The 72,089-nt window shown below is 39.0% G+C and overlaps 2 protein-coding genes and 1 long non-coding RNA gene across 3 annotated transcripts; 2 read left to right on the plus strand and 1 right to left on the minus strand.

Moving 5' to 3' along the window:
* Positions 1 to 2,893: 2,893 nt before the first annotated feature.
* On the minus strand, positions 2,894 to 32,460 carry LOC140243511 (lysosomal proton-coupled steroid conjugate and bile acid symporter SLC46A3-like). Its single transcript, XM_072323185.1, has 5 exons — positions 32,421 to 32,460; positions 8,831 to 9,809; positions 5,989 to 6,123; positions 4,238 to 4,321; positions 2,894 to 3,057 (listed from the first exon to the last, which is right to left on the minus strand). Exons 2-5 carry the CDS (start codon positions 9,771 to 9,773, stop codon positions 2,894 to 2,896), a joined length of 1,326 nt encoding a protein of 441 aa, XP_072179286.1. The 5' UTR covers positions 9,774 to 9,809; positions 32,421 to 32,460.
* A 4,042-nt stretch (positions 32,461 to 36,502) lies between these two features.
* Positions 36,503 to 39,319, plus strand: LOC140241247 (uncharacterized). Its single transcript, XR_011902066.1, has 3 exons — positions 36,503 to 36,551; positions 38,031 to 38,094; positions 39,183 to 39,319. It is a non-coding gene; the product is annotated as an uncharacterized lncRNA (long non-coding RNA).
* Positions 39,320 to 48,413: 9,094 nt separating this feature from the next.
* Positions 48,414 to 48,767, plus strand: LOC140243530 (uncharacterized). Its single transcript, XM_072323202.1, has one exon. The coding sequence runs from the start codon at positions 48,414 to 48,416 to the stop codon at positions 48,765 to 48,767; it is 354 nt and encodes a 117-aa protein (XP_072179303.1).
* The last annotated feature ends 23,322 nt before the right edge of the window (positions 48,768 to 72,089 follow it).

Below are 72,089 nucleotides of genomic sequence, written 5' to 3' on the forward strand. Positions count from 1 at the left end.
GTTACTGTCCATGTTTACTCTGAAACAACTGGGAAAAACAAATTACATATTACATCAAACCTGCCGAGTACTTGCTTTCTCTTGTAAAGTGCGTCCATTTTCGCTGGTGAAGTTGTTTAAATGACGACTTCCTAAAATACACTACAATTGCATGCACACGACATTTTTCTTGATTTAAGAGAGTTTTATCTTCTGCGCATGTAGTTTTTAAAATATTTCAAAGCTCGGTATTGTTATTATCCAGGCTGGCTGTCGGTGGTTATGATAAGATCAAAGCAGGAAAGCATGCTTAAAATCTTACTGTTATATGAGATAAGACAAACACTATCAATAAAGTTTCTATCAATAAGGCTCAATGATTACAAATGTGCTCTGATCCAAGAAAGTAATTGTTCGATTTCAGACTAATTTATGAATCGATCGAAATGTCAGGGATCAGAGTGTGAAAGGAAAACGTCTGAGTCGTTTTCAAACAGTCCAAAAGAGACACATTCAGTTTGTAGTTTTGATTGATGCACAGAATTTGGTTGATGCTCGGAATGATCAGTAATGGGTAACGTAAGCTGCCTCTATGGTGACACCGCAAACTACACAGTTGGGAGAAAAAAAAAAACAATTCCGCATATGATATACGCTTTGTTACACACTATTCAGGAACCCCAGCCCCCCAAGTAAATCTGCCTTATTATTCTTTCAGGACAATAATCGATGTGCGACGATCTGCACAAAAAATTGTCGAGCTGTGCATTGAGTTGTTTCTTTCAGAGAAGAATGACTAGATTCTTCTGATACACACTGTCGGTCATTCAGTGAGTATCTTACCAATGTAGCGTGCGTGATACAGTAGTTGCCTATTACATATGACTAAATTTTCCCACTGATTTTAGAGTTAGAACACGAAGTAGAGAGATAGGACGACAATTTTGTGAGAGACTTTTGTGACCAATTCTTAATAATGGAATAATCCATGGCTGTTTCCTTCGTTAAGGAATAATAGTACCCTCTCACAATGACCTATTCATCAGGTATCTAAAATCTAAAATCTGCATCAAGTCCAGATGATGTCTCATTTTATTTCTATATCACAAATAACTTTTAACACCCCTTCGTGAGTATCAGGCTACAAATGACAGGTCAATAGATTCATCAGCATTAGAATCGAAGGTAATGTCATTAAGGTTTGGTCAAATTGAAGTTAATTCTCCATCTCCCCAAAAGTAAACATAGCATATACGTAGAATGTGAAGAAAAGGAGATTTGAGGCAAATTCTCTGCCAACATTGGCAAAGAACATGATAGTGAATTAATCGGACTTTCCTCTATCTGTATTGTTTGTAACTGACTCACAGTCAGTTAGTTCGGGTGTAATCAAGGAATACGTCCGGCATACTCACGGAGACACGCAAATGCACACAGGCATTTTGCAAATATATAGAGTGCGAGAAGGGGTCCTGAGTCATTTTATTTATCAATTCACAGCCCTCGAAAAGACTGAAAGCTTGGAAATAAACTACATGTACGTTGAACTAGCTACGTCCGTGAATGCCCTTATATATATATATATATATATATATATATACATATACATATATATATATATATATATATATATATTAGGATTTTCTGTGAATATGAGTTAGTCCATACTGTGTTGCCACACAGTATGAGCTCTTCCATTGCAATCATTTTGCTCTTGCTTACTCGGATCCAAATTAATCATAACCCTTCACGCGAAGAAAATTCAGTTGGGGTCTTTGAGGTACATTGTTTATAGAACTCGTCTGCTCCGCCTGGTCTACTCAGATATCGGTTTGGGCATCTTTCTGTTATACTGGTTGAATTTCGTCATGGTTCTTCCTCCTCATAGACATGATCGCGTGCAAAATATGTAGTCATTCTGGTTTTTGCTCGTTGATTCTGTTCAACGGAATTCGTTCCTCGTCGTTTTCCGGAGTCACCGAGAGTGCTTGAAGAATCCTTCAACACCCCCCCCCCCCAAAAAAAAAAAGTAACGGAAGATAAAGAGTGAGCATATGATTTAGTGAGCTTATTTATTTAATCATTCATTAATTACAAAAAAGAACATAAATCACGAAAATATAAAAAAATGCACAACACATATGTACTAATATACTATAAAATATGGTTATATGGATCTAAAACGTAGATAAAGCAAAGGCCAATGACACGTAAAGAATGTTTACACAAGCAAATATGCAAACAAAAATGTTGTACAAATTCATGAAATTCTTCCGTCGAGATGTTTTCATTGCAACTGTTTGACAAATTGCCCTACATCGACGTAAATAAGCACTGAGTTGATCAGTGTTTGTACGCCCATGATTTTCTATCATGGCTACTACCAAAACACTGATCAATTCAGTGCTTATTTACGTCGATGTAGGGCAATTTGTCAATCAGTTGCAAAAAAATGTTGTATTCTTACCATTTATCATATTTTTTGGACGCCTTGAATGATAACCACCAACGTGACCTCTGTAACATCACTTATACCAACTGGTTTACAACTGTAAAGACACAACAACTATCCTTTCACTTATATTATTATATAATTGCCATTATCTGTTACTGAGTATATGTCTTTGAGAAACCGATGTTCATTAGCAGGCTAAATTTCCTCGGTATGATAAGTCTTTGTTTCACTTTGTCTGACATGGAAGTGTTGCGGTTATTCAAGCGTTTATGTGGACCTTCGTCGAGATTTCACTGTACTGAGAAGTGATAAACATGGGACAATTACCGTCCAATGAACAGGTCCTTAACATGGTCGACTGTTCACTGTTCATGAAGGGAACTGAAAACTAAGGGACGAGGCGCAAGCAACTTTACACAAGAAATAGATTTGCATAATCCTATGGAAGACTGCTTCAAATTACCCGTTTAATAAGATTGGAATCACAAGAATTGCACCAGCGAGGTAAAGGGTGACCAGAGTCATGCCAATGTTTACGGTATAGGTGTATTGCCCGTCAAAAAACAAAAAGGACAAGCCCATAGATGTTGATAATGCCACGGCTAGCATGGCGAATGCCGCATCTGCAATAAATCAAATCAAATGGATGTAATTCATCAGGAATTAAATCTTTCAAAAGACTGTTAACCCGTTGGTAGAAGAAACAAACAAACGTGTTATCTATCATTGACTCAGTGATGAGTTGTAGTTGTGCTGTAGGTGAACATCAAGTGTGTTTATGTTTAATATCGTTAACTATCATGATTTTTACAAGACATGAAACAAGCTATTCCACCAGTTATCTATGTTTTCTACCCTGGCAATACTAATTGAATGGGGAAGTGTAGATCCGTTTGTAATGATTCGTTTATAAAATGTAACGTATTAAAGTAAGTGAGGGGTCTGCACTATACAAGATCGCTTTTTAGCAGCCCCTCAATTTTCATTTCCATCAAGTCCTACTGATCGCGTGATACTATGAGCCAAGCATATACCATCATTTTGACGTTTGTATTACCCATGTATATAGATTGGAAATTAAAATAAAACAGGAATGAATGAATGAATGAATGAATGAATGAATGATCGTCGTGTAGGGTAAGAATGTCAGCGTTGTAGGTCAACGAAAACTAGACAATAAGAAAGTACTGCGTTTTACGTGCTTTCGGGAAAACATGAATTCGATATGGTAATGATGTCATCACTTCAACTCAAAACTCAATTTGTTGGCTACATTACAAAAGATAACATTCATGGTATTGGTCCATAATCAATAAGCTGCTTCTGTTCATTGCGACTCGTTAGAAGATAATTATTATATAGAACTTTAAGATGTAACACATTAGTTGAAACATTCTTTTTCATTTTTTGTCAAGCAAAGAGTTTAGAGAAGAGCAATGTGCCGGTTAATGCATACTTCTGAGACCATGAAATCATTAGCTATCATATCAATGCTCGAGGAAAAATGTGGTAATGTGAAAATATATAAGTTTTATTACAGCAATATCCAATTTTCAACGGCCTTTCATTCAATTTCTTAGAGATTTTGGTTAAATTGATAAAAAGTAAATAGTGCCAAAGTTTTGAATTCTTGTTTGAATCGATAAGAAAAATAAAAAAAATTATGTCACTCCGCGTTCCATATTTTCTCGTAATATAATGCTAATGAAAATTTCCTAAAGTTTCGAAAGGTTACTCATGTATGAGAATATCAAAATGAGCATCAGACTGAAAATTCAATAGAATTAAACCACTGGAACTTACCCCGTTCTTCAGCAGAGTCTAGCCGTGAGATAGGGTTTTTACAGAGAGGTTCTGGCAAAATGCGCAGGAGACCTAGAGCAGAAGCTGGAAAATGGAGGTAATTAGTGCAGCCTATATGATATATTTTGAACCTCCTTGCCACTTTCAAGTCTTAATAAACCGTAGGACGTTTAAAATTTAGTGGAACAGTTAATATAAAAGCAATTGTCCGACACCTTTACAAGGACCTGTAAGATATTTCTCAAATGGAATTTCTAGATGTATGAGAAGAACTGAGATTGCATTGTCAGTAATTTTCATCGACGAAGCTTTGAAATTTATTATCTTCCATATAAAAAACTGGTAGGATACACTAGAATACAAAACGTTAATAAATTATCATCGCCTCTCGGCAAGCCAACAGTGATGAAATCATGAGTCATCTTTTTTAAGATTCGTTTGTTTCATATCTTACCACGATAGCATTTTTGTTTATCTGATGTTATTCTCAACTTCAAACTGTTTTCGACACTACTCCAGTGCCCCTCCAGTGCATGTAGGTTTTCGTCGTGTGCCCGGGAGAACCACGCGAACGCTGGAGAGGCTCTTAAGTTTAACCCTGTAAAGCCCAAGGGGGGGGGGGGGGCACATTGTGCCCCCTACCATATTTTCGTTTGCCGCTCCTATACCCTTTATCCGATTTCAATCAAATTTGGTGGCTTTTCCTAAAATCTTATTGCGCACATTTTGATGTATAATTTAGCTATGTCCGATATTGCTGGTTGCCATGGCAACCATAAACTGACAACCATGTTCGTCAGATTTTGCATGATTTTCTGTTCCAATTTCAGTTAACAGTATAATAATGGATGAAATGGGGGTTTTCTTGGCTGTAATTTGCTGAAGAACCAAAGGGTGAAGGAATTATGGTTGTGAATTACACTGAAATGGTTTTGTTATTATTTCCTTTATTTTCTATACGACATAGGCATCAAACAATAGATATAATAAAAATAATTGAAAATACAGCATTTTCCAAAGATTACCCTTTTATTTTGTGTTATTTTCACACAAGCTGTGCCTGTAATATCATTTGTTTATCATATTATCAATCTGCAAACTTAAAATTACAATATTTTGGAAATATGAAATGCAATACCAATATATGTATTCATTCCAAGCAATACATCATAGGTTTTATATATTTCTTTATATTGTAATGAATAGCGCCCCCATGTGTTGACCTTGAGAAATTTCAACCATAACAAACAGTGAAGGCTGACATGCTTTTCCTTTGTGGTAAATATGAAAATGATTGATACAAAAAAAGATATATACTGGGGATAAAGAAATAAACAGAAAAAACATGATTTTAGCGTATTTCCTATGTATTTCTTTAAATTTTGGTAAATAGCGCCCTCAGTGGACGACCTTGAGAAATTTCAAATGTTGGGTCATGTAGAGTACGAGTTGTTCTACCCATGTGCCAAATATGACGGTCATACATCATATAATAAAGAAGTTATATAGGGGGGGGGGGGCACAATGTGCCCCCCCCCCTTGGGCCTGGCAGGGGTCAAAATAGCTTAGGCATTATAGGGTTAACACGCGCGTCGTTCTTTGCATCGTGTGCATCTGCATCGTTCTCCCGGGCACAAGGCGTTTTGGTCGGATCTCATAGTTGGTATGCTTTCCTTCAGGCCAAACGTGAAGATTTGATTGTAAAAATAATCGAAAAAACTAATTGTCTCATTACATATAATAGTACCTACCAATGAAGGCAAGCTGGATAGTATTGACTGCCAAGGCACAGGTGATCAGCTGGGCGATAAACGAGATGAATCCAAAATGTATCAACCAGTTCTCGGAGAAACACTTCAGTAGCGGTTTGGTAACTATAATTGCAACTGGAATATGAATATCTGTTCTTTGAAATGCTATGTTTTATTTTTCGTATTTTGATATCGATATATAGTTTATTTAAGTAGCATAACGATTCAATTCAATTCAATTCAATTTTATTTCCATTTCCATTGAATAAACAGAAAAAATATATACAATACATTTACAGAACAAATTTATAACAATTTCAAAGAAAACGTACAAGTGGTCATGAGTAACAACAGAATTTCGTTTCTAAGGTATATACCTAATACAAAGATTAGAATGGAAATGGAGGGTCCCACTTAAAAAGCAAAGCTTGTAGGGTATGGGACCCTCTAAAAATACGTACACAAAGTCAAAGAAACCAATGTCAACTGACATGAAATTAACTTGGGAAGGGGGAAAAAAAAAGAAGAAGAAAAAAAAAGAACAAAAAAAAAAGGGGGAAATGAGACTATGGTACAACACGCGCCATCGTGGACACAAGCATACTGTACTTCATTATGAAAATGCAATAACAAAACAATACAACGTTCCCTGGTTTGAAATTGCGATTGATTGGGTGCATATGCCGGTATGAATGCATAGGAACGGATATAAAAAAAGAGAAAGAGAATAGACTCACTGTTACTGGTACAATAAAAGAAATATCTGAGGTAAACTTATGTTAGACAGATTGTTTTCCTTAAAAGATGATTTCTGTGTGATAACTTAATACTTGTAAAAACAAACAAACAAACAAACGACTTGATTGAGAGAATGAAACCGAACCTAATTTGGTTGTATATCATAAGATTTCAACAGAAAAAAATTTAATTTGTTTTTAAAAGAATTCAAAGTTTGTGCTGTTATTATGTCGTAGGGAAGTGAGTTCCAATACTTAGGCCCCTCGTAGATGATCATCTCATACTGAACGTTTCGTAAACTTGTGACAAATGATATGGCTGGTGTAGTAAAGGACGTTTGTTTACGGTGTCGCATATAATTCTAGTTAATATTATTTTGTGTCGTGTCTGTTTTCGCGACTGGAATATGAATACGCGTTATTTAAAATGATGTGCTTCAACGTTCGTATTCTAATATCAAAGCATAGTTTATTAGCAAAAAGATCATCAACGCTGAACGTCTCTTATATTGTGAAGAACAGTTATGATTGGTGTAATAAAGGAAAAATGTTGGCCATGATATTCTCCTATGTAATATCTTGTACACTGGTATGGTTCTTGAAGTAGTCAAAGTGGAATTTGCCTCAACGGAGCTTTAATGACATTCGATGTCAGCGACATTGGTCTAGCAACAAACAAAGTTATAATATAACTTATTGTGTTATGATGATTTCAACAAGTTGAAGGAGAATTTTCCTATATACCTCTTCGGCATGTCGAAATAATTTTTTTTTGTCCGGCCAAATAACAAAATAAAAATCTGGGATCACAGTCACAAAAGGTGGATGCACGCCATACAAAGTATGGAAGGCAAACCACATTATTATTGTTTGCTTATTCTCCAAAGTTGATTACAACTATTGCATATAACCTTCAAATTATCCACAAAGACACATTAACCTTCAAGCGCTGCTTGTGAAATACCCATGCATCATTGAAGTAACACTGCCGAAAAGGCTCTCTTTGATGTAAAGTCATTTAATGTAGCGCATTTGAAAATCTCTTTATACGGAAAATAGGGTTCATGTGCGATCTCTTACTAGGCCTTCAGCCCATGAGCACATGAAAAGGCAAGCGCGTCTGGGAACGTATGCCACATTCAGATGCAATTTATGACTTACCGTCCCACAAGATGTGAACAGGGAATTTTACTGCTGCGGACGAAAAGCCTTATCAAAATGTTTACAGTTCAACACGTGTAGTCTTTTTTTCGTTACACCTCATTTTGAAATAATGATAGCTCTGTCATCATCACGGTTCCACGACTCTTAAAACACACATAAATCCAGACGTTTACCGGATCCCTCATTCGATCAAATATAATAGAAAAAGGAATGGAAAGAAAAAATAACGAAGCAGGTTTGAAATTGAGTCCTTGTAATAAATATGCAAATTTTACATGCTTAGGCAGTTAAACATCCAATAACGACCACACGTTTACCCGCGTATTTTGACAGTTTAACAGTTTGACAGTTGACAGTTGTGTATAGGGCATGCCCATTTCCTATACTTGGTCCTTGTAAAAATTTAAATCATGGTTCTGAAATAAACCACCTTTGTGAATACGGGCCCTCGTGTTTTGGAGGCGTCGGAAAATTTACGATTTAAGCTATCGTTTTTAAGACAGAGAAAATTACTAACTTTTTCTGTGCCGCTTTGTGAATTGATTAAAATAATTCCTCTTCTTGATCCGTGCGCTGTAAGTGTTCAATTTTTTTAGAGCTCATTGTTTCTTATGAGTGTCCGTGTAAGAAAAAAAAACAAACCACTAACCACGCAATTAGCGTGTATTGCTTGCGAAAGAAAAAAGAGACAGAGACATCATCACTTGAGTGTAATTATGTTAGTATTCTGTGATGCCTGCAAGCGAAAGCACCCCAACCCCCCCCTCAAAAAAAAAAAAGTAACAATATAGCCAACATGAATGTAATGGAGTTGTAGGGGAGTTGGTGGGTTTTGTGTGTGTGAGTGTTTTCGTTAGCAGAATAAAATAATTCATGTAGCCTTTTATCGAACCAAAAAACAGTTTGATGTATGAATTTAATCTTCTTTTTTTTTTCTTTACCTGCGGCAGGAACCAGAGCAACACTGGCATTAAAGAATCCCACAAACATGGCTGTCCAGCAGAAAGGTTTTCCTAGGCCATAGATCACGACGACGTCGAAGATACCCTCACTCACAAAACGATGAAGGCAAAGGATGACGATCAAAATGATGACCTGTGTTCTCTTGCTTCTTTCGAAGCGTGTGTAGAACCCAGCCAGACTATGAAAAGATTTCTTTAGAATAGTACCTGCTGAGAAAGACTCACACTTAGGTACTGTTTCCAAGACTAATCTAGGGAAACTTGTGTATACAAGGTTGACGGCAGCCATTATTGTTGGGAAAGCAAAGCTGAAGGTAAAGTTATTGGAATAACCAAGGATCAAACCTCCTAGCGTTTGACCAAATCCCCATCCCACCTCACTCATAAGTGACAGAACGATTATCCTCTGTGTTCTAGACGTACCCTCGGAAGAATCGGTAATATAAGCCGCGGACACCGCTCCGACAGTATCTGCATCCCCACACAATCCAAGCACAATGGCGGCAAGGAGAGTTAAGTACAGGGGCAGATCAAGCAATGCTACCAAGAAAAAAATCCCAGAAGCGATGAGGTGGCATACCGCACCTATGATGAGGATCGGCTTTCGACCGATGAAGCTTGAGGCGGCAATGAGGAATGGTGCTGTTAATATTGGCGGGAAAGTGGGGAGGGCTGACAGCCACATACTCCAAAAGGACGTCTCGGATTGTATCCTTCTCTCGAGGGGATCAGAGATGTTCCCATCATAACATGAGCCGTTTAGGTTGTAACTGATCGAGCAATTACAACTTTGTGTCAGCCTTTCTTTTACGTAGATCGTCATGAGGGTGGTGAGAGCTCCTTGGATAGCCATTATCAAAAAGTTGATTGGCTCTGTTGCTACGAAGCGCGCCTCGCTGATGTATTCCACTGAGTCTCCCATCTTACAGCGTCGTTGCAGAGTAAATCACCGGCTATTCTGTGGGTGACAGAAGAAGTGAAAAATCAAAAACTTTTTTCCAGCGTCCGTCACGAAATGTTGCTGAAAGCATTTTGTTCCGGGTTGTCCGAAAATTTAAACAATGAATACCAGTGGTTATGAAAAGCATTATTACCCAGTCATTATTTCTTGAAATAGTTCACAGACATAAAAAAAGAATATTGTCTTACGTATAAATTATCAATTTTCATTCTTCAGATATCTTTTTTTTTAAAAGATAAAGTTGAAACATGTTACAATCTAGACAACTTTTCATGTGAAAAAGCACATTTATTCAATGGGTGATTATAATATTATATTTTGAAATACCTCACAAAAATTATTTTGTTAGTATCCTTAGTTCGTTTGCCCTTCACTTGCATTTCGACTACATCACAAACTCTCCTTGACAATGATATTCTCAAGTAAATGACACCTTTAAGACGACATAAACACATGTATACGAAAGAAACTCCCTCGAAAATGGAACTTTCAATTTCTGATCTGGTATATCAACACTCATCAGAGGCTTTTCATGAGACATATACCGACAGCCACATGATTTATCTATATCTAGATTAATTAACTTATCTGGGAAAAATGTACGGCTTATATTCACACACACACAAAAAAAAAAAAAAAAAAACAAATCAAAAAAACCCGAAGAGGAAAATAGCAAACCTTGGACAACCTCAGGAATAATGCGATCCATGAACTTCCGTAATAATCATATAAACTTGCCCTGAAATTAGAACTAGATTTTTCAAAATACTGTTTTTTATAGATATAAACTTACCCCAGTAATACAAATTTATGGAAAACTTGATTATTAACGGAAAATTAAATGGCATAAAATGGATAAAGATGCTCTTTGAATTTTGTAAACAATTTTCTGGGTGAAAATCCCATGCTGACACATTGATGATGATTACTTTGTCGTTACGTTGTGTAATTTCATCCACCTACCCTTATCCCAGATTAAAGGGAGTATACCAAGGATTTTGATAAAGGGGTAATAATCTTCCACTCACTTGGCATTTTCTTGAAGCAGTCAAGAAGAGTGAAATACTATTAAACTGCAAACCTTTACATATACCATTACAATCTTTCCAACGCAGAGGTCGGCCATTTTCATCTAACATATCCGTCTCTTCAAAAAAAAAAAAAAATCTACTATGTGTGTACTAAACATAGATTTCCCATGAAACAAAATATATCTATTATTCCAAATTATTTGATTCGTTACCCTTAACTCTCTTTTCTGGGGAAAGGACAATGTTTCTAATACCTCTAATAACCAGCGTGAAAGAATTATCTTCAACCGTGAAAAATCGAAATTGCAGAAGAATAACAATTATTTTCCTACAGATGCTAACATATTCAGACAAATAGATCTCCACCCTTTTGAGCATGAACCAAATAACCTCTGCACTTTTTTTATTTAACTCACATCATGACTTTACACATTAAAAACATTTTCAAACTTCCCTATCATTATCTTACACTAAAACATCGCGCCTTATTCTGTCTTGGCCTAAATTCATAAATAACTTTATTCACTTCGTGTATTGATAAGTCTGGCACTGAGACTATGCTCGCGATATATAACGACCGCAATAATGCATAAGTCTTAACAATCTGAATTTTCCCTCAAAGGGATAAATAGATAAAAATTCATTCTATATTTGTAAATTGTTGCACGTCCGGTTTGGATGCAGTTGGCTGCAGTTCGGGTGCAGTTTTGTTTTATCATAGATGATAAAGACGAGAAAATCGTAAAAATCATCTAGAATCTTTGCAAGATGAGAAAAAAAAATTGCTCTTGATACAAAGACTGCAAGATCATCAGCAAACATGGAACGCTTTATTTCCCCCTGCGCACTAAACTTTTTTCCCACTATTTCTGGGTTATATCTGATATGGAGTGCAAGTGTCTCTATAGCTAAAAATGAACATATATAGTGACAGAGGATCGTCTTGGCGGACGCCCCTCCCAATCTAAAATACCCAGTTGACGTAATATCATTCAGAACACAACTTTCTATGTCATTAAAAAGCATATGCACAAACCTACAAAATTGTTCTCCAAAATTAAGGATTCAACACTTCAAATAAATATTGATTATTGAAAGAATCAAAGGCTTTCTTTTGAAAATGAAGGATCCGTGTGAAAATAACGCTCTCCTTCCCATTTTTTTTTTTTTTTGGGGGGGGGGGGTCCATTTAGTAAAATTGTCTTCAAGACTATACGTCTCCTGCACAACAACAACAAAGAACAAACAAACAAACAAACAAACTGCCTTATCTTTACACAATGAAAACACTTTAATTCTTTTTAAATAAGACCAAAAACCTTTAGTATTCGAAGATATAAAGGTAAGCTTTGTGTTCTTAAGAAAACATTGCATATTTACATATAACAATTCCTTTTACAAACAAACTTATTATCACGCTAAATGCCCTGTCACTCCTTTCCGGGCAAGTCTTGTGGGCTTGTTACGTGTAGGGATTTTCCAGCACGCAGGATAATTTTCTGTGGGCAAACAAGGAGTTGGGCCACTTTCGCGTGCGTCTTTCCTGCTGAACTCATGCTATTTACGTTCTACTTACGTTCTAGTTACTGACGACGTACGGTCACTTCGAAGTACCTGCGTTACAACTGCATGTTACCTGCGTGGGAATTGCCTTCGAGATGCGGCTCCTACGAGCCCCCGTGTTCTGCGTGAACGTTTGCGGGCAATCCCCGAATCTCACCAGGAACAGGTTTTGACTATGCATGCTCACACCTTTCCTGGCAAGCATATCGTGTGACTTGCGGGAGATAATTTTTGCTACCCGGAGGTCCCCGCATATGGCACGCACCCGTCAGTACCTAGCACGTTTCTTGCCCGTAGTTGCCATAAAGTGCGCACGCAAGTCCGATCTACCCGCCGCTTGAGCATGCTCAAGTGCTCAAGCGGCGGGTAGATCGGACATGCTCAAAACTTGTTCCGGGTGAGTTGCGGGGATTGCCAGCAGAGGTGAACGCAGAACATCAGTAGGAGGCCCGTATCTGTGCCTTTATGCGCCGGACACGCGCGTCATCGGCGGGCATTCTACTAGCATAATACATGTGTTTTGCTGGCAAGGAATGATGTCGATACTGCCAACATACTTGTACATGCAGTGGCGTATCTAGGGGGGGGGGGGGGCAAGGGGGGCACGTGCCCCGGGCGCCACTCCTTGCGGGCGCAAAAAAACGAAAAAAAAAAACGAAGAAGAAGAAGAAAAAAAGAAAAGAAGAAGAAAAAGAAGAAGAAGAAGAAGAAGAAAAAAAAAACTCGCCCGGAAGGGGGAGGGAGAATGGTGGGGGGGGGGGGGGGGCAGAAAACCAAATCAAACAAGATAAAAACAAAACATGATGACGCGGACAAAATGACAATGTTTATTGTGTTCACACAAAAATTCTATGTTCTGTGAGCTGAAATACAAAAATTTTCGGCTCGCTCGCTGCGCTCGCTCGCCAAAATTTGTATAAAAAAGAAGGAAGAACAAAACGTGATGATGACAAAATGGCAGTGTCTATTGTGTTCACACATGTCATTTTATATTTAGCAGGCAAAATGTTTCACGGAGCAGCGGCTGCAATTTCATTCGTTCTGAAGCAATCGCCCATTGGATCAAGAGAGGGCGTCAACGGTTTCGAACATACGGGGGGGGGGGGCGCAAAAAAACAATAACAAATCAAACAAGATAAGAACAAAACGTAATGATGACGCGGAAATATACAAATTTCGGCTCACTCGCTCGTACTAATTTAGAGTATTTTTTTCAAGTCTTCAGTTTGTTGGTATAAATTGTTATCTATAAGGCCGTCACTATATATTGATTAGAATTGTAAGATTTAATAAGCAAAAAATGACAAGAGTTTCATGATTTGTAAGCTGAAATACAAAAATTTTCGGCTCGCTCGCTGCGCTCGCTCGCCAAAATTTGTATAAAAAAGAGAAGAAGATAAGAACAAAACGTGACGATGACGCGGACAAAATGATAATGTCTATTGTGTTCACTCATGTCATTTTATATTTAGCAGGAAAAATGTTATACGGAGCAGCGACTGCAATTTCATTCGTTCTGAAGCGATCGCCGATTGGATCAAAAGAGGACGCCAACGGTTTCGAACATACGGGGAAGGGGGGAGCAAGAAAAAAATAAAAAAAGATAAGAAAAAAACGTAATGATGACGCAGAATATACAAATTTCGGCTCACTCGCTCGTACTAATCTAGAGTATTTTTTCAAGTCCTCAGTTTGTTGGTATAAATCGTTATCTATAAGGTCGTCACTATAATTGTGAGATTTGATAAGCAAAAAAATGACAAGAATTCCATGTTTTGTAAGCTGAAATACAAAAATTTTCGGCTCGCTCGCTGCGCTCGCTCGCCAAAATTTATATATAAAAAAATATAAGAACAATACGTGATGATGACGAGGACATTTACAAATTTCAGCTCACTCGCGCGCACTATTTAGAGTATCTTTTTAAGTCCTCAGTTTTTTTGGTATAAATCTATAAGGCTGTCACTATATCTTGATTAGAATTGTAAGATTTGGTAAGCAAAAAAATGACAAAAATTCCATGTTTTGTAAGCTGAAATACAAAAATTTTCGGCTCGCTCGCTGCGCTCTCTCGCCAAAATCTATCAAAATTCATTACATTTAAATCACCCTCAAAAAGATCCCTTTTAAGTGCTTGAAAAAGCATCAAGTGGACTTTATGGGGTAGGGGTTGAACACTTTTTTCAGAAATTAGGGGCGCAATTTTCGTGCTTGCCCCGGGCGCCGTTTTCCCTAGATACGCCACTGTGTACATGTACCTGGTCAGTTCTGCTGACGTGGGGCGAGATGTTCGAGCAAATTGCGTGCATGCTGAGGGTCAGTTACTGCCTTTCTGCTGGGTAGTTGAGAGTCGGCTGCGGCCAAGATATTGACATTCTGTGGGACCTCTACCACTGAAGTCCTTCTTACGCAGGCGATGTGGAATAATGTGCCACAAGACTTTACATGTATATACCACAAGATTTAAAGATGCCATTTCAATTCCATGACATTTCCTCCTGCGACAATTGCTCCCACGAAATATCTGCACGCTAAGTCAAACATAATGTCTACCCACAAACGTAACCCTAACCCAAATCCAAATCCTCACGTCAAACTAAACCCCAAACCCTATCACAATCTTCATCTTTACTCTAAGTTCTGGGAGAAAATTAAACCGGAGCAATTGTCGCAGGAGCAAATGTTCTGTCAGCCTCATTTCATTGTAATTTTTTTTTTTGAGAAGTCAAGAACAACAAGTAAAATGGACGAATTTTAGTTAACCTTGCCACCACATATATGAAAAATGTCTGCTTTTAAGCCAATTCGATGTTCCACTTTGGGTATGGGCAGAATATGTCATCTGGACAAACAGTGCATGTTGGCTTTTTAAATTCATTGAGATAAGCATCTCTGATGTACAACAAAGGCCCTGTCACACTGGAGCTTATCGAGCTAATATAATATGCCCAAAGAATTGAATAAATTGAAGATCGTATCCGTTGTTATACAAGAACAGTTCGTAACATCTGTTTTACATTCTTTGTATTCATTAGCTGTATGGATTCGCAGAGATACGCTGGAGCCAATATTCTATTTATATATACTTCTAAATATCTGTTTCACATTTTCAATACTTTTACATGCCCAAAATCAGAGCACCTGTTTAATCTAATTCATTCAATTGTTTCTTATTTCAGTCAAAATAAAAAGAAAAGTAACAATGCAAGTAAATATCCACTGCTTTAGGAAGGAAGAAAAGAAAACAAACATAATTATACAATCGCAATTGTGTCGATATCATGTGATGACCACACAAGCGAATGCAATTATCCCCACCCCACTCTACCCCCACAAAAAAGGACAAAACACAATATCGTACCGAATATATTATACTGCATTGAAAAAATAAACACGCAAACTTGGAAAGAGATAAACAAGCAGAAGACACTTGTAGCTCTCTGTTTGGTGGATTTTATTTGTTTGTCTTTTTTTCGACACCAAATTTGGCATGCGAAGATGCTTGATTTTAGAAAACACCAACTTTGCTATTGATCGAGTTTGATAGGGTTTGAGAAAGTAGCACAAAAAGAATTCATGTTGACCCTCATCGGACTTACAGCAAAATGTAATGAATTTAGTTCTTACCTACAGCAGGAAATAGGGCAACACCTTCGTTAGAGCATCCTACAAATAAGGATATCCAGCAGAAAGGCTTTCCAAGGCCATAGATTACGATGACATCGCGCGAAGATGCTCTCTCTCACAAAACGCACAAGGCAAACGATGACGATCAGGATAATGGCGTTTACCCTCTTGCTTCTCTCGAAGCGTGTGTAAAACCCAGCCAGATTATGAAAAGATTTCTTTAGAACAGTACCTGCAGAGAAAGACTCACACTTAGGTTCTGTTTCCAAGACTAATCTAGGGAAACTTGTGTAGACAAGGTTGATGGCAGCCAATATTGTTGGAAACGCAAAGCTGATAGGAAAGTTATTGGAATAACCTAGAATCAAACCTCCTAGCATTTGACCACAACCCCATCCCGCCTCATACATAAGTGACAGAACGATCATCCGTTGTGCTCTAGATTTACCCTCTGATGAGTCAGCAATATAAGCCACAGACACCCCTACAACACCTTCTATATCCCCACACAACCCAAACACAATGGCCGCAAAGAGAGTTATGAACACGGGCAGATTGAACAACGCTACCATGAGAAAGATGAGAGGAGCAATGAGGTGGCATACCACGCCTATGATTAGGATCGGCTTTCGACCGATGAAGCCCGAGGCAGCTACAAGGAATGGCGCCGTTAAGATTGGCGGAAAAGCGGAGAGGGCTCCAAGCCACACGACCCAAAAGGATATCTCGGATTGTATTCGTTTCTCGAGAGGATCAGTGACGTTTTCATCAGAACATGTGTCGTTCAAGTGGTAATTAGTCGAGTAATCATAGTTTTGTGCTAGCCTTTCCTGTACGTAAAATGTCCCAAGGGTGGCGATCTCGGGCTCCTTGGACAAAGAACATCTCAGTGGGCAAAAATAAATCCTGAATCAGGGAGATTTTTAGATTTTCTTCTCCAGACATGAAGAGATACTAGTGAAGTCTTCAGGGCGCCTCCTGCAGAATCAAGTATTAACCTGGCAGCTCTGTATTTCATGCACGAAGAATTACAACGAAATTAAATTCACTGTTTGTGTGCATGTGTGTGAGTGAATGTATATGTATAATATATATATATATATATATATATATATATATATATATATGTAACCCCCTAACCCCTAATTGTCTCAAAGGGGCGACCAATTATGTTGTACAGAGGCGGTAAATGTTGGTCTGGTCTGTTAGCTTCTCTCTGTACTGGTCGGGGGTTAGTTAATCACATAGACACCAATCATCAACAAATTTCCAACAGTTAGAAAGAGATTAACTATTGCTTCACAACAACAGTGAATATAAAATGCGGGAGAAGGATAAAATTTATATGGATAATGTCAATGCTGCTAATAGCATATTTATTCACCGACCTGCCTTCTCGCAGGTCTGAAACAGATACTTTATCACGAACAGATTTCTTTTCTTACTACACAATGGAACACATCACTTATCACTTATCTCTTCTACACCTTTGGAGACCGTTTCATATTCTACCGTCTTAATCTATGGGAAAGGGAGGGATTTGGTTAATAGGGAAAATGATGTTAGTGGGTGTGGCCACTTATCTCGACATCGGCATTGTCGCGGGATGAGGTTCTCGCCTGCAGGTCCAACTCGTCCAAGGGCTGGGGCGTCTGTTAACCGCTCTGGTTTCACTGCCTCATTAGATACGTCATCACCATCACTGTCCACCTTGTATCAATCTGACAGGGTGCTTCAACATCTCTGATGACACTATAGTTGATTATTTGGAGTTCATTACACCCCAGATTGGTGCAAACCAAAGTTCTGTCTTGTCGTGATGTACCGTTTCTCGACTTGTCGTTGTTCACCGGTTAACGCATTAACTCTTGGGCAGTCCAACCAAGATCCTCGTCACATTCACAGCGTCGATAGAGTTTAGTTGATTAATATGGAGGGGAGCATGATGTACAAGGAAAGGGGATCTCCTGACTCTAACTCTGTGGTCTCCAGCTATTCAAAATTCTTCCAAGTTCAGAAATACTCTGCAGCCTTTGCTTCACTACATACTGTGAAGCCGCTCCCATGATGCTTGCCACGCTTCCTCCCCTCTATTTGCTCAAACTTGGTCTTTTATAACAAATCTACTATTGGCATCCTTTCCCTAAATGTATTTCATTGGCTAAATCTTATTTTGGGGTGTGATCTTCACTGGAAATTAATTTCCTATTGGTCAGATGTTTCCTTCGTTTCTATGGAACTCCGTTTTCTGTGATTCATCTCCATTTCTGATTAACTCGCCCACTGTCTTTTGGTTTCTTTATTTCCTTCTTCTCTGTAACTACTGGTCAAGACTTATTGTTTCTTGGATAATAAAATCATGAAACAAATGAATGTTAATGTCCTTATGACGTCCAATGTCATCGTCATCATTTTTCTGGGTTGTTGTCCTTGAATTTGTCTTTGGAATTCCTGTCTGACCTACTGCACTAAAGTACATCAAACTAAAGGAGAAGTTCTGGCTGGAGAACGACCTTCAGCTCAGAGGGTCATTTCATGTTTAGGGATCAGAGGACAACAACACGTCATTCCCGCAATTTGGATTGGGGCTCATGTGGATGGAGAGTGCAGGGAACTGACCACTATAGCTGGAGAAAGTAGCCAATGTCAAACTCATAAATTCTTACGACCAATAACTTTTCTTGGGAGAGGAGAATTGCCAAAAAAAAAAAGGAAGTCTAGCTGAAAATAAAGGGTTTCATGAACGCCAAGAAGGGGGAAAAGACTGATTCATATTGACGTCACCGGGTGACTTGGAAAACAACTGTAATGCTTCTGTTTTCTTTAACTTTTATCCCATTCTATTCTTTTCTTTATCATATATGCTAGTAGCCATCTGGGCTACACACACATATATATAATTATATATATATATATATATATATATATATATATATATATATACATGTATGTGTTAAATTCATTAACTTAGGGTATTAGTATAAGGAAATTGGTGATGGAATGTTGTAGTATAAACACTATTTGGGGGGGGGGGGCGAGCGGGGTGTTGCAAGCTTGAATATGGAAAATGCGTATATATGTTTATACGGCTGGTCTGAAAGCACACAATCATCTTCACCCTTTATTTCTCGTCTCTTTTTCGTCACTTATACTTTATTTTACGAGCACTCACCTGCTAATTTAATAGATGTCTCCGAATGTTCACACTCCCTGTTAGATGAAGCATTCACTTCGTATCACTTACAAGCTCACACGGCTGGGGTAAGCAGATATACACTTGTAATGTCATCGCGTATTCGAGTATTCGCGTATTCGAAAATGTTCACAGTGATTGTATGATTATGAACATGGCATAGGAAAGCCAGTATTTTCTACTTGACAATTGCTCTCAGTAGGTGGCGACGATAGGAGGGCTTGCTGCTTCAGTTCAGTTGTCAGATGGTTTGGCATAAAAATAGGGGTGTTTGTGCCAGCAGGGCTGTTCCAAGTCATTCGCAAAAAACAAAAACAAAAAACCAAAAAAAAAAAAACAACAACTGCAGTTAACACTGGGTTCATGTTTGTTCACTGCTTAAAAGAAAATGTGTACGTGCAGGTATTATGAAATAGTGATGTTTACCCCCTCCCTCCCCCCCCCTAAAAAAAAAGAGATAACAAACGTTCATTTCATGATTGCAGCCCCCGTAACGAAATGAATGGCTCATGTATGTGCGGTAAGATTTTATTGCATTATATTTAGACTGTAGAAAAAAAAACTCTAACGTGGCTGACTTCAAAGAAAGATCCAATCGACTTGCTTTCTTTATCAACGGAGTCATATGCCTCCAGAGCTATAGGCCATCACAAAGATGAAATGTAGACAGTTTAATGGCTTCAGCACAATAGTACATATAGAATTTTGAATCTGAACTGACACAATTTAGAGTATAATTCACATAACTAAAACTACAGACATCAATAAAGGCATTAACAGGAAAAACATGCATGATGCTGGGAATGAGACAACCACTCTCTGGTGATCTATACTGAGATATATAGGACAGAGGTGGATGGCAGATTTAGGAGCGTGACAGTAGTGTGATCGGAATTATTAATTCACACTACTCTCAAAGATCTTTTCACAGAGAATCTGGATACAGCAACATTTGACCCTTCAGAAAGCTTGGTATCATGAAATCCATAAAAAAAAAAACCAGGGTTATCTCAAGGTTCACCAGACGCTTTGTGTGTGTGTGTGTGTGTGTGTGTTGTGTGTGTGTGTGTGTATGTGTGTGTGTGTGTCTGTGCGTGTGTGTGATGACTTCAGAAACATTCCTATTGTGTGCTCAAATCGTCGTTTCATAAACATGAACTGACACAGATCGAGTGCGTGGTGGCAGAAGGGAATTTTCCTGGAAACGTAAACATGGTAGGGACAGAGAAAGAAAAGCCACAACAGAAGATGAACCTCGGGCTTATGCTCAGAGACCCCCTGTATATTCAAAGCGAGCACAAAAACCAGCGTTGACAATGATCTATTTTTCAGAAAAAGGTGGGCTCTCACATCAGTGCACTTTTCGTTTTCGCGTCAGTTTATTGGTTCGTGCACAGTGCTCGTTCCCATAATGTGCGTGTATGTGAAAAGAGCTGAGCGTCCATTGCAGAATTCTTCGTGAAATCTGCTCTTGGGCTAGTTTCACGGAGCATGCGAATTATTTGCGAATGATGCGAAAGGCGAAAAAAAAAATGGCAAAGTTCAACGTTTGTATTTTAGTCTGCAAAAGATGGCCAAATCTGCACAGGGAGTTCGGAAGCGTCTCCAACTGTTCGTGAGTGTCGTTTTTAGTTCGGCGGTAATTTCAAATTTTGTTTGAAATTTCTTGCCAACGTTTTCCGCAGACTGGGTAGTGGTTTGCTCGTGATTGTTTTCTCGAGAATGTCTTGAAAGCATCATCATAATTATGCGCACGACCTATACGCAAGACGTGTGCGATGTTCGCAAAATCTTCGTGAAATCCCAAACAGATCCAAAGAGTTTGGAGAATGTTTTTGTCACTCTCACGTGTATTTCGCAAAATCTGCGAAGTTCCGATCATTTTACCGCATATCCACAAACTGTTAGCGTACCTTTCGAGACATTCTCAAGAGTGTTTGGCACTTGTGGGGGGGGGGGGGGGGAAATCCGCACCCCTTGACGTCTGACCTCTATAAAATTCTTGGCCGAGGCGTCTGACTTCACAATGACTCCACTTCATTTCATTTTATTAAAATGAAGTCGTAACTTACTTGTACACATTGTAATTTTATAGAAACAAACATTTTAACAACCCATTGTAGAGACTGAAGTGTTTGATCAAAGTCACAGAATGCAATTGAAATGACCCTAGAGTACGCCAAATCATATTCGAAAATTAAGAAAACAATATGTTGGGGAACCTGGAGAAAAATGTGGGATGGTCCTTAGAAAGTCGGTACACACACACACACATGCGTGCACAAACCAACAAACAACGGAGAGAAATGAAAGGAAGAAAAAGGAAAAAGAAAAGAGGGCAAATTTGACTTCAACTCTTCTTGGAAAAAATTTGTCCGTGACTGTTGGAAAATTTGCGTTGTTCGCATTGAACTCGTGTTTTTCCTGTATGTGACTGACCGCTGTTCAGCAACGGCACACACGACATTCGTACATAGGTCGTGAGAACTACGCACAAACTGCACAAGAATGGTTTACGGCTACATTGGGGGTCACAGAAGGAGCGTTCACGTCGCAGTCCCTGCAGGGCCGGTGTAACATAGGAATACATAGGGTCTAAGCACTTGCCCCTCCCCCTCCACTCTTTTTTTCTTTTTTTTTTTGTCAGCTGAAGTGGCACAAGAAAACTGCTCTTAAATCATGTTTGTTTGTTTTTTTTTGGCTTGTCAGCTGATTAAAACTGGAAGTGCCCCCACCTGCCCTGTCACGTGCAACCTACGAATCCTTCTACCACGTACACTACACTACATCCACGCCTACCACAACCACCTCGAAGCAGCTAGCCTCTATCATTATGAATGGTGATAATTCTGCTGATGGGTGTTGGAGTCGAAAACATGTGTCCTTGTCAGGACCGGCCCTGAATAACATCTCATCAAACATTGGTATCGGCTGAAATCTGCGGACAGAATTACTATAGACATTCTCTGCCTTCAAAAGATCCATCGTGGGCCATCTCGTACTCGCCTTCGCATCGCTGGTATGATTCTGATCGTAAAGAGGTCTCATGACCTCTATGACAGTGCCGTCTTCGTCCGTAATAGCTTTACCTGTGGAGAAGTTCTCCCTCTCAGACGCTAGTAACACCGAGATCTTTTCCATCAACCTAAAAGGCATCTCTATCAAAGCTCAGCCTACAAGCCACCATCTGAGCCTTACGACTTTTCACGTTCTCCAGTAGATGGCAGTATCCATATCATGATTGGAGATAATTTTAACAGTCACAGCGTAAGTTGCTGCTAGGGAGAATCAACGAGGATGGCGAATTTGTAAAGCACTGGCAAGATACAAACCAGCTGTCTGTCATACATGATGCAAAGCTCCCTTCATCATAAAAATAGTTCAAAATGGATCGAGAACGTGGCTACTATCCAGCCCTCATCTTTGTCTTTGTACGGCGGAAAGCCAGGGTCATCGCCTTGATGAAGCCAGGAAAGGACCCCAAAATCCCCAAGAGCTACAGGCTCATCTCTCTGCTATGCCATACTTACAAGCTACTTAAAAGGTTGCTCCTCAACTGCATTGCCCCTCGTTGCTTTTTGGATGAACGCCTCATTCCTGAACAAGCAGGCTTCACACCAGGGAAGTCATGCTCTGGCCAACCACTCGCTCAATTCATTGAAAATGGGTATGAGAAAGGCATACTGGTGCTGCATGCTTTCGTTGATCTCTCTGCAACGTAATCTATGATACCATAAACCATAGAATCCTTAATTGTCCGGAAGGTTTTTGAGATGACTCAAGATGCCAAGGCTATCCGACAGGCGCTTCTTTATTGTCCTCAATAAAAAGCGCAGCAGATGGCACAAAATGAAAAAAAAAAAAGATTACTTCAAGGAAGTGTTCTTGAACCTTGAACCTCAATTCTTTGAGGAAGTAGAGAAGAAACTGGGTGATGACCTTGCAAATCTCATCCAATACTATGCAACCAATTACCTTCGGAGTAATTAACCCTGACAAGACCCAAATCAGCGCTTTCCACTCCAGGAACAAGGATGCCAACCGTCAACTTAAAATCAGGTCGTAAGGGAAACAGCATGAGGTCACCCATATACCAGTCTATCTTGGTGCCACATTCGATCGATCCCGCTCCTACAATGACCACATAATCAAGAGTAAAGCTAAAGTTGCAGTTACAAACAGCATCCTCAAGGAGCTAGCAAATATCAGTTGGGGCACAGATGCAGGCACTATCCGAACAGCACTAGCCCTATAATTCCCAGCTGCTTAATATGCATCCCCAGTCTGGAGCAGGTCGCTTCATGCCACCTAGATTGATCCATTCCTGAACTGCCTGCAGAGCCATGACTGGGTGTTTAAGACCGCCAAGAGTTGACGACCTCTACGTGTTGTCTGGCATTGCTCCTCCTGATCGTACCATCACAAAAAGAGAAGCTCAAACGCAGACCCCCTCCACCCTCTTTTCAACCACGAAGCAACAAAGAAGAGTTTAAAATCTAGACGGAGCTTATATCGACTTAAGTTTACACAGAATACACTTTAATCACTCTAGAGTACACCATGTCTATATTCTATGTGTGGACGAACATACAGAAAAGCAGTCCTGAGATTGTGTAGAGAGGTCATCAGAAAAGAAGTGCTTTGTTTCAATACTATTTATATTCACATCCATTCAAATAATGAACAGCAATGGTGTTATTGTACATCATAGCGTCTTACTGACATCCTTCGACATTGAGTCATATAAATTATCAAGCCTTATGCAGTTTTCTACTTTAGATTTTTGGTGTTTAAATGGGTCAATTTTGCACCTCTCAAAAGTCCCTGTTATTCAATCACCAACATGCCAATAGCATGTGTATCTGGCACAAATCAGGGTATGCAGATGTCGGACGTAGCACGCTGTCCACTGTACTGTAGACCACGTCGACAGGCGTGTAAGCACACGCTGCCCTGTGGTCAGATAATATTATGTTTTCTCTTATTCAAACTGTCGTTAATCACTAGATCTACAGGATATGTCATGCATCCGTACAGGGGTTCATTATATGACGAGCAAGCTGGCCGTTGAAATTCTTTCAGGTGCCATATACGCATGTTTCCAACAACTGAGATCTGAAGGCACTATCTCCCTGCGTTCTGAAATATGCCCGTGCACTCTTCCTACCTAATAATATGTGGAAGGCAGTGCATGGAAACTCCCATAGCCGACGGCGTTGACGCCTCCGTCCAGAAACGCCTGTGACGCTTTTACCTTATACCGGGTAGCCGTACAAAGATATTCATGACCAGTGCACATCATCACAGGTCTAGTCGCGATCGCTTTGAGTTGTGCTGTCGAGTAAGTACTGAGTAGTCGATGAACTCGATGTCTCTCAGCTGTTCCGTCGATGATGTACAGCACTGCTCTCTTCCGTGGAGACACAAAAGGCGCGGTCAGACTGGCAAAAGATCGCGAAGTTTAAGATCGCGATCTTTACGATCGCGAAGTTTTGCCAGTGTGACCGCAAACTTCCCGCGAAACTTGCGCGCGTACCAATGGCCCAAACTTCGCGATCTTAAACTTCTCGATCTTTTGCCAGTCTGACCGCGCCTAAAGTGTCGCCAGTGTCTGGATGATGTCGTCTGTGCTCCTATAAGCGTAGCGAAAACGAAACACGCGTTGCTAAGTCGATATTGTTGTAGTCAAACTAACCACGTTGAAGCAACCTCCGATTAACGGTTGACAAGAACACGCTAATACCAAGACCCCTCCATGATGATGAACGAATATTTTTTCTTTGACACGCGCAATTTTTTACAAAATCAGCTTTTGTCTCTATATTTGACTTATATTCTGGTATTCCGTGGACAAGAACATCAAAAATACACTTTGATGTAAGAAACTTCAAAATAAAATTTCAAAAAATAATCAAGCCATATTACCAAATCTCATCTGAGGCTCATCATTGTTGATACGAGTTGCTATATGAAAAATGAAATAAAATTTGAATTGAATTGAATTGAATTGAATTGAATTGAATAGATAGATCTTTCCTTCATAGAGATATTACCTTTCCGGACTGGCCCCAAGTATTTTCATGTACCACTTGTTTCTGTTTCGCCAACATCTGTAATGTCTTGCATTTCCTTTGCATATAAGGTCTTTTAGGTCAGTGTCTGCTCCCCCTCCTCTCCCCCCCCCCCCCGACCGACCAGAATAAACCCATCGACTTACGTGAATTTCGACTTTTCATACACGACAGAATTAACTGATGTTTATATCCATCCAGGAGTACCACTCTACATATAATGTTTATAAGCCATTCACTCAAAATCAAGGATGCGTCAAGGGGCAATCAGGAAGAAACAATTGTATCAATTGTATCAATATGCATCTCGATATCATGCAAATATGAAGAAACAATTTGAACCTGTTAATGACGCCTATATTGCGTGAAATAATTTTACAAACATAATCTATATGAAATTTCCAAGAAAGTTTATTATCTATTGTAATTCCAAGAAATTTTGTATATGAAACACTTTCTAAAACAGTATCATCAAAATAGATATCCATATTCAAATTATCTAAAGTGTTACTAAAAAACATATACTTGGTTTTATTGATATTCAGGGACAGCTTATTAGCTCGTATTCAATCTCGTAAATTTTTTTAACTCCGAATTTACTGTATGCACAAGAATATTTGGATCTTCATGTGAATAAAACACATTTGAATCATCGGCGAAAAGTATGAATGATAACACTTGGGAGGAAGCACATAAATCATTAATATAAACAATAAACAACAACGGCCCTAATATACTACCTTGTGGCACGCCACAAATTAGTTCTCTCATATCAGAGTTATAATTGTTTATTGAAACATATTGTTTACGATCAGTTAGATAACTCCTGAACCACTCCAAGGCCTTCCCACGTATACCATAGTGGGACAACTCATAAAGCAATATAATAGTGTCGAAGGCCTTGGAGAAGTCCAGGAAGATACCGATCAAGTGAGAGTGATTATCTAAAGCATGTGCTACTTTATCAATGAAATTCAAAAATGCATGAGAGGTGCTATGCTTTTCTCGAAAACCAAACTGGGAGTTTGTTAGAACACAATGTGTCTTTAAAAAATTCATTGTTCTTTTATATATAATTTTCTCTAAGATTTTTGATATACAAGATAATAAAGAAATAGGTTTATAATTACTAATATCTAAGTTATCACCATTCTTAAATATAGGAATGACTTTTGCTATTTTCATTTGTTCCGGAAACTGACCATTTGACATTGACAAATTGAAAATATACACCAAAGGATCCACAATAGAATGTATTGCTCTTTTTAAAATCATATTGCTTATATCATCATAACCTGCACTTTTTTTATTTTTCAAACCAGAAACAATATCAATAACCTCATACCTAGTGGTAGGAGTAAAATATAGGATGTGTATTATACTGATTCAAAAAATCAGTAAAATGTTTATCAGTATTGGGACTTTCTTGAGCAATATCTTCTCCAATAGTTGTAAAATATTTAATGAAAATATTTACAATATCTTGAGAATTATCAATGACCTTGTCATCAAATCGAATTTTTGATATACCAGAGATTTTGGTTGATATATTCATAGCTTGTTTTAATACATTCCACGTACTTTTTATATCATATCTATATCTCTGCAATTGCTTATGATAATATTTTTTCTTTTCTATACGTAATATTTTTGTGAGGGTATTTTTATACGAAGTGTATTTCAAACGTGCTTGCTCAGTTCTTTTCATCTTAAATGAATAAAACAATTTATTTTTTCTATTAATAGATCGTAAAATGGACTTTGTAATCCAAGGAAGCCTTAATGTTGTTTTATAATTCCCCCGTTTGTATTTTCTTTCGGGAATACATATATCCAAATGATTATTCAAAACATCAAAAAAATTATTCAAAGACAAATTAATGTCATCTGTATCAAACACACATTCCCAATTAGCATTATCTAAAGAAGCACAAAAAGAAAACAAATTTTCTTGAGTAACTCTACGCCTTTCCTGACGATGAAATGGATTAACATTACTATGATTATACTTAAAATGCGTCATAACAGGAAAATGATCAGTCATATCAGACAAAATTATAGAAGAATCTGGGAGAGTTAAAACATTACAAAAAATATTGTCAATCAAAGTAGCCGAATGACTAGAAACACGAGTTGGTTTGGAAATAAGAGGTAAAAAAGAAAAGGATAAGAATGTATCAAGGAATTCACCCGGTATATTGTCTGTTGTATGTTTTAACAAATCAATATTAAAATCACCGAGTATAAAGGACTCTGAGTTAGCAAATAAAGGATCTCTGAGCAGCTCGGTGAGATATGATAAAAAATTCTTTTTATTAGAATTTGGGGGTCTATAAATAATACCTATCACAATATTTTTACTACCAGGAACATTAATTTGAACAAAAAGGGACTCCACAATATCATTCATTTTGCTCAACTTTTCACAAACAATACATGCAAAACTGCTTAAAACATATAAGGCAACCCCACCGCCAGAACGATCGGGTCTGTTATTCACAAAAACATTATATCCTTCAAGCGAGAAAGATCGTTTGGGGCATGAAGATAACCACGTTTCAGTTAATCCTATCACTGTAAATAAAGGGTTATTTGGGTTATCCAACAATAACTGTAATTCATCAAAATGCTTACTCAAACTTCTTATATTCAAATGTATCAACGAAAATGTGTCTTTACATAAACCCTTACGAATTTCTTTAAATTGATTCATAGTAACATAACTACATAATGGGGCTTGGGTTAAATCATCAAAATCATACTGCATTTCTACAGCTGTTGAGTTCATATTATCGGCAACTAACTTATCATAAAAAGATGTATGCGAATGAGAATGTATGCGAATGAGAAACTATAACTGTCAATATAATGTGAAAAACAAATCGAAGGCCACCTGCAATACAGCCTCACATTTCCGACATCACACCAACTTTGATCAACACATTCCATATTTACTCGTGATGGAGAGGGAAAATAGTAAACAACGACATTGCAAGATTAATGCATTTCTGCCAAGACAGCAGACGGGAACTGATTCCATGTAAAATACGTAAACATGTATTCCATGCATTTTCCCCATATCATTACACACAAAGCAGTGTCGTGCAGTGCAAAATGTGGGAAGTGCTAAAAATTACCCTGATATAAACTGTCAATCTCTTGCAGTATATTGGGATTGAAGAAAGTTTGGAAATTAATTGGATGTAGAATTTTTGCTTTGTTGAATTTATGTGTTTTCAATTTATCTAGTTTGTTTATAGATTTTCAAAATTGAGGGAGGTAAATAACCCTAGCATGTAAAAAAAAAAAAAAAAAAACCCATGATGGATATACTACTGGTGTATTGTACTTGGTACCGTATGATACATATCCTTGGTGACGCCGTAAGGGTATTACAGCTATCATTGGGTATGCCGTAATACGTCATTCATGACGACATTCAGGGTCCATTAACATTCTGAGGTGCTTGGACATGGCTGGGGAGTATATTTGAGTGCACGTCACGAGACCGACACCCACGAATCATACAGCCCACGAGTCATACAGCCCATGAGTTCGACACTAAGCAAACAAGGCCCACAAGACCGATACATTAAGCCCGGTGTTGTAATGTGTAACTCGTGGGCTGTTTTTACCTGTATAATGTCGAACTCATGGGCTGTATGACTCGTGGACTTTTTTTCAATGTCGAACTCGTGGGCTCTATGACTCGTGGGTGTCGGTCTCGTGGGATGGCCCCGTATATTTGCCTCCAGAGCTAACATTGTAGGACATACAGGTCCTACAGTTGGGCATACCGCGTATACTTGATATGGTGTTCAGCTCACTGTGTGCAGACTGGTACTCCTCTCCCCACCTTCCATATTTAAGCGTACAAACTTTGTCCTGTGCAAATTGGACAATGTTGCACATAATTTCATACCAGCTAGTCTGCATAACTAACCCAAACATAAATTTCATATTTGAGGTTACTGCCATCACTGAAGACACGTAAGCTTCAATTCCGAAGTAACTAGAATTATCACTGAAGATGATTAATACCCCCGCCCCTAGTGTTGCTTTATAGTATGTGATGTCATGGGGGCAATGGCGTTAATACCAAGTTTGTGCACTTGTTGAATTATCATACAAACAAAATGTGACCACAGTTGCTTGAGTGCTATATGGTAACAGTTGGTTCCACAAGGTTTGGGTAAAAAGTGTGGTTACCATGGCAACGCATTGTCTGATACAAACACAAGTGACATTTTTCATAACTACACTTAAAGACCATTATACACACCAAATTTGACCTTAATAGCTTGAATGGTTTATTTTGATAAAAAAAATGAATAGTTACTATGGCAACACATTTTCCTTATACTAACACATTGGTGTCTTGCAAAACTACAATTCTAGATCATGATACATACTAAATATGACTTTAATTGCTTGAATGATGGAAAAGTTATTCGATCTGCAAGGTTTTGGTAAAATTGTGGTTACCATGGCAACGGTTTGTGTGACAAACACAAAAATTATGTGTTCCACATCTATGCCTCAAGGCCATAATGCCTACCAAATTTGATTTCAATTGCTTCAAAACTGTGGAAGTTGTTCACTCCACGGGATTTTGAAGAAAACATGCGGTTACCATGGCAACGCTTTGTCAAGTACAAACACAAAGGCCCGAATTCACAAAGGTGGTTTCGCTCGAAACCACGGTTTCAAACCGCAGATTTGAAACCTGGGGTGGTATTCTGAGGTCGTAATTAAGTCTGTAATTAACTTCGTGATTAAGTCGTGAAGTTAATAGGCCCTTAATCATGGGCAAAATCGGTATTCTGAGGATGTAATTAAGGTATGATTAAGTCCCCTGTAATTATCTTAGGTCCCTCCCATCTAATTGTTATTCCATCCAATCAGACGCGTTGTTAGAAGCCAAAATGATGATTACACGCGCAAATATGCCCTCAATGCGCGCTCCTCCACGCCCCCTGTAACTACAACCCAAGACCTCCGTGCGCACACTCCGGTATTTGATTACAACCACTCACCTACGCACGCGAAGATCTCAACCTCTTTGTTCACATAAAATGACAAAATTCCTCGAAGATCGGCTATATTTCTTTTTTTTCTCTGAATTCTACGGATACCAAGATAACAACATTCAACCGCTACTCTGTTACCGAAGACGGTAAGCATCGTTGTGGCAGAGAAAACACGATGTATTGCGTGATATCGGAGTAGTTAATGACACTCTTTGGTATCATTAAGTTTTCCATTAACTTTCGTACTTAATTACACCCTCAGAATACCGATTCGTAATTAACTCTGTGATTAAGTCCTCTCAGAGGTGCACGCGCATTGATACGCGCAAACGCGTAGGTCCTTCCCGCCAAACGCTTGTTGCTATGGTAGTTAATATACCCCCTACTTAATCATGCTCTCAGAATACCAATTCGGTAATTAAGTGCTAATCAGATACTTAATAAGCTTTCAGAATACGGCCCCATGGTTTCAATTTGCGATTCACAAAGGTGGTTTCGGCAGAAACCACGGTTTCATCGCAGTCTTCTACGTCACGATTTTGAGTCAACTGTTTGGGGTGGTCTGAAACAGTGGACTCAACTGAAACCGTGGATTTAACCAATCACAGAGCAGCATTTCGGGACATTTGCAGACGAGAGTTGGTGGTCGGCGCGGCAATTCTTGAATCACTCGGCAAGAGAATAAAGAGTTGTTGATGGTTAGAGAGTTACTAGCGTTCGCTCCAACTTTTAGAAAATCGTGAGTAATTTATCCATTTATAGTGATGAGAAGTGTTTTACGCTATCATCCATTGTTTTTATTTGTGAAGAAAATTTTAGATTAATGGTATAAAATGCATGCAATGCTACCTAGCAGAACACGGGATTTGATATAGAGATGCGTTATCGTCAGCAGGTTTTGTGTAGTCCTACACGTATATTTTTGTGTCACCCTCTCGCACATAGATAGCGGCGAGCTACCATACATCCTTCTCCTTGTGACCTTGCTTGAGTCCTTGAGCTCTGCCAGTTCTCTCTATTCTTTACCTGCTCATGGTCAGGCAGGCAAACAAAACTGGCTAGAATTGAAGAAAAAGTTTGATCTTCCTATACACCATTCCAAAATAGTAATTAGGGCCTAGCATAGGTCTAGAGCGTAGAGGATCTAGGATCAGTCTCAAACGAGAGACCTAGCCAGGCCTAGGTAACCAGTGCAGTGAAGTGTGAGTTCTCACGTATCCTTAACATTTAAAACTTAGGACCTAGTCTAGAACTGCGACCAGCCCCACGCAACGCGAAGCGTTGGACAGTACTGTAACGTTATTTATAGGACTAGGCCTTTGATAACTGTACAATTCCAAGGAGCACCCGCGGTTATGTTAGACCTTTGTTCAGTTTGGCAAGAGTTCCTTTTGGGACAAAAGTGAGTGTAAGTGAGACAAAGTAAAAGTGAGTGCATGTGTGCATCCGTGCGTATCGCAAGCAAGGTTAGGCTAGGTAGAGTTGTAACTTGTATAGGATCTAGATCTAGCTGCACTGACTCGATTACTACGTACCGTAGTACTACACGTAACATAGTAACTATACACAGCCCAGTCGCTGTACATGGTACGTCGCGCTTTCGCATAGCGTAACAGTGTCTGGTCGGGCTAGTAACGTAGTAGACTATGGAATAAACTATACACAGCGCAGTCGCTGTGACAGCGTACTAACAGCGTCTGGTCGGGCTAGTAGAAATCTAACGGTGTTAGTAGACTACTAGGATCTAGATTCTAGTAGATCTAGGCCTAGGCCTAGAATTAAGATTCTAGACCTAGTACTGTAACGTTAGTAGGACCTAGGCCTACTACTAATGTAATTGAAATTGGGGTGGCTGTCCCAAAAGGATCTTTCCGCAGCGAGTCAGGGCGTATAGTTAAAAACGATGAACTCTTACAATGGCTTACAAACTACACAATCGAACATTATAATCTAACGTTAAAATGACCTTATAAATATTAGAAACTAGAACTCTAGAGTCTAGTTCTTTGTTAGTAATATTAAACATTACCAAAATATTCAATGGGAAAAGTGTGACAAACATGTCTTGCTATTGGTATTAAGACGGTACTCACCAGCAAAAGTTTGCAAATTGCCGTAAAGATAGGATACGGTCCTCCAAGAAGGCAGCAACATGAGCAATCGTTCACGAACAGTGTCTCCTCAATAGGAGAGAACCGTATACTGTTTTTACAGCAATTTGTAACCTTTTGCTGGTGAGTACCAACCAACGGCGTAAATCCGTACTGAGGAGTGGGGGGGGGGGGATGGTCACCATCACCACGATTACAAGCCCATAATCGGACCGGCGCAGCCTTGGGGGGGGGGGGGGGGGGGGAGGGGAGAAGCTTGGTGCCCCCCCCCCCCACACACACGCACACTTTACAGGGATCGGATGTCCCACTCTTTTGCATGAAATATAAAGTGAGAGGAAAGTGGCAGCAAAAATATGAAGACTATTTGTTCTTGTTGTTGCTTTTTTTTTTTTTGCTTGTCAGATGACTTGCGGCGGAAAATCAGACCTTAAAAGTATGAAGACATTTTTTGTTTTTGAAATATCTGTGAGAGAGAGCGGAGCGACCGGGTTAACGGGGGGAGGGTGTGTATGGGGGGGGGGGGGGGGTGTCCCTCTCCCACACGAGGAAGATTTTGCATTTTCAGACCTAAAATTCAGCGATCTGGTGCACACTTTTGGTGAAATTTTTGTTTTTTTTTTTTCTTTAAAAAACCAATAGAAAATGAAATATTCACAATATATTATTGAATGACTAAATCGTGGTATTTCAGCTCTTGCTCCGCCTGTGCGACATCACTGCGAAGGCCTACTAAATAGTGGGGCCTATCACCGGCGTAGACAGGATTGGGGGAGCGGTTATGAGATCGTGAGGGAGCGAAGCAAGCGAGGTGGGTGGGGGGGAGGGTATGGTAGGGGGGTTTCTCCCTCCCACGGTGAAATCTTTTTACATTGAAAATTTTGACATTTTACAGTCCAAAAACTGCCGTTTGTAGCTATATTCTTCGCTTTGGAAATTAAGGGGGGGGGGAGGCACACCGTGCGCAACTGCTGTCAATCACTGGCAGCAACATCAGGAGAATGGCATAGCGATTAAATGCGAGCGAGCGGAGCGAGCGAGCTTGAAAATTTTGACATAGGCCCTATAATGCTTTTACATGCTAAAAACTGCCGTTTGTGGCTGTATTTTTTTGCTTTGGAAATTAAGGGGGGCGCACCGGGTGCAACTGCTGGCAATTACTGGCAGCAACATCAGGAGAATGGCATAATGCGAGCGAGTGAAGCGAGCGAGCTTGAAAATTTTGACATTTTACAGTCCCAAAACTGCCGCTTTTGGCTGTATTTCTTCGCTTTGGAAATTAAGGGGGGCGCACCGGGCGCAACTACTGGCAGTTACTGGCAGCAACATCAGGGGAATGGCATAACGATTGAATACGAGCGAGCGAAGCGAGTGAGCTTGAAAATTTTGACTTTTTACAGTCCCAAAACTGTTGTTTGTAGCTATATTTTTCGCTTTGGAAATTAAGGGGGGGGGGCGCACCGGGCACAACTGCTGGCAATTACTGGCAGCATGTAACATCAGGAGAATGGCATAACGATTAAAAGAAAGCGAGCGAGTTTGAAAATTTTGACATTTTACAGTCCCCATACTGTCGTTTGTGGCTGTATTTTTTCGCTTTGGAAATCAAGGGGGGGGGGGGGACACACCGGGCGCAACTGTCGGCAATTACTGACAGTAACATCAGGAGAATGGCATAACGATTAAATGCGAGCGAGCGAAGCGAGTGAGCTTGAAAATTGTGATATTTTACAGTCCCAAAAACTGTCCTTTGTGGCTGTATTTTTTCGCTTTGGAAATTAAGGGGGCGCACCGGGCGAAAATTGCCGGCAGTTACTGGCAGCAACATCAGGAGAATGGCATAATGATTAAACAATGCGAGCGAGCGAAGCGAGTGAGCTTGAAAATTTTGACATTTATGCAGTCCCCCAAACTGTCGTTTGTGGTTGTATTTTTTCGCTTTGGAAATTAAGGAGGCGCACCGGGCGAAAACTACTGGCAATTACTAGCAGCAACATCAGGAGAATGGCATAATGATTAAATGCGAGCGAGCGAAGCGAGCGAGCTTCAAAATTTTGACATTTTACAGTCCCAAAACTGCCGTTTGTAGCTATATGTTTCGCTTTGGGAATTAAGGGGGGCGCATCGGGCGAAAACTGCTGGCAATTACTAGCTGCAACATCAGGAGAATGGCATAATGATTAAATGCGAGCGAGCGAAGCGAGCGAGCTTCAAAATTTTGACATTTTACAGTCCAAAAACTGCCGTTTGTAGCTATATTTTTCGCTTTGGAAATTAAGGGGCCGGGGCGCACCGGGCGCAACTGCTGCCATTCACTGGCAGCAGCATCAGGAGAATGGCATAGCGATTAAATGCGAGCGAGCGGAGCGAGCGAGCTTTAAAATTTTGACATTTTACACTCCAAACACTGCCGTTTGTAGCTATATTTTTCGCTTTTGTTGTCCCACTTTTATGGGGGAACCATCCCCCCCCCCATCGACGCCTCTGCATATGAGGGTGCTTTTGTTAAGTGAAAGATCTGCTGCACACTCTTTGATAAATTAGGGAAATATACGTCAATCTCAAAAGTGTACAAAGTCTATCGAAAGGGAGCCTGTATAGCGGAGCTTTTGCATGTTTATGATTGCAATACAACGATCTGGTGCGTAGTTCTGGCGATATTTGGACAATTTTCCATTAAGAAAGTTCGAGATTTGTCCTCATCTCGGGAATTGCTTGGGGGATAAATGATTTGTCTGCCTAAACACTTCCGTATGGGCGGGGCAAATGCCCCTTTGCCCCCCCCCCACCCCGAGATAGATTCGACGCCCCTGATCTTCCCTGGGTATGCTCATAGATGTATACTGACTGAGTCACCAGTCACTGTCGTTTCTCAGGAATGATTCAGGAAATGGAGGGGTTCAATTATGGCAATATAGTTTTTGTTATTGTTTGTTTGTTTGTTTGTTTTTTTTTCGTACATATCTTGCAGATGGTCCCCAGTTACTCGCGTCATAGCATGTTTACATATAGGCCTATACTATTTGACGTTGTCAACGTCTGAGCCATACCTTACAGTGTATGTCGATGTTACTTTCTTCGCGAGCGAGCGAAGCGAGCGAGCGCTTGAGAAAATTATGTATATATTTTCCTACAAGATAGAATACTGTTCAGCTCTGTTACCTGTCTGAAGGCCGGCGCACAAACGTCATGCAATATGCCAAAATTGATACAATCACATTTCTGCTTCCTCCATTTTTTTTTTTTCAAAATTCAGGGGGGGATGATTGTACAGGCCATCCCCCCCTCCTCCATTTCAGGGGGGGATATATCCCCCCATCCCCCCGGGATTTACGCAACATCTGTAGTATATGATAGATTAGTAGGTCTAACACGTGTCGTTAGGTCTAACTTAACTGCAACCAGCAGCCCCATACGCATAGCGTTCATACGCTATGCGTATGGGGCTGCTGGTCGCAGTTCGTCTAGGTCCTACGAGGTGCGTTTGTCGCGCTAGGTCCCACTGCGCTGACTAGTCTATAATTTTTAGTATTGGGTCATTTTAATGTTTGATTGGTGTTTTCGTAAGCCACCGTAAAAGTCCATCGTTTTTATCTGTCGCAACTCGCTGATGTCTTGTTACGTAGTAAAAGCTAGCATACAAGACAAGTAGCGATATTATTATTTGATATACAATGTACTTTGCTAACACTACAGGGTAAACTCCGATATCGAAGCTCTGTTTGCCTGCCAACAACGGAGCTTCGAAGGAACGTACACGTGTATTGTGAAATTTGCGAAGCACATTGTATGCGGAAATGATGTACAACACTACATTAACAATGTTCAATCATAACAGCTTCTACTCGAGAATTGTCAAATTGTATGCGGAAAACAAGTGACTGATGTGTGAAGGTATGTAATGTAGTGATGTGTGTTTACCAATTATATTGGCCAGCCGACGATTTATTCTTCGATATAATTATTGACATGATCCTGCTTTGAAAATGATTGAGTTACCTATCAAAATTTAGATGGATGACATTCCCTTTTTATGTGATTTATCTGTTGCAGTAGACACATCCTTTGACTGCCATCAACAGGAAACCTGGTTTTGCTGTAAAGAACAAAACCGTAAGTAGAATCCTTTCGTAAATGCACAAGTTGGGGAGGAATTAAAAATGTGGAATACCTGTTTAAAAACAGGACTTGTGGAGATTTTATTAATCATAACTACAATCTTGAACTTACTACAGTACCCTGTGAGAAAGTTATGTGTTCATCATTGCATTGTAAGATTCCACTGTGGTAAGTCATAAATGAAAATCGGAAACAGATTCATTATTGCATGGGTGATCGTGAGCCTTAAACTAGAATCCACCATGATAAAAGTGTGTATTAGAGAATGAAAAAAAAAAAAGAGATATGGAATTTTAAATATTTGAAGAAATCAGATGAGTAAATAAGCAGATTATTACTGTTCAAAAAAAGAATTGTCATCACTAGGTCTGTGTAAATGGCAAAATTGGTAAGCATCTATGTGGAGAGGGAGTATTGTACAAATGGGATACTCTTAAGAGGGGCCCTTGGGCGGCAACAACATCCTTTCTACATTGCCATCTTCTTGAAAACAATTGGAAAGATTTTTACCAAATTTGGCACTGACCATCTGCATTTTTCTGATTAGTGTTTTCAGCTCACCTGAGCCAAATAGCTCCAGTGAGCTCTAGCGATCGCTCACCATTCCCATCTTAACAACTGACAAGCAGATTTTAACCAAACTTGGAGGGAAATCTGTACGGGGTGGGGAGTTAAAAATGTACATGTGGTGAGTGTAGCTCCCCAGGGTGCTCCAGGGTAGCATCTTTTGTTTAATTTACAAAAATGCCCCAAATCTGGCAATACTACATGTGCTAGTATGGGCGCTAGACCCACAAGCTCTTTTTATGTATACTAATTCAAATATTGTCAAGATGTCACAACTTCTCTTTTACTTCTAATGATTTCATTAAATCATCTTGAAGTGTAAAATTCCCAAATAATTTACTTGCAAAAGAAAAATGTATCAACATGGCTGAATCTCTAAATTCATTATTGGGTACATCTTTTTAAAGGGATCGTATAGTTTTAGTTGAGACCTAATTTCAGGTTTCTAACTTTTTTTTGGTGAGATAATGAGAAACCTCTTACAAAATATGAAAGAGCATGTAATTCCATGGGGAATTCAACTTTATTTGATGAAAATTGTTTTTGAAATGGCTGAGATATCCAAAACAGAGCGATTCTTATAAGTGTGGGACCCACACTTTATTACGATTGCTTTGTTTTACTTTGTTTTTTGATGTTTCAGTCATTCCAAACCCGATTTTCATCAAATAAACTTTGAATTCCTCTTAAAATGGTATGCTCTGTACTATTTCATAAGTGTTTTCTTGGTATCTCGCAAAAAGTTAAACGCCCAATTCTCATCTTCACCAATACTGTACTATCCCTTTAACCTGCATTCATGTGTTGTTCGCAGGTCTTTGTTATTGAAAATGTCATAAAACTTGATAGTCTGAATCAATCTCTTCAATGCAGTTAAGATCTTTGTCCTTTTTGTACCAAATGTAGGAAACACCAATAATGGCTGCGCAACCATTTGAGACATCTCCAGCTATACTCCAAAGACTGAGAGGTATTATTTTGTTTCATTTTTTGGTGCTTGCCTTGATATAACATTCAATGTTTTCCTTTGTACGATAAAGCATGGAAATAGGACAACATGGCTTCTTCAAAGTGATTATTCACTTAATAATGAGTAAGACATACATGGCTGAACTTATTTGTCAGGTGGCCAACTGGGCCGCTTAACCAAGATGATTGTTGGGCAAATTCAATTTCGGATACAATTGCAATACAGAATGTAAGCACAAATTTCTGACTTTCATGAATAAATTTAATCAGGAAACATTGCTATGACTGTTATGAGTGGCCAACCGGGCCACAAAGGGCTCAGCTTTTGGTGCTCAGGAAAAGTTTTGTTTTGCCAGTGGCAACTGGGCCACTGCTAAAGTTGACATACATTTTAATATAATCTAACTAAATTATCATTCTTCCAAATTACACATACATCAGCACGCAGTGGTGCTTCTTATAATTATAGTTCTCAAGTTAAATGTGTGGCAAATTAGAGTAGTGGGCATTAACAATAATGACATTTTAAAGATCACCTATTTAATTCTGTGTATTCTACTGACTGGACTATGCTTGTACTTTACAACTGATCATTTGGCTCAAGAAATTCATGATAATCACCAGTTGACAGTTGACAAAACTGACATTAGTGACGACAATTTATTGTCTTTGTGTATTTCATTTTTATTTTGTCGTCCTATGAAAGTGAATTAGATGGACAATTAAGAGGCACATTACTGTTTTAAGCATATAACAGTAATGTTCTCCCCAATACTCTTGTTCACCTTAAAGTTCGGTTTTTTTTTTCCAATTAGTTAAGATGAAATAACACCAAGCATTGAGTGATCATGAGGATAGTAGAAGAAATGCTCACTCCCAAGGAGTTGTTTGTACAGACCCTGCTATCATTCTTGGATAGAGCTGAGGTGAACAGCACCAAGGAAATGTTAACAGAATAGTAGATATTTGTTTCATAAACCTCATTATTGAATATGTTTTATGACCAACAAGGAGAATCATTTTGTTTTACCACATATTTTCTAAGTACATGTATATTATTGTCCAAATTATTCCTCCGTACATTCCTAGAGAGCTGAAAGGCCTCGAAGAGGATTGGCTGACAGGCGGAATCCATTTGAACTGTATGAGGATGAAGCTTTTCAAGTGAGCTACAGATTTTCGAAAGATACTCTGCACTCCACCTCATCAATATGCTTGGAGGTGATCTGAGGAGGGACACAGATTGGAATGATGCACTACCTGTTTATGTGCAGGTATTGACCACTCTCTGCTTTTATGCCGTTGGTAAGTTAATACATTTTTGCTCATTAAATTTTACAAATTGCATTTTATATGTTTGTCCTTTTGTTGTTGTGGTTGTTGTTCTTGTTCTTGTTCATATTGTTGTTTTGAGTAGTGAGGGGATTTATAACCAATCTCTGTGGGACCATCCATAATGGGAGGGAGCTGGAGGTTCCCTAAGGTTGGTAATACAGGAGATTATGTGTACCCTGGTGGGCACTAGATCTGCATACTCTCTCTTAATGTTAGTATTGCTCAGCTTTTCTTTTATTTAGACTTTTAATTGTTTTCCTCATACCAGTGATTTAACAGAGCTGCCAAACATTTTTCTTCGTATCATTTTGTACCTTTTTTGTTGTTGTGGGAGGGGGGGGGGGATACTCCACTTTACATGGGAAATTGTTGCATTTGGAACTTATTTGTATGGGAGTAGGATCAGTCATTTTCACAGGCTTAAATCAAATTATATATTTCTTTGTATTTTAATCAAATGTGTACAATTGCATTTGATAAAGGATTATCCACGCAAAAATCTATTTAAGTGGTTTCATATTTTTATTCAGATTCATTCCAGCGGATGCATGGGGACGAGGCATCAATGTCACAGTCGTCTGTTATGCAGAGTCATCAGAGACGTTTTGGAAGCCATCGCAAGGAGGAAGAGAGAATTCATCAGGTTTCCAACTACGAGAGAAGAGATTGAATCTACCCAGCAGAGATTTTATGAGTACTACCGCTATCCAGGAGTCATAGGTGCTATCGATAGGACTCATGTCTCAATAAGGAGTCCTGGTAGGGAACAAGCCCTGTACTTCCTTAACAGGAAGAACAGGTATTCGATCGATGTAAATATCCCGTCAGTATAATACTGTAATCCTCTTGTTTAATGCATCCACTGGCAAGAATTAGTTGGCGGAATCATATTAGCTATACTCGTTACATACTCAAATAAGATATCAATGGTATTTTTCTCTCTGTGGTCATACACTGCAAAAACGATTGAGAACCATATTTCATTTGAATGATTGCCCTATCCGCAAGTGAAATTTATTTGCATATCATATACTTCTCTTTCTTTTTTCGTCAATTTTTGATGAATGGCAATTCATATATCAGCAGTAAAATGTCTAACAATTATTGCTTTATAGAATGTAAATGTGATTAAATAGATATATCTAAATGTAAAGAAAATGACATCTCATTTAAAGACATTGCATTACAATAATTTCATATTATTTCAGGTCATGAGTCTCATCATCCGAACTTCTTTGTTACTGTATTACGACTATTGTAAGACACTACGCTATTGTATGAAATGGCAACAATAATATTTTGTTAGTCCTCTGTCTCACTAAACAAATATAAATATCACCAGAAATGTAATCATGGCTTATTAACAATGAAGCATGTTGTTTGATCATCGAATACATGCTGTTAAATAAATACATGTAGTTACCCTTTTCTATTCAACTGGTTTACTTTATCCCCCAAAAGTATATGCATATATACAATATAAACAGTGGATATACATGTAGACCCCATTGAATTAATGTTGAGTTAAAGAATCTTAAAATGTACGGTGTACATCAGTTATATTTAAAGGGATCATATAGTTTTGGTGGAGACTGAAAGGAGACCTCCGGATGATTTTCAGATTTTTACATTTGAACTAATTAGTAATACTGAGGACTGAGTTTTAGAATTTGTGATAATTGGGATGAAGAGCAAGAATATTTTCAAAATTTAGAACAAATTGCAATGAACAAGGATGATGACATGGCAGAGTCACGATAAGAATGCATGAGTTGGGGCTCAAGGAAGCAGAACAAAAGAAGAAGGCATTCATAGATTATTCACTGGTGAACTCGCAATCACGCGGTATTGTAATGGAATTACACTGCTACATTTCTGAAATACCGTATGTGAACCTCCTATGTCATCATCCTTGTTCAGTGTAATTTGTTTAAGGTTTCTCAAAGTATTGTTTCTCTGCTCAAGAACCACAAAAAATTCCACAAATCTATACATGGAGTACTGAGTAGTCGATTTATGTACTACATGATGTGAAATCATGAAAATTGTCTGGAATATGTCCCTTTAACTTCAGGTTTTTTTTTTTGTTTTGTTTTTTTGTGAGATAGTGAGACACCTCTTATGAAATATGAAAGAGCATGCAATTCCAAAAGGGATTCAATGTTTCTTTGATGAAAATTGGTTTTGAAATAGCCAAGATATCCAAAACAGAGTGATCCTAATAAAGCGTGGGACCTACATTTTATTATGATCATTTTGTTTTACTTTCTTTTTTGATGTTTCAGCTATTCCAAACCCGATTTTCTTCAAATAAACTTTGAATTCCTCTTAAAATGGTATGTTCTGTACTATTTCGTAAGTGTTTTCTTGGTATCTCGCAAAAAAGTTAAAGCCCAATTTTCATCTCCATTAATACTGTACCATCCCTTTAACACATTCTTAGTGAAATTGTCAAAAATAGTAAACTATGAATAGACATGAACATTGCAATGTCATGTAAAGGCTGAGGGTGATTGGTTAGATCTAACTGAAGTTTACTCTCATTGACAATCCATACCAGGTGCCAAGACGTGTCAAAAAGTGACAATAATCCTGTATACGTGTAAGTGGCTTATGACTTTGGAAATTGTTAAAATCACACAATTCATCAAAAGCCACCTCAGATAGAGAATGCTAGAATGTCTATCCAAATATCCCAGAAAGTGTCTCCAAAGCTTGAATAAGCCACAGAGTTGCTCCACATTTCATAGGCATAAGAAAAATCTCAGATGGCTACAGTTGATTAAATCCGGGGACACTGACAGTCATCTCTCTCTTTATAATAATGCCTTTTTATCAGGATTTATTCTGTACTACATGTAGTTCAGGAAAGTTGGCAGATACTATATTTGCATGTTCATGTATTGTCCATCTCACTGTCTTGCATTTCTAGTATATATCTAGATATTTAACACATTACTAGTGTAGTAGAGGATAAAACTACCGAACATGGCTAACGTACTGTACATTGTAATGCCATTGTGACAAAGTACATTATTATGTTGTTGGTAATAAGGATTTGTCCCTAATCAAAAATTATGTGATCATATACTTGTGACTGCTCAGAAGGTAAAAACCATACAGTTAAACAATGGGAATGAACAATAGAATTATTTAGGTCTGGACAATATACAAGACTTTAGATAAGGTAAATTAATTAGGAATGTCCTGACATACATGTGAGCAGAAAATATTTTTGACAGGAGGTTGTGCAAAAAGGCAAGCTGTGGTCATTTGATAATGCTGAGGAACTGTATTCCCACAGTTACCACCTTCTCATCTGGACTGACCATTGGACAAGGGAAACATTATACCAGGCTTGATAAGTGGTAATCTTACTATCTTAATTGTGGCTACTCTGGATAAACTGTTGTTGGCCTTATTCAGGGCTACCCGGTATACGAAGACAGGGTTGGGCACTTGTAGTCAGTCTGGGTGTCTATCAAAATGTCACGTGTCCAAAGCTGAAGGATTTTACTGGCCCACTCATGTTGTTAGGGAAAAAGGGATACTTGATACATTGTGTTATGTATTGTTTGGGGGCCAAGAGGAGGATGGGCTGAATATGATAATGATGTTCACAGGAAGATTGAACAAAACCATCCTGCTGGAACTGAGACAAGTTACTTAAAATCCAACATCTCAAGTAGGCTCAGGGAGTCTTTACTCTCTTAACATCTCACATGTATAGCGATAAATAAAGTCATGTACATGCAGTACTTTTGTGTTTGACAACTTTGTTGTTTTTCGACAGAGTTTACATGTGGTCGACATTGTTAAACCTTGTTTTTTTTTTATTATTGTAACAGTCATCATAATCCATCAGCTGCACAATTGTTATTTAAGCAAATGGATATGAATGAATACAAAGGTATACACTGTTACTGTCACGCGAGTCATACATGTACTTCCAAATTTGTAAAGTACGTTGTCACGCCATTGGATGGCCGGTGATTAAAAATCGTCATTTATGACTGAACTGTTTTACAGTACATACTATGTGCATACTTTGTGAGACCATGTCTGATGTGTTTTTAATAATTGTAATTACATACTTTGTATATTAACCTGACTGTACAGTTCTGGTTGAGGTGAGGATTTAGCTTTTAATATTTGAAAGATATTCAGAAACCACTCTATGAGATGTCAAAGAGCATACAATTCTAAGGGGAATGAAAAGTTTATTTGATGAAAATCGGTTTTGAAATGATTGAGATATCCCAAAACAATGTGAAACAAAGAGATCCTAATAAAAGGCGTGGTCTATCACTTTTTATTATTATCGCTTTTTTGATATCTCGGCCATTTGAAATCCAATTTTCATCAAATGAACGTTGAATCCTTCCTGCAATGTGAGTGTGGTCATCCAGGTCAGGGTCAGTAGTTTCCATCCAATGTGTGTGTGTGTGTGTGTGTGTGTGTGTGTGTGTACATGTATTTGCATTGCATTGAACATACATAAGATTCAGCAACAGCATACAGGGGAGGGAGATATGTTTTTCATGTTTTAATGTTTTTCATGTAAAAAAAAACACAACAACAACACAATATGCTAGGTGTGTACTGTACTGAGCATGCTCAGTGTAATATTAAATAGGGGAAATCCCTTTTCTGAGGTCAAGTCCACTGTTGAAACCACGGTTTCATTTGAGTCCACTGTTGAAACCATGGTTTCAAACCGTGGACTCAAATGAAACCGTGGTTTTTTGAGTCCACTGTTTGTGAATCGCAGACTCGAAACCACGGTTTCTAAAAACCATGGTTTCTAGAAACCGTAGTTTCATTTGAAACCACCTTTGTGAATTCCGGCCCAAGAGTGTCTTGCATAAGTGCACCTATAGATCATCATAGATACCAATTTTGAAATTGATTGCTTAAATACTATGGAAGTAGTTCCCTCCACAAGGTTTTGGTAAAATTGTGGTTACCATGAAAACGCATTGTCCGACAAACACACACAAAAAAAAACATGTCTTGCACATCTGTACCTCAATATCATCATTTACCCTAAGTTTCATTCAAATTGCTTCAAAACTGTACAAGGAATTCGCGACGCAAGATTTTGCAGCAGACCGACCGACCGACCGCCCGACCAACATCACGGTGATTCCTATATACCCCCTTCACACTAAGTGTGGCGGGGGTATAATTAACCGCTCACATTCCTGAGAGCTATTACTATGAACCAGTGCTCTGTGGAATATGCATACATACTTCGATGATGACGTCAAGGCGTAATTTGTACATGATTAAACATTTAGGAATAAACCATTGAAGCCAAACATCAATATATGTAAGCCTATACAAATTCTGACATTCTAAAAGGTCAGTGACCTCCCATTGTCCTGAGAGGTCAAAGTTGGATAAACACAGGGTAATGACCAATGTTCTGTGGAATGAGAAGACACTTCTATTGTAGCATAAATGCTAATAGCATAATGCATGATTGCACACTGGGTATACAGTTAACCATTGAATATATATAAATTTTCTGATATTTTGAGGTCATTGATATATCACAGTCCTCAGAAGTCAAAGGCAGAGACATTTAAATAATTTCCTTCGATCTGAGGAATAGGAAAACGATTCAGTTGTAACATCAATGAATTTTAGGACATCGCTATCATGTTTATAATCAACCAACTGTACCAAATATCAATATTCTGCTATTTTGAGGTCATTGACCTCTGGAGGTCATCAGAGGTCAAAGGTAGAAACCTGTCAAGGCTTCTGTGGAACATTGAAGCAACTGCACTGTTGTAAAAATGAGTTTTTAGTACATCATTGCCGTGTTTATCATTAACCAAAATATCAATATTCTGATAATAGTATCTCGAGTTCATTGACCTCTGGAGGTCATCAGATGTCAAAGGTAGATCCCTGTCAGGGCTCTGTGGAACATGAAGACAATTCCACTGTAACAAAAATGATTTTTTTTTTTAGTACATTATTACCATGTTTAACATTAATAAATGACGCAAAATAGTAATTTTCTGCAATTTTCAGGCCATTGATCTCTGGAGGTCATCAGAGGTCAATTCAGACTTACCTCCCGATCTTGAAATAAATTTTATAGCATGTCTTGGTGAAAAACACTGGTGAAAGTTGCATGCTTTAGACAAATTTTGCACAATTTTTCGGCTTATCTGCTCTATTAAAGGTAACAGGACCTTTAACAATGCTATCTGTGTTTAAGTATATTGATGTTGTAATAGTGGACCAGATTCAATGATGAATATAGGACACAGTTGTTTAACGATAATTTTGACAACTTTAATCCACTATCACAAACGAGCGTCATGGTAATGACTGCTGCTCTGACCGTATCACTCAATAATAGAATACATGGAATATGCATACACTTGTGATAAATGTAGTGCGCTCATATAATACAATAATTGACACTTGCTATTTTCTGTTGTTCAGCTCGCATACACAATGATTTGCATAGCCGAGCATTATTAGTCAGGTGGAACGTACACTATGCGGTTTCGTAAAGTTCGGGGTGATCCGGGGAAAGATCCGTGTTGACGCCTTGGGCATCCTTGGACATCCGGGAGGCCAACACGGCAACTATTGACGGTCAAAAACATCCGGCGTCATCCGGGGACTGTCGTGTTGGTAGAGCAATCCGGGATGGTCCGTGTGGCTGCCGTGTAGCTGCCGTGTTGATCCGTGTAGATGCCGTGTTGGTCTGTGTAGACGCCGCGCTCTTCCGGCCTTATCCGTGTAGCTGCCGTGTTGATACCGTGTGTACAGTCATATCAACGCTCGTCGACGATCCATCGAAGTCGAAACTATCCCGGAACTCCCGGATCATCGTGTAGATCCTTGAGTTCCGTGTTTACAATTATGTGACTGGGGCCTTATGAACCACAAAAGGTTAGAAGAAACTCCTAACACCAACCTGCAGTCGTCAGGCTGGCCTGTATTTTCACTGACAGATCTCATCCATGCAATGAGACAGTCATTGTTCCTTCACAGCGCAAACTTGGAAAAAGTTCAATTTGTCATTGTCTTTAAAGTTCATGTGATCAGTAATGCATGACATTATTGTCACCATAATTAGGTGTCAATGGAAAGACGAAGAATCTCCCTTTCCTCACAACTAACACTGAGCTCTCCATAGCTGACAAATATGGAATAGTAGCCCCCAAATTTGGATTACTTTTTTTGATAGGCACTGTATAGATAGTTTTTACATGAAATATGTCACATGAACTTTCTGTGGATCGTCATTAACTATCAAAAGCTTGACCAGGGCGTAAAGCAGATAAAAGTCACCTATACATACAATATATGTACAGAAACATTACACAACAGATGTATTATGCACGTTCAGTAGGTTTCATAGTTAGGATATGACAGAAGGAGAAATAAGGGATGAGAAATTGAGAGGAAGCTGAGAAGAGGGTACTCTATACATCATGTACAGCTCTGGTGATTCTGGTAACATAGAAAGATTCGTTACCATGTCTACAAGACGTATACGCATAACAAAAATAAACATGTGAACCTGAGGAGTGAGGGCAAGAGCCATCCAACTGGTGCATGCTTAAACACATTTACAAAGAAGGGCATCCCTTACTTGCATTCTAAATGTATGCTTTGTTTGTCGCAGTCGTATTTCATGAGCAAGAGAATTCCAGATGTCAGGACCAGCATGTCGTATGGATCGGTGAGCAAGGGATGTTCTTGGATTTTCTGAAGTGCATGCTGAAGAGGTTCTGTGTGATGACACAGCCATCACACAGCTGTCTAGTGGGAAAGCCCCAGGCTCTGATTCCATCCCTGCTGAAGTGTACAAAAAGGGTGGCCCAATCACCCTCATTAAGCTCACCAAGCTGTACCAGTCCATGTGGAGCAAAGAACAGTTACCACAAGAATTCAGAGATGCTACAGTTGTTCACATCTACAAACGGAAAGGAAATCGCCAGGCTTGTGACAACCATCGAGGCATCTCCCTCCTGTCTATAGCAGGCCGAGTCCTCCTCAATCGCTTACTGGAACATCTGGAGCAGGGTCATCTCCATGAAAGTCAATGCGGCTTCCGTGCAGGTCGAGAGACCACTGATATGATATTTGCTGCCCGCCAGCTTCAGGAGAAGTGCATTGAGCAGCATCGTGACCTATACACAACCTTTGTCGATCTGACCAAGGCCTTCGACACGGTTAGTCGTGAGGGACTCTGGAAAATTATGGGAAAGTTTGGCTGCCCACGGAAGTTCATCACAATTGTCCGCCAGTTTCACGATGGGATGACTGCCAAAGTTCTTGATAATTGTGAATCCTCCAATGCCTTTCCAGTGACAAATGGAGTCAAGCAGGGTTGTGTCCTGGCCCCGACACTATTCAGCATGACGTTCTCGGCAATGCTCTCAGACGCCTTCAAAGACTGCGAACCTGGCATTAACATTAGGTACAGGTCGGATGGAAAGCTCTTTAATCTTAGGCGCTTGAAGGCCATCAAGAAGGTGAGGGAGACCGTCATCAGAGACTTCTTGTTTGCCGACGACTGTGCACTCAATGCCAATGGTGAGAACGAGATGCAGATGCAGATGGACAGATTCTCCTCAGCCTGTGACAACTTCGGCCTTACCATCAGCACCAAGAAGACTGAGGTGATGTTCCAACCAGCTCCAGGGAACCAGTACCACAAACCACAAATCCAGGTGAACGGACAGACTCTCCAGGCAGCAAAGACCTTCACCTATCTGGGCAGCACCATCTCCAACTGTGTCACAATTGATGCTGAGCTCAACAACAGGATCTCTAAAGCCAGCAGTGCTTTTGGGAGACTCAGAAAAAATGTTTGGGAGAGGAGAGGGATCAGCCTTTCAACAAAGCTGAAAGTCTACTGCGCAGTTGTTCTCACCATGCTTCTCTATGGTTGCGAAACTTGGACTTTGTTCCGGAGACTATGAGAGGCAAATCAACCACTTCTATATGCGATGCCTCCGCAACCTCCTTCGCATCCGCTTGGAGGATAAAGTTCTGGACACAGAGGTACTGAAGCGGGCAGGCATCCCTAGCATCATTACCAAAATCCGCAAGGCCCAGGTGAGATGGGCAGGCCACGTCACCCGCATGTCTGACGACCGCACCCCGAAAAAGCTCTTCTATGGAGAACTCGCTGTTGGGAAGCGCAAGGTGGGAGGACAAAAGAAGCGCTTCAAAGACAACCTGAAGTTCTACCTAAAAGACTTCTCCATCAACACCGAGTCCTGGGAGACACTTGCCGCAGATCGCCCTTCCTGGCGCCACGCTGTTGCTGTAGGGGCCCGTAGAGCAGAGGAGTAGCGCGTCAAGCAGGCAGAGCACAAACGCCAGATGCGAAAAGCTAGAGCAGCCAACCCCAACAGTGTAGCCCCTACCCACTTCTGCCCTACCTGTGGGAGAGGCTTTCTTGCCCAGATTGGCCTCATCAGCCACCTCCGAACCCATCGAGCCAATTGATGTCATTGGTCATCCTCGAGAACGAGGGACGAACACACACACACACGTTTGTTTGTCGCAGTCGTATTTCATGAGCAAGAGAATTCCAGATGTCAGGACCAGCATGTCGTATGGATCGGTGAGCAAGGGATGTTCTTCGATTTTCTGAAGTGCATGTCTGAAGAGGTTCTGGTTGGATAACTATGGATAGCTAAGTCGTATCAAAAGCGAAACATGCTTAACAGGTTCTTTTTTTGTGTTAGGCATATCTGCATGCATGTATCAAACTATGATGACATTTCTAAGTGAGTAGCTTAGTCATGGTGAAAAATGTAGTCTTTAACCGATGAAGTCTGGGCTCCAATATCAACTTGTCTTCTCAATCGAGACCAAACGCGCTGCGGAGCCGTAGACGGTTATGATTCCGCCACCACCACCTGAAAAAAAAAAGAAGAGTTGGTGTCGAGCTTTGCTATGTATGAATAAATGCATTTGTGTGTGTATGTTTGTGTGTGCTTAATTTTGTTTTGAGGGGATCTGTCATTGTTTTCTTTGTCGTTATCAAGTAGCCGAAAAAAAAAGGTCTACTTGTCGGAAGGCGCCGAAATGAGGAAAATATAGCACTCGTAGATGTCCGAACTTCTCCGCTTTTATCTATCTTCTTTTTTTTTTTTTTTTGGGGGGGGGGGGAGGGGTGCTACTTGATGAGTCCTTCATTCTGTTAAATGTGTTTTTTTTGTTTATCTTTGTAAATGTACTACTAATCTATATATAAAGGAGAAAGACAGTACAGTGTTCCACAGATCCAGACGTAGCTCTACTTTCTGATTCTTTTATTTAGTTCGATCTTTCGCCCATCGGCCTTTATCAAGGTCTATACACAAAGACACAAGATGGTTTACAGTGTGACATTGGCAGTGATATTGTCAAAAAAAAAGAAAAGAAAAGAGAAAAACCCAGGAAATATCTAACATACCCATACCAGACATCTGAATAGTGGTTTCCCCTCATTTAAAGCGTCAGCAGGCAGAAGTGGAGTAAATTTCTTATATCCCCCTCTTTTACGAATGCCTATGAGATTTACGTGTTGTTCTGTTTTGTGTGTCTGTTTTTTTTTTAAAGGGTAAGCATCCGGGCACTTAAGCTCTCGGCGAATAAAATTTGATGTTGATAAAATTTTCGCGACAGAGAGCAAATTTTCATAGTATACGTAAAGCTGCGTTTACACCATGTTCCCGGCGGCCACGGCAGCCCCGTTTCACCCCACCGTGGACAAAACGGGGTGGACGTCAGACAACGTAAGTGGACGGGATAGGCAAACGTGGCAGGTCGGAACTGCCGTGGATGCCGTGCCAGACTTTTTAACTGTCAAAAAATCTGCCAAGTCAGTCACGGCGTGGATTTGAATACTAATGATCCCGAATAAGACGGGATGAGCGCAACAAAACCTGATAGCATGTAATACGCCGTTATAAAATTTGGATGCAGTCGGTGGTGGGACGGGAAGTAGGCTCCTACGCGTGTTCCCCGGCGGTATCTTACGGTCCTTTTCAAGTTTTGGCCCGTTTTGCAACGGTTGGTCACGGGTATCTCACTGCAGGCTAAGGTGTATTGTCTGACACAGTGTGCGCGATCAGGTGTTATATAAACATTCGCGTAGACAGGTCCTCAGATCGGGGGGGGGGGGACATGATTTGCGGTCGAAAAAGGCGATCACAATATTTGTTCAAATAAACACACACACACACACTAAATATATAAATAAGCAGTCCATATTTTAAGGGGCAAGAAAATGTTCAATTTCAAATTATTTTGTGGGAAACACACAAGCTAGGGAGCGAAAAGACCCATCGGGGAGGGTGTGGTATCTTTGACCTCTTTTCCGCGCGTGTACAAAGTTTTTTTTTTTTTTTTATGAAGAGAAGGGGGAGGGTTGGTATCCCCCTACAGAACGGAGATGATGCATATTGAGAACTGAAATTCAACGACGGGAGTATACTTTGGGGGAACATTAATTTTCAGGCGAGACATGAGAAAACTATTGAGGCGATTCAGACAATGAATAACTACTAGATTAAACAAAAATGGTAGAATGTGATATTTCTGCGTATGTGTCTTTTTATGTTTTGACACTCTGTTTATATTAATAATTTATGGCGGTGGCGAACGGGGGGGGGGGGGGTGAGATGAATCCCCCCCCCCCCCCTTCACGAGGGAGTTTTTGAATCTTTGGGGTTGAAATTCAACAATCTGGTTCAATCTGGTTCTTTTGATGACATTTGAGAAAGTTTTCACAAAAAGAAAGAAAATTAAGCATTGAATGCTATGGTAATCGCACGGTTCAGTAATTGTGAATGTTGTTAAAATCGCAATCGGTGCTGCGACGCATCTTCAATGATAAAGGCGCTCGCTTTTCAATATTACAAGATCACTGACTGGTTCAGTCTATTCAGGTGGTACAGCATAGCTGTATACTTCCTGTCTTGTCTGTCGATAGCTGGCGTTACTCGCACCAGGATCTCATCGAAGAGGCCTAGAGACATCCTCGGATAATTCTGATAGGTATTAACATCTTAGGTGCAGAGCTCTCTAGTAAGAATGTTGTATAGTGACCCATCTGTCTTCTGATAGCCATTCGCGCACCCACATGGTTCTTTTCCTTCTCATCCTCTCTCTGAAATTGCCTATCAGCATCTGCTGCTGGGCTTTTTTGCTGACGTAAAGCCTGGATGTATGCACCCAGCACACATGCAAATACAAAATCATAGTCTTGGACATTCATAATGTCTCACCATGGTAAAGGTCTCATGATATTAAAACGATTGCTCTCGTCTGAGAGCCTTTGTTTTTATACCGTGTGCACAAACGTTCTCGAAAGCTGCCCGACGTCCACGTTTCATCCGAAGAGAACCTTAACAGAAAGTAAAAATCGTGTCGGATCTCGATCAGAACGTAAGAAACGTGAAGGACCCCATCAGAACGAGACGGGCCTGGAAGGAGTGTACTGGCATCCTCGATACTCCGCGGACTAAATTGTAGTGCGCCTTTTGAGTTTCCGTTATTCATCAGCCATATCCTCCACGGCCCGTCACTAATACCGAGACGGACCGTGAGCAATCCCAGCAAGACCTTACAAAACTTGAAAACGGAGGACAAAATGTAGAAAATGCCACGGGGCAAACGGGGCTGCCGTGGTTGCCGGGAACATAGTATAAACGCAGCCTAAACGCGTAAAGATAGAGGACAATCGAATCAGGGTAAAGTACCATCCAGTGACCGGTCAAAAACTGGTGACGGAAAATCGAATAGTGCGTGGAAATCCCCGTCTCAGTTGCTATTAGGGAGCTTTAGATTTGCTGCGCGGACGTTTCATACGACGAGTGCGTTGGACATTCTCCTCTCTCCCTGCGTCGTGCCTAAAAGTAGCTTTAGATTACGCTTGGACTTTTTTTTTTGACGCTTTTTATAGCCTTTATTCAGACCAATCAAATGAAATTGTTACATTGTAGTGACACAAAAAATAACTATAATACACTGTTTAACGGACAACAAAAGGTTGTGTGCAAAATATAGATAAAACATACATCAATTGTACACATTTGACATGATTCAGTCACCAGTCTGAATAAAGATTTTATCCAAGACAGATACAAAAAAAAAAAAAAAAAACGTGAGAGGTGATGGACTTACAAAATCTTTAAAATGTATTCTATTCACCAGTTATGAACCTCATAATGGCTAATATCTCTCTGGGTCTTATGCAAGTGGAGATTCATAGCCAGATAATATTTGATTAAGTTTTAATGGTATGAGGATCAGAGAAAATAAACAAGTGGAAAACATTAACGTTAAATAATTTTTCATTAAAAGAAAAATTCCTACCTGAAAAAAAAGTGTTATTAAAAATTATATGATTTTCATTGAGCGTTTCTTTAACAATAACATTCTTTCCTTTCAAATAATTCCAAATATCTAAAAATTCTAAATACAAATTCGGCGCTTGAATGTTTAATATCCGGGGATCATAATTACAGTGAAAAATTAATCTCCCTCCCACTTTCTTAAATACATATTCAAAAAACTGTTTCCACTTCATATTCTTATCACCTCTAAAAAGTCTCTTAATCCACATTACGCGCAGGGCATACACCATATACCTAAAATTCAGCATTTTCATTCCCCCATTATCATAGTTCATATACAGTATGTTTCTCTTTATTTTGTCACGACCATTCCAAATAGAATCAAAACAAATCGTTTCTACCTCTCTGAAAACCCATCGAGGTACTGACATTATTGAAGAAACGTATAATAGTTTAGATATAGCAAATACTTTAACCAGTTGAATTTTCCCAAAGAGGGTCAAATCCCTTTGTTTCCACCATCCCAACAATCTTTTTATTTTACTCAAAATTTCTTTATAATTCATTTCTTCTTTAACATTAATATCTAAAGAAAAATATATTCCTAACACTTTAACTATTTGAACCAATTTGCCCAGCGTTATTCCAGTCAGGTTATCATTAATCTGACTAGAAGACCCCAGTTTCATAATATATGTCTTATCCCTATTTATTTCTAAACCTGATATATAATAAAAAGAATCCAATATATTATCTAATCTTTCTATATCACGTTTTTCTTTCACAAAAATTGAACAATCATCTGCATACATTACTATCTTTGTCTCCATATCACCAATCCAAATACCCTTTAAATCTTTTTCATTCCGAATAAACAGTGCTAGTGTTTCTATAACCAACAAAAAAAAAAAAAAAAAAAAAAAGGTATGGAGACAAGGGATCCCCTTGCCTTACTCCCCTGCCTATTTCGAAGTATCCCGTGGAGAAGCCTCCATTCATAACACAACTAATTGCATTATTGTATAATACTTCTATCCATCTACAGAAATATGGACCAAAACCATATTTTGTCATTAATAATTTCATGTAAGAGTGTGAGACGGAGTCAAAAGCTTTCTCAAAATCGACTGTAACTAAATAGCCCTGCACATTGTATACCTGCGTATAAAATATAATATCATCAATAATCCTTACGGCCTCTCCAATATCCCTCTCAGGTAAAAACCCAACTTGATCTACGTGTATCACTTCTCCTAATACCAATTTTATTCTTTCAGCTAACACTTTAGATAAAAGTTTATAGTCTACATTAAGAAGAGTGATTGGTCGGTAATTACGAATATATAAAGGATCTTTATCTTCTTTTTTAATTATTGTTATTACGCCCTGTCTTTGTGAGATTGATAATTCCCCTCTCTCAAAAGATGCATTAAAACATTCTAAAACAAGGTTTCCTATATCAGACCAAAATGTTCGATAAAATTCAACTGTTAATCCATCATTTCCTGGTGATTTATTTAGAGGCATTTTATTTAATATCAAAATACATTCACCCATTGTAATTTTCTCATCACATGATTTTTTACTAACTTCACCTATATTCAGATGGGGCATATTAGTAAAAAGATCCTCTTTATAGTCTATTATCTCACACTGAGTACACTAAACTCGCATAAGTCGATCTTCTCGGGACTGAGCAAAACACATCGACTTAGGCGAGTTTCGACTTGTGCGTAAGTCGAAAAAAATCGACTTACAGTTACACCACGCGTACACATGTATAATGTACATGTATGTTGTCTACTCTGGAGCCGAGAGCTGGAGCGGTGTGCCCGATATTTGCCCTTCAGCAAGACACTTTATCCACATTGAATATTACCGTTATTCACTTCCAAAATTAAGAGCAAACATCTGACATTTATTCTAGCATCTTATGGAGCCGATTGTTACCGCTGTTCATTTCCAAAACTGAAGGCAAACATCCGGCTTTTTTTGGGGGGGGGGGGGGGGGGTGGCCCAGCGTGCGTTTTTGGTGACCCCGGTCGCATATTAACCATTCGCAAAATCGTGATTCGATTCGCGAAAAGACTCCGCTCAGTATATAAGGCATAGATCGCTACACTCGGCAGGGGCTACGTCGTCCTTTCACCAGGTCTGGGTAACGGAAACCAAAATCTCGCGTAAGTTCTTGCGTTACCTATCGTTAATGTCAACGAAACATCGTTATTTGCGCTTGGGATTGTTACTCATCGTTACTACAAACGTTAATTTTCCCGATCGTTAGTTTGCGTTATTAACGATTCAGGTGAAACCGCTTGCGTTAATGAAACGTTAATGTTTATTAACGCAAAGTTTCTTTTTGTATATACTGTATGTACACAAAAACTGGCGTCTCGTGATTTTGACAGCGATTTATTACACAATAAAATCTTATTCGACTTAGGCACAGTGAATTCAATGGTTTTTCCGTGAAAGTGTTCTTGGAATTTCATCGACTTAGGCGAGTATTCGACTTTAAAAATTCGACTTGTGAGTGAATTAATACACGTAAGTCAATGGGGAAAAATCGGGACTTTTTAAAGTCTTCGACTTGCGCGATTATTCGACATATGCGACGTCGACTTAGGCGAGTTTAACTGTACAAATTTTGGTAAAATTTTTTGATTTCTTTCAGAATCTGCTTCGGCTCAGTGATTTCTACATTATCTTCTAATTTTAATTTATCTATAAATGTTTTCCTCTGGTTAGATGCTAATAATTGTTTAAAATAATTTTCATTAATTTCACTGTCCTCAAACCACTTAGCTCGCGATCTCACTTTTAACCCCGCTACTTTCTGATCATATAATCCTTTCATCTCATTTCTTTTCAATTCTAATTGATGTAAAATATCATTATCTTTTGAAATAATTAACAATTGTTCTAAATCAGAAATATTTTTCTGTAATTTCCTTATTTGTTCCTGTATTTCTTGCGCCTTTCCTTTCGAATATTTCTTTGTTATTTCACGAATTTTCATTTTAACAAAATCCCAAAGGACTCTAACATCTGTAAACTCCTTCTTTCCTTGCTCTATTATAGATTTAATTTCTGCTCTCAGGAGATGTACATATTCTTTATCTAAACACAAACTATTATTAAACTTCCAATAAGATAGTCCTATATTCTTTAGGGTGTTGTAATTTAAAAACAATCCTAAATGAATAGCCGAGTGATCAGGGGCAATTGATGAGAAAATATTACACTCTGAAATTTGCTTCTTCAGTTGATTAGAAATTATCCAATAATCTAATCTACTTTGTATTAGAGGGCTGTTCTGCTTGTATGTAAATTGAATCTTATCTGGATTTCTTTTCCTCCATATTCTAACGCATCGAAGGTTCCAAGAAAATGTTCAAATTCTAAATTAAACTGGTGGCCTATAGTACTTCTTTTACTCGAAATATCATAATCACAATTTCGAATCATATTAAAGTCCCCACCAATAATCATAAGGGAGTTATTTGCATTAAAATTGTTGAGATGATCACTTAACTTGTATAAAAAAATCAATTTGCTCTTGCTGTTTTTCTCGAACCGGAAAATAAACATAGCATAAAATGTAACTTGTATTGGATACTTCAATCTCCAATAATATGTATCTCCCTTCTGAGTCACCCTCATGCTTCAATACCTTCATATTCAATTTATTTGATATGAGGGCACAGACTCCCCGACTGTGGTTACTCCCATGACTAAAAAAAAAATAGTGCCCGCTCCACTCCCTCTTCCACTGGTCCTCTACGTCAATATTGTACTAAATGTTTCCTGAAGAAAAATTATATCTCCTCTCTCCATACTCCATTTAACTAAAGCATTTCTTTTGGTAACTTCTCTAAGACCCTTAACATTTAAAGAGACGAAACTTAATGTATCTGATTTCCTACTCATTTTATATTCCATCACCTTTCATTTAAACATACAAAAACAACACCGACAAGAACAAAAATATATACAAAAAAAAAGAACGAGTGCAATACCCCTTGTTCTTACAAGAGGAGTTGCTGTGAGCTCTCCCCTTCTCACTCACTTTCATTAAAATGTTTCCATAAAATTAATATACTCTAATGATTGTGTGCAAAACATTATTCACGCTTTCTTCTGCATCCCTGTTTTATGGTACATAGTATTATTAATGTAACTTAAAGCAGAGAAGGTAGCTGGCTAGCCACGAGTACAGGTGTTTCTTTCATGGCACATTACACGAAGACCTAACATAGAATTCCTTGTATATTGTGTACATTAAAAAACAGTGGCAGAAAATTCCAGTTACACATCACCATGCAGTTCCTGGCAGCACTTGCTATAGAAATTTTGTACCTGGCTCTTTCCTTCGTATTGACTCTTGGCACGGCGTGACCCGCACCTTGCTCATTGCGCATAATCTTGACAGTAGCCACGCTCCACACAGTGACTTGTCAATTCCAAGGTGCATTTTCTAAACGCAATTTCAAGAAACTCAACACAAAAACGACCAATCAAACAATTTCTTTCATGCCCAGAAACCGCTCATTCTATTGTGTAAGTATCCCAGTGTCAGAAGATTCTATAACTATTGTATCCGGGCCTGTGTACGTTTTGTATGCCTTAAATAACTGTGTCGCGTGACAAAAAATTCTTAACCTACAATCCAGTGCTGTACATTTGCATACATTTCTTCTACTCGTATATTACTAATACCGAGACATGACCCAACCTAAAGCAGTGCTAATGATCCACATTGCTAGCCACACCCCCTGTTAGCGATTGGGCCACCTGACTTTAACACTAGTGACTTATTATTCAAACAGTTGGTTACAAGTGTATCTTCCATGACACCTTTCGTCAATGACACCCCCTCCCCCCTCGTCTTTGCTTACATGTATTTGGACCGTAATCTACATTAATGTGGCTATTGATGCGTAACAGAGAGTACTCTGCCTGTAGTATACCACATCTTGCATGTGCTGACATTTGCAAGACACGACCCATCACCCTTATTCATTGCGCATGATTTCATAAATCAGCAACAACACATATTAAACATTTTGCTATATTTTGGTGGTTACATGTGGTCACACTCATGTCTTTACATGTACCGCTGGGTGCAATGCATATAAGACATTGATATTATCAAGGGTCCACTGCACATAGATAGGTCATCACTGCGTTACTCTATACCAAATCCTAAGGATATTGAGCCAGAACTTTGTGTGCAATTTTTTTTTCCAATTAGTAAAAAAAGAAAAAAAAAGAAGAAAAAAAAAAGAAACTCCAAGACGAATGACTATATCTACCCACTTTTTCTCGTGATCCCTAAGAATTATCGAAGTTTACATACTAATCCATCAATTACGATCATTTTACATCATTATGTATTCCATGTGCAGTGGGCCTATCATTTGACAGTGTATTTTCTTGAAAACATGAATATACATACCCCCAGTATATCCAACACCTATACACAGGGCCCCGTTGCAAGAAAGTTGCAATCAATTGCAAATAATTGCTAATTTTGAAACAACCATTCTGATTGGCTCAGGGTCTGCCCTATTAAGAAGACATGCATGCAACAATGATTTTGATTGGCCAGTGACAATCAGTTGCAAGTTGCGTTTAAACGCAAAGTTTCTAGCAACGGGGCCCTGGGGAGATTATTTTGAGACCAGAGATGTAGCTACAGGCAATTGGTTACAATGGTATCTTCCATGCATTACAATACAAAGAAAACACGCCCTCTGACACAAGCCGCGGATGTAGCTACAAGAAGGTAGCTGGATAGCCACGGCTACGGGTGTCTCTTTCATGGCAGATTACACAAAAACCTGATATAAAATTCCCTGTCTATTGTGTACATTAAAAAAAAAAACAGTGGCAGAAAATTCCAAGATTATACATCACCATACAGTTCCTCGCAGTACTATTTTGTACCTGGCTCTTTCCCTAGTGACTCTTGGCAAGGCGTGACTCGCCCTGACCTGCACCTTATTCATTGCGCATGATCTTAACAGTAGCCACGCCCCACAGAGTGACTTGTCGGTTGCAAGGTGCATTTTCTCAACACAAATTAAAAGAAAAAAAAAAACTACATTCAATACAAAAGCAAAACGGCCAACCAATCATTTCTTGCATGCCTAGAGAACCGCTCATTCTATTGTGTAAATGTCCCAATGTCCGAAGATTCTATATCTATTGTGTCGTTTACTGCGGGCCTGTGTTGCATGACTTCAAGTGTCTGGCCATACATTTTGTATGCCTTAGATAACAACTGTGTCGCGTGACAAAAAAAAAAAAATCTTAACCTACAATCCAGTGCTATACATTTGCATACATTTCTTCTATCGTACATTACTAAATAGCGAGACATGACCCATCCTAAAGCAGCGCTAATGATCCACATTGCTAGCCACATCCCATGTTAGCGATTGGGCCATCTGACTTTGAAACAAGTGACTTCTTAATATACAAACAGTTGGTTACAAGTGTATCTTCCACGACACCTTTCATCAATGATGGAAAAAAATAAAATAAAATGGCGCCCCCATATGACCGGTGCATGAAGCATCTCTCGACGTCGTAAATTGAGCGGACGCAAAAATAGCCAAGAACGCGTCAGTCAGTCCGCAGCACGTATGCTAATGAGCCGATCCGGCAAGATTTAGCAGCACTCTCGTTGACGATCTTTGCGTTCGAAAGGTGTCTCGTCGTGCGAGATTTTGCGAGACTTTGATAGGGCTATGGTTTTCACAGTGTAGCGACTTGTACATACATTTGTCATGGCTACAAGTCACGGTAAATTGTTCTCCAGACTTTGATCTTTATTTTGATACTAAATTTGCGTATAACATCGGATCTTATCATGACTATATAATCAGTTGAATTTGCGTAAATTTTACCTGCTTTTCACGGAAGATTTTGTCGTCTAAAGTTCTTTTTTGGTTCCTGACCGGATTAAGAAACTGTTGTTTCTGATTTTGACTTTTTTGTAGAGAGGAAACTTAGATGCTCATCATATATTGGAGTCAAGGAGACGCAGGCATGATTTATACTAGTTTTTCCGTTTTGAAATGTCTGTAAAATTCACTCCTAAGCCGGAAGTATGCTCCACACAAAGTGTACAGTGGCGCGAAAGAGCTCTCTCATTGGACAGTGCTTGCATTCAGCGCTTGAACTACACGCGTGCCAAGAAACCGCAAGTGGCATGAAACCGTCATGTAGCAGCGTAATGACGTAATGCAAGCGCTGAATGCAAGCGCTGTCCAATGAGAGAGCTTACTCTTGAGATTACACGGTTTCAAGCTGATCAGCACTGACATCGATGTATATTTTACTGGTTCCTGACCGGATTAAGCAACAAATTGTCAAGATATTTACATGGATACAAAGATTAGGAGATAGACTACCAAATAAAGCATTTTCATTGAGACGCAAGGTGAATTTGATATTTTTTGACGTCTTGAACGTGTACTGCACGAATTACTTTTGTCATCATTTTTCAAGCTCAAATTACGCTATGACATTTTTCATTTACAATAATTTGAGCAACATGTGACGATAGGTTACATATTTTCCTTGAATTTGATACCAAATTTGTGAACATAAGGTGTATTTTTGTTGCCGAAAGCCCAAGGACAAAATCCCCTTACACAGCTCATTACGTATGCAAGCCTAGAGCGGGCTTGCATACGAGTTGAATAAATACGAGCGAATTATCGGGTGCTGCGGACTGACTGGCGTAGTCACGTGGTAGTGAAAAACTCAGACGACGCAAGCTATAAATAGTTCGACTTTTTTGCTCAGGCTGAGAACATGTTTTTTTTTTCTTCTTCTTCTTCTTCTGAACGTCCCCGCCATAAAAATCCAAAGCTCCCTATTCTAACTGAAAAACGAATAAAATGTAAATATCTTATTTACAACTGAAATGGAATCCAGGATACATTCAAGTATTCGGCATTAGCAAAAGAATTACCGTGGAAAGGTTTTTTTTTTTTTTTTTTTAAAACATTTTAAAAAGCTGACACCGGCATCCACGGCAATCAAGGCCTGTAACGTTTGTCTATCCCGTCTAACCGCGTCGTTTTACGTCCATCCTGTTTTGTCCACGATGGTCTGAAATGGGGTTGCCGTGGTTGCCAGAAACATGGTGAAAACGCAGCATAAATACAACGTTCCCGCCGGCCACGGCAGTCCCGTTTGCCCGAAACTTCGTGCGCTGGCTGTGGGTAGATGGGAGACTCTCCTGCTTTTTACCCTCCGTATTCTAGACTTGTTCATTTCAGTCCCTGCTCCTGTGAACACGAAGATATGAGACGACGTTTTCACTGCAACTGGTCAGGCTAGACTACACAATATTTTCCGTCGCTTTGCACTATGGGCACGCATATTCAAGCGCAAGCAATGCAACTCATTTTTTTTTTTTGTTGTTGTTGCAATAAAACAAAACATAGGCAAACTGAAACTGTTCAAATCGTATCAAGGAAAAGATGTCGGAAATGGAGGGAACTGCTAAAAGCCTTGCTTGTAGAATACAGTCCCCTCATGAGCAGTAAGGATTGATAGTAATGGTCAAACGAAACGATAAGACAAATTGCCTGAGAAACAGACCAAAAAACAAATCATACTCACATATCGCTCACGCAGATAGAAACAAAGCAACTCTCTTACATACATTGCACATTGAAAGGATGAAAACAGAAATTCAAAGAGGACAGGAAAAAAGGGACAGGAAGAAGAGGAGAGAGAAAGGGGCAAAGGAGGAAGTCGGGGTTTAAGGGTCAATGCCAAAGCACATGAGAACAGACTTACCAAGATGCACACTGTATAAAAATTGTGTATAAAAAATGAATAAAATAGAATTAATAACAATAGAAAAAAAGAGAAAATTTGCTTTTACTAGAGTTGTCTTACCCTCGCCCTCGATCGGGCAATAAAATTCTAGTTCAGGCAATAAATGTTGTATCCCCCTTAAAAGAAAACTGTACTGACATTTTCTAATTGTCTGATAATTCTAATCTACATTTTTTGATGCCTACTACTGGAAAGAGAGGATTGTAAAACCCAGGATAAGCCTGTAATGATTTTTTGAAAAAAATGAAAACGAGCAAGCCATGGAACGATCCACGCAATTTGGCCTACGTCACAGGTGCTCTTTGTGCACAACTCCGACATTAGCAAAGACGAACTACATAATGCCAATTTGCTGATGAAATCTCACACGAAGCACTCCAAAAGCTGTTATTTAGTATAATTGCAATATGGAGCTATAATAAATATGTTAAACAATATTTATTAATCTTTAAAAGCAAGCTCTTCAACAGCTTTTTATTTAGATAAAACTTGTGGGGAAATTCCAGATATGCAAAATGAAAGTGGCATCGTTATCCGAACGTGCTGCCCATAGAAGACCGTGTGTAAGTAACGTTACGCATTGATGATCATGATCGAGCGATGGTTCGCCAGTTCAAACTATCTAACGTTGATGAGGGGCTGAGTGAATCTCGAAAATCCAAATTTAGATAGACTCTCTTCAACGGCACGCACGATGGCAAAATCGTGAAATAGGCCCCACCGCAGTGCGCGTGCACCCGTGCGTTAGCAAGCAAGGTTAGGTTAGGGTTAGGGTTTAGGGTTAGGTAGGGTTGTATTTATGGTTAAATTGGCCATTAAATTAGTCAAGGGACATTAGGGAGTCCTTCCGAGAATAAAAAGAAGAAGACCAAAGAAAAAACGGGAGAAAGGAGGGACGAAAGATGCTATGCTGTGGAAATTGGCCCCACCGCCGTATGCATCTCGCGTAAACGCCGTTTGGTGGGGCCGCATTCACGAGTATTATACTGTGGAAGAAAGCCCCACCGCCGTGCTTATCTACCGATGAACGCCACACGGTGGGGCTGAATTCACGAGTATAAACAGGCGAGCCGCCGTAGTATTTGTACGGACACGCAGTGGTGGGGCCTATTTCACGAGTAGGCCTATGCCCGCACGATTTACGCTTAGTGAGATGAAAACGGTACCCAGTACACATAGACTCTGAAATACTAGAACTAGGACTAGGACTATTGAGCAGTCCAAGTTTTGATGAGTAGGCCCTACACTCACTCACCGTCGACATTGCAGCTGTAGGCCCTATGTGCACAGCGCTAAGGTACAGCGTAACGTTACTTCAGATTAATAGATATTGTTTAACATGTTTATTATAGCTCCATATTGCAATTATACTAAATAACAGCTTTTGCAGTACTTCGTGTGAGATTTCATCAGTAAATTGGCATTATGTAGTTCGTCTTGCTAATGTCGGAGTTGTGCACCAAGAGCACCTGTGACGTAGGCCAAATTGTGTGGATCGTTCCATGGCTTGCTCGTTTTCATTTTTTTTCAAAAAATCATTACAGGCTTATCCTGGGTTTTACAATCCTCTCTTTCCAGTAGTAGGCATCAAAAAATGTAGATTAGAATTATCAGACAATTAGAAAATGTCAGTACAGTTTTCTTTTAAGGGCCAGTGGTTTGTTAGCCTTTTGTCAAGGCCCTCTCGCTGTATGGTGAAGACAGCCTAGCTGAGTGGGGTTGCGCGAGGGCCTTTTGAGATCTGCTTCGCATCCTGCCACGTTAGGCCCTATGTGCGCTAAGGCACAGCGTAACGTTACATACCCCTGCTGCCAGAACTTGAAGAAAGTCCAGACGAAAGTCCAGACTCCAGATCTAGATCTGGACCCTTGTCCTGCAGGCACTGTTGTTCCTGTGCTGGATTTTTCAGGTAAGGTATCTGCTTTATGGATTTCCGATGTTTTATAGTCGAGATAAATCTCATAGTGGTGTTATTTTACCAAGGACTAATGTTAGATCTAACAGTTTGTTTCAGTAGGCCTACTAGGACCCATATCTCGGAAGAGTGGCCTGACCACGTAGATTCTAACACAGTGTCGCCGCTTCGCGATCCCAGCGCTGGTGTACCGTGTAGGTATAGTGCTAGGGTACTTCCGTATCCATGTAGATATCTCAAAATTCACCTTGCCAAATGGCACCAAACTCACAGGAAATACTTTATGATTCATATCCAACAGCTCACGTTAATTGGAAACAAATCACATGTCGGGAAGAGTAAGTGTAGATGTCGACTTTCCTGTCGGCGTCGCTAAAAATAATTTGCTCTATGGGGGATGACTATTAACACGAGTGATCGCGGCCAGGTCCTACCTACATGCTGCGCACGCACAGTCTGAAGTTAGCCATTGTAGTGGGATTTGGTTTTGGGGGATGGTTGGTTTTAACTTCCCCTCCTATCTACTGTACCTCATGACCTTAACCAGACCCGGACTGTGACTTTAACCTGACTAGGGGGTCACCTGACTGACACATCCAACTCCATATCAGGTGACAATTGACCCCCATGACCTTGACTCGACGCTGATGGACTCACGGTTTGGGAAAGGAAAGAACTACAAGGCATACACCTGTATAAATCCACCTGAATCAAGCCCATCATCAGCCTGGCGTAGTTGGTAAGTATTTTACGCTGTGAAGTGGACACTACTCCCACTTTACCATTTAATATCATGAGACAAATCTTTCAAGTAATCGGGGGCAATAAATAAATTTACAAATTATTTGTGGTAAGTTGAATGAAAAATGTAGTTCCTATATCGCACAAGTCGCAAAAATCATTACACTTTTGAGTTTAGTTCTCGCGTAAATTCCCCGTTCGCACAGTACTAGTCGGCTAACTTCAGTTCTAGATTGTGCATCTTGTCTTCGCCAAGATCTCTCGCGAAGAGTGAGTTTTTTTTTTTTTTTTTTGAGTGACGACTTGAAAGTCGACGTCAATATTGATACTTCTCGATTACTGATTTCGTTCAAATATAAGAGAATACTTTGAAATATGCTATGAAGTATATCCTGTAATTTTGGTGCGATTTGGTTTAGTGAAATTTGAGATATCTAGGCCTACATGGATAGAACAGTACATAAGCGCCACCTGCTAGCTGGCCCATTCTCAGTAAAAGCGTTCAAATACGGAATTTTGGTGTCGCCGACATTCCATGACAGTTTACGGTTCCCTGAAACCTATTAGATACTATTTAAATGTTTATAATATATCACGAGGACCTTATTTGTTAAATATAAACACAATCAAATGCGGTTGTCTGCCTTTTTGTATAAAATTTTGCTGTTAAGCTTCGTTAAGACCCCCAAAACGCAGTGTCGCCGGCTATTTTAGAATTATGTTTCATTGCTCCTCTCCGTCCACAAACACACTTTCCAAATATCATTTTCATGGACGATGAGCATATCATATGTGCTAATCACAATACTCGAAAAGTTCCAAAATTTTTATTGACTTCTTTTATAGCCTTTTGAAACCTGTCGCCAAGTTCACCGCCAGATACGTTACCAGTTTCTTTAGTGTGACAGCATTGCGAAAATAACAAGACTATGCAATGACCCTGTGTATATGAAACCCTGAGGATATACTTCGTACATTGCAAGTACTTAGATTTTTTTTTTTGTGCAACAGCTATTTATTGAGAATACGGTACAATGTTTGAAATATCGGTTTTCTACATTTTTATTTGGACAGATACGTTACATACATTTCATGCCACCCACTGCGACAGATATTGCAATGTCAGACAAATTGTATGTTATGCATTACCGTACTCCTCGGAATGACGCATCGATTCAACATTAAAGTTTAGTACAAGTGAGAAATATTTGGTAGATATCGCTCTCATAATAAGATGATCGACCATATACGTTACCACAGATACGTTACCGCAGATACGTGACCGAATTTTGCTCATTGGTCTTGTGCTTTCACGGGATCAAATCTGGTCAAAATTCATCCCTACACATTACATGCTTCGTTTTCTTGGACCTCAGGATTATATTCTTACACCAAAAGGACAGAGAGGTGAAAAAGAGCAACGCTACCACATGATTTTTCTTTCTGCGTCAGTGTCTCACAATTTAATGCCAAGTTTTCCGACAGATACGTTACCACATAATCAAAATGCTGAAAAAAAATGTAAATGTTTTGACAAACTAATCGTTGTGTGCTCACAAACTCCAAAGTTCTATTCTATAAAACCCAGCCACTTTCATATTCTATATGCAACAACTTTGAACGTTTATTTTACAAGACGATGCTATGATTCAGCATATCAGTTTTTTTTTGCTTTTCAGATTTAGCAGATACGTTACGTATAATTCAGGGCACCCACGGTGACGAATAATGTTATGTAAAACAACGTGTTCATAAAAAAAATTCTGCATAGAATGACACTTCCATCAAAAATTAAAGTTATGTTCAAATGAAGAATATTCAGTAGAAATTGCTCTGTAACTTCACCGACAGATTCATTTACGGTACGCCAGATACGTTACCAAACTTTGAAAGAGTAAAAAGTAGTTTATGAAAAGCTTCCGAGAAAAGTTTCAGTGTTCTGTTGCATATTTATTCTAGTGTTTTTCAACATATGAAGAACTACTCAAGATTCATTGATAAGTTGAACAATTATTTATTCATTTTCATTAAAAGGGGTGGGACAAATACGTTACCATAGGCCAAACAACTTTTTAGTGTATCGAGTTCATAGAGACTGTACCTACTTCCTTCTAAGTGCCTGCAAAAATATATTTTTTAAACCTTGTTTGCATTATCCATCAAAACTTAATGAATATTTGTAGTCAGATGGATAAATACATTCAGACGTAAGATGAGAATATTCTGTGAATGAAGAACTCAGCTTTCACATTTAGGCCTCTTTTCCACTACATTTCATAGTTTAAATATTACGTACAATGTTTGAAATGGTTAATTTGGGCTTACATCATTCATTTTTAAATCAATTCATAATGTAGATAATTAAACAGGTGATATTTATTAATTCATACACAACTAGAATTATTACTTATATTTTACCAGATACGTTACCAAAGGCGATTCGATGTTTTTCAATAGTTATTTCCCCAGGAAACAATTCATATTTGTTTCCTGTGGAAATTCCAGATCGGATCGTTCCCTTTGCATGATTTGTGGGACTCGAAACTTAATTTGTAAGCGAAATTGTTGAAAATACAAAGTGAATCTTAAGATTATATTTCATTTCAGCAAGAAACATATTTCAACCTTCCACACAGAAATAATTTCTACCAATTAGCAAGGGATGACAACATCTTTACCTCTTGAAAAACCCCAATATCTTTAGGGGGACAGATGTCTTCTCCTGAACAGAAATTGGATCAAAACAATAAATCTAATTCAAAGTTAGGAGTCCATTACAACACATATGTAAATTTGCGGTAACGTATCTGATTGGTGATCAAAATATGATGCTCTATTTCAATTCATTTTTACTCAATGAATGGCCATCATTTAGCATGTTCCACTTTTTGTTTCGTATTTGACCGGTTTTGAAGTTACCGAAAACACATCTTTGAATGTATTACTTTATGGTTGATTTTTCGGTTTTACTCACAAGGAATTGAACACTTAATCTGAGAATGGCCCACATACCCTGCTGCCAGAACTTGAAGAAAGTCCAGACGAACTAGTCCAGACCCCAGATCTAGATCTGAACCCTTGTCCTGCAGGCACTGTTGTTCCTGTGCTGAATTTTTCAGGTAAGGTATCTGCTTTATGGATTTCCGATGTTTTGTAGTCGAGTAAATCTCATAGTGGTGTTCTTTACACCAAGGACTAATGTTAGATCTAACAGTTTGTTTCAGTAGGCCTACTAGGACCCATATCTCGGAAGAGTGGCCTGACCACGTAGATTTTAACACAGTGTCGCCGCTTCGCGATCCCAGCGCTGGTGTAGGTATAGTGCTAGCGTACTTCCGTATCCCATGTAGATATCTCAAAATTCACCTTGCCAAATGGCACCAAACTCACAGGAAGTACTTTATGATTCATATCCAACAGCTCACATTAATTGGAAACAAATCACATGTCGGGAAGCGTAAGTGTAGATGTCGACTTTCCTGTCGGCGTCGCTAAAAATAATCTGCTCTACGACTAACATGAGTGATTGCGGCCAGGCCCTACCTAGAGTGTCTATCTGCTGCGCACGCACAGACTGAAGTTAGCCATTTAATATCATGAGACAAATCTTTCAAGTAATCGGGGGCAATAAATAAATTTACAAATTATTTGTGGTAATTTGAATGAAAAATGTAGTTCCTATATCACACAAGTCGCAAAAATCATTGCACTTTTGAGTTTAGTTCTCGCGTAAATTCCCCGTTCGCACAGTACTAGTCGGCTAACTTCAGTTCTAGATTGTGCATCTTGCGTTCGCCAAGATCTCTCGCGAAGAGTGATTTTTTTTTTTTGAGTGACGACTTGAAAGTCGGCGTCAATATTGATACTTCTCGATTACTGATTTCGTTCAATTATAAGAGAATACTTTGAAATATGCTATGAAGTATATACTGTAATTTTGGTGCGATTTGGTTTAGTGAAATTTGAGATATCTACATGGATAGAACAGAACACAAGCGCCGCCTGCTAGCTAAATTAGGCCTAAGCGTCGTCTGCTACTCGATACGAATTAACGCACGCGTATGCAAGCACTTGTAATCAGTAATAGTGAGAGCACCTGTGACATCATAACATCCGGGCTCGTCAGCTCATTAGCATAATACTCACCTAAAAAGTTCCATTTTTAACATTAAATTACGGACTTAATCGTTATGAAATTTTGATTCTGTTTGCACCGCTGGGTCTTTTAGAATTAAAAGAACAACATATAAAAAAATAAAAAACCGGTAAAATGCCCTTTTAAGGCCAGTCAATATTATATTAATATCTACGCAACAGGCAGTATTGTTATGGCGCAAATACGGTTAACAAATATCCGGATTTATAGAAAGTTTTTACACATGATGTGTGGAACTGTATACGATGGATCACACGCATTCCGTGGCGTGTGGTTGCTTTGAACATGGACCTTGACTGAGTGTGTGGTTGGTATCATGTTTGTGTGGATAGAGGGTGTGTGTGTGTGCAGGCGAGAGTGGTTAGAACAATGATGGCACTATATTCAATGTACATAATTATCTTTACAGCACAGATAACATGAAACAATATACCTTCGTGTAATACAGAGTTCGGAGCTTGTCGATCCAATAGGATTCTTGTTTGAGGATGGTGGTGTGACGTACCGTTTCTGTCGGATGGTTTCAATACCGCAGATGGAGAGGTCGTTGAGAGTATTGTCTTGAAATGAATTGTGTGAGTGTTTTGCGTTGTGGTGTGCTCTATCTGCTCTTTTCGCAGCGAGTGTTTGCGAAGGGAAAGTAGGGTGTGTTTCTGTTTTACCCACGTATTGTTTGTTGCATTTCTTACATGTATGAGGTAGATGATCCGCTGAGATTTGCAGTTTACATGAGACGTGATTGGGAATTCCAGGTTAGTTTAGTGTTTGAACTTCCTTGTTTCCTCCGTGTATTCATGATCCATTTTTTTGAGGGGCAGCTGTGTAAACCCGGACTTCCTGTCTTAAATAGTGGAATCGGGAAGTGGGTGTCAACCACACACTCAGTCAAACCATCCACACGCCTTGGAACGCCATGTAACCCATCATACAGCTCATCACATCACGTATGTATTACTTTCTAAATTATATCCGAATGTGTGTTTGTTTTGTACAATGCGCTATGAGTATAATGACTAATGCGTATAGATATTGTTAAATATTTTCTGTCATTACTGACGATATCACTGTCAATGGCACACTGTATATCATCTTGTGTCTTTGTGTATGGATCATGATGAAGACCTATGAGGCTGAAAGCTAGAACTAAAATGAAACAGAAAGCAGAAACTATACGTCTGGATCGGTGGAATACTAAAGTTGGCACAACACTTCTTGCAATGTATTATGAATGTATAATTATGGGTAATTGGATATGGTAACGGTGTGACGTTCTTATTGTTACTACTGTTCATAACCGTTATTTGACTGCCCTTTTGTGCCCACACCAGCACCAGTGGAAAGTACGTACCTATCAATGCTACCAGTCAGATCCTGGCCTTCTCTAATACGATCTATAAAATATGCAAATGAAGGGTAAAGTAACGGCGTGACAGCCAAAGTTGGACACAAATGTACTTAAGTTCATATTCTTGCCCCCCCCCCCCCCCCCCCATGAAAGAGCCAAGTGTTAGATACTTTCAGAGGTTGGAACCTTCGTTGTAATTTAACCACTATAATGAAATATACTTATGTTTTTATGTTAAAAGACTAGATCAAGATTACAATAACAGGATTCATTTTTGTAAGCATTTCATCCGAATATGATTCCCTACTTATTTTTCCCAAATAAAAGCTAAAAATACCAGAATTACAATTACTTGTGACTTTTGCAAATCTAAAGGATCACTGTTTAAGTGTGGGTATGAGACAGCAAAAATAAAAACATTCTTGATTTCTCCCAGATTTGAGGCACTTCTCTCGTTTTCCCTGAATTTTTCCTAACTTGTACAAAAAGGGGAAGTCATTTTCCAGATTCTCCCTGATTTTTTATTTTTTATATCTAGGTTGGCTGGGAATATTGTTATGGTTTAAAAGGAATCATGATATGGCTTTTTCACATTAATGATGCACTTGATTAAAATTAAAGAAAAAACAGTTAAGTGGTAATTATCCGGTCATTTAGATAATATCTTAAATAATTAAGTACTGCATGCAGATCTGAAATTTGAACCATATCATTTGTTGATGTTCCTTTTTTTTGGGGGGGGGGATGAGTTTGGATAGGAGAGTGGTAGACTTTCAATGTTCAATCCACATTGTGTGCATTTATGTTTGTTATAGGTACAGATGTACTTAGGTACAATTTATTTGATATTTTGAGATCACGGAAATCAGTTTCCTTAACAATTAATTTGGCATCAGTTAACAAAAACGATCAAATTAAAACATTTAAACAATTCACATTTGTCAGTGATGTATTCATTGAGGAGGAGCAGAAAATATATCTTCTCAGATTTCATACAGTATAAAATTGAACTTTTAAAAGAAATTTCATATTGATTATAGAAACCGCTGCTTTTAATGAATGCAATATAAAAACATCTTTCACTCCTACAAGAATCTTCCTATGTAATATTCCTTCAAAGAAGTATGACACAAAATTTACTTGGCAGGATTGCATAATGTATTTACAATGATTCTAGTACACATGAACCAAGATGTAATATATTGTTCCCGCCAAAACAAGATATGATCTCAACTTTTTGTTCCGTCCTTGGCAGCTAAGCCAATTTCATGTGTAATGTTGTAATGTGCATCAGTTTTATAGAAATAAAGAGAAAAAGACTTGGAAAATACTGTTTCAATGAATAATCCAATAAATATGGCGTTATACATACAGTTTACACAGATTTATGGAAATATTTTTATCTTTTGATATTGAATTGCTGTACATTTGATAGTTGATTAGTCAAATTATGAAGATAAATTTCTACAATTCAACATGTATTACATTTGAAAAAATAGTATTACATTCTTTTTCAATTTCTACAGCCGATATGAGTATAGTATACGTTGAAAAATCTGATATTACACACGCAAGCATGCATGCGTATTGGCTTGCATTTTAATTCGCCAAGATTATTTTTCCTACCCTATTTAGTAGAGCAAGATGAGGCTTATTAACATAGTAATAGTCACTACCTAGTGTTTTTAGTGGGTTTGGAGTTCCGGGAATTACAATGTAGGTTAATTGATTAAAAATTCTTTGATGACTAACTGAAATAAGTTTCCTACCATGCTCATACAGAATTATCTGATGAATTACAATGAAGTACAACTTCTAATGTCACAATGACAAAGTAATTTATTTGTTTGTTTTATTTAAACACGGGTTAAAATACTTTCACTCAGCCGTTAGGCTGTTTTTCAGCAAGTCCGTATAATATACACTGTACAATTTAAACATAATGTGATACAATCAACGTATAGGATAACACATGTACATAGACAACAATCAATATAACGAAACAAAAATATGAGAGAAAGAAATACATATATACACAACATTCTTTGGCAGAATCAAATACAAGAACAGTAAAACGCAGAAAGAAAAAAAAATCTCGGAAAGGAAGTCAAATCAAAACAAAAATTATCATTCAGAAATAGAAAAACTCATAAATCAAGTAAGAAAAAAAAAAGAATCGATATCCTTCAGGAATTGCACTATCCTTGTACATGTTCTCGTGGCTTCCGGGTAATTGATTGAATTTAATTGAGCTGCTATGTAAATGGTACTACTTTGACAGAAATAAAGAAATAATAAATGA

The sequence above is a fragment of the Diadema setosum genome, chromosome 2, assembly GCF_964275005.1.
Source record: "Diadema setosum chromosome 2, eeDiaSeto1, whole genome shotgun sequence".
NCBI classification, from domain to species: Eukaryota; Metazoa; Echinodermata; class Echinoidea; order Diadematoida; family Diadematidae; genus Diadema; species Diadema setosum.

What these genes read in the sequence shown, in the direction of transcription:
- LOC140243511 (XM_072323185.1), bottom strand. Translation starts at nt 9,773, where the DNA reads ATGGGAGACTCAGTGGAATACATCAGCGAGGCGCGCTTCGTAGCAACA. An exon ending in TGCTCTGGTTCCTGCCGCAG is followed by an intron (nt 6,124 to 8,830) that starts GTAAAGAAAAAA and finishes TTCATATTCCAG; the next exon opens with TTGCAATTATAGTTACCAAA. An exon ending in AGACTCTGCTGAAGAACGGG is followed by an intron (nt 3,058 to 4,237) that starts GTAAGTTCCAGT and finishes GATTTATTGCAG; the next exon opens with ATGCGGCATTCGCCATGCTA.
- LOC140243530 (XM_072323202.1), top strand. Translation starts at nt 48,414, where the DNA reads ATGCGATGCCTCCGCAACCTCCTTCGCATCCGCTTGGAGGATAAAGTT.